The sequence below is a fragment of the Miniopterus natalensis genome, chromosome 1 (assembly GCF_054644295.1).
Source record: "Miniopterus natalensis isolate mMinNat1 chromosome 1, mMinNat1.hap1, whole genome shotgun sequence".
Taxonomy (NCBI): Eukaryota; Metazoa; Chordata; class Mammalia; order Chiroptera; family Miniopteridae; genus Miniopterus; species Miniopterus natalensis.
In genome coordinates this window covers 166,666,420-166,738,508 of record NC_142081.1, presented here as the reverse complement: position 1 = coordinate 166,738,508, position 72,089 = coordinate 166,666,420, and the positions used below count along the sequence as shown (strand labels likewise).

At 34.1% G+C, this 72,089-nt stretch overlaps 1 non-coding gene across 1 annotated transcript; it reads right to left on the bottom strand.

Annotated features, from left to right (window-relative positions):
• Window positions 1-44,282: 44,282 nt before the first annotated feature.
• On the bottom strand, window positions 44,283-44,413 carry LOC148094492 (small nucleolar RNA SNORA42/SNORA80 family). The gene has a single exon (XR_015716505.1). It is a non-coding gene; the product is annotated as a small nucleolar RNA SNORA42/SNORA80 family (small nucleolar RNA).
• Window positions 44,414-72,089: the final 27,676 nt, after the last annotated feature.

Below are 72,089 nucleotides of genomic sequence, written 5' to 3'. Positions count from 1 at the left end.
TATCATTTCTAAAACAGATGAGCAAAGCCTTTGGGTCTGGTAATGAACTTAATAATCTAGGAAAGTCTTTTTAACCTGCATCAATAAGTAGTATTCAAAACAGTTTGCATTTACATGAGGAAAACAGAAGTACACATATCATCTGGTACCAGACTAAGTAATTTCATGACTGCCCATCAAAGTTTGGTCTGAAAGCACCTTGATAAGGTTGATATAACATATAATGCCTAATATACTGATGACATCAATTTTGGTCTCTCTTCATATACATATATGTAATTTTTTTTTCTGAATGGCAAACTACTATGAAATTGCCAACAAATATTTCATGTAAATTATTCCATGTACTAACTAGGCCCATATTCCATAGTTTTGTTTTGATATCTTTGCTGCAAACATTTTTTCTGCAAATGTTTTTCCCACACAACTAATTGGCCATAAAATCAACTTTGCCATAAAAGGTAAAAGCTGGTTGGCAGTTTGATTTAATTTTTTCATTGACAAATCAACCATCTACAGCACGCTGAGTGTATTTAAGTTGGTTATAAGCTTTCTTTGATTCCTTCATTGACAAAGTTCTCACAGTACTCCCGTTTTTGTGTTATGTAAATCTTACCAGATCGTGTACAAGAGAAAATGGTAGCTTATCCATTTTTCCAAATTCATCAGTGAGCACAATCATCCCTCCCACCCATAAACACTATAAATTCACCAACCTATGACAAATATAGAATAGATTCACAACAGTCTTCAAGAACATTTAATTATCAGTTCTTTTGTTGGAAATCCATACCTCTCTTTACAAAGAAAGAAATTTAGACAAAAGAGAAAAAAGTGTGAATAAAAGACTTTGAAAACAATGTATTTTCATTTTTCACAGTAAAGTCTTTTAAATTTTATTGTTCACTTTATATTTCATTTTGTTCTTTCTAATGTCTCTTTTTATTCTTTTATCTTTTATTGCCAATTAGTTGTGTCATAGAAATGTTGGGGCAAACCTTGCCAAAGAGGCCTATATGTATATATATTTTTGCCTATTTTACCATCTCAGTTATTTTTTAAACTTATTTAGTGTATTTACATTGGTTAATATGCCTTTCTGTTACTTTTAATTTACTATTCATCTAAAACTGAAAAGCATAAGGGCAAATAAAAAGAAAATGTGACAATCTTATTTTACACTCAGCTCTGTTTGAAGAAAAACACTAAGAATAAGTACAGTGTTTGTGAACCTACAACGGTTCCATATACTTCATTGTCACTTTGTAAAAATTAGTTTTCTCTAATTTGGGTCTTTAAAAATGTTATGTGATCCCACTTTCCAGGTATATTAGAAGAAGCTAAATTCAATGAAGTCAAAGGTAAACATATATTGCAAAATTTCTTTAATGTATTATAATATTGAATGCATAAACTTTCAGGTTTTAGATTTATTGAGTTGTAATGTTTTAAGATACATGATTATGACTTAAAAGATGAAGTTTTAACTAATTACATGAAAAACATTAAAAATGTTCATTCCATAACATATTGAAATATAGGCTATTGATGTTCTTTCTGAAGCATTAACTTTGATCTAGCAACTAATGTTTAATTTTTTGTCCACTACACTTAAATAAAGCTCTAAATCTTACAAAAGCAAAAGCAATTAGTACATAATTCTTCTGTATGCTGAAAAAAAGAAAGAAAACTGCATTTTGTGGTGGTTATCAAGTTACATAATTGCAGTCAACTTGCATAAAGAGAGAAATGAATACATATAAATGGGATATAAATATGATAATTAGGCATTAACTTATGCCTTTTTATATCTGTAAAGTGTAAAGATACATCATCTGATTCACTTTAGCCTACCACTATTTAGGAATAAACTGCAATTTGAAGGTATTTAATGTTGTCCACAGTTAATTAACATAAGGGAATGAAACTGCTTCAGGTAATTCAATCATGGATATTTCAATTAAAAAATTACTTACAGTAAACTAGTGCTGCACCAAATGTCAGCATAGCCCAAGAGAACCATAAGGTTTACATTAAAAAAAGGAAAGACTACCTCCTTAAAACATCCATGCAAACATAATAATAAAAATTTTCCTATAAGGTTGGAGTACTAAACCTGGTAACAACAGAGAAAATTCTGGGAGACCATCCATTTAGATAAAGAACATTATATATTTTTCCCCACTAGCCTCCAACTGAAATTTACATTTTCTTCAATTATATATGTCAGGCAATAAAGTATAACATTAGCAATGCCTGTAACTTTTTACTGGGAGAAGTCACAGATCTCTTTACATGTTCCATTTCAGTAATTGCAAATATTTCCTAATATTGTTTATTCTCAATTATTTTAAAATTATAACAATTATTAGATCTCTCAATAAAATTTTTATTTAATATTTTAACCTGGATGCATAGAGCATCTCCATGTGTTCATGTGCTCAGATGCTCTCAAAACCATGTCCTTTGGGTTTTTATGGAAGCTTCATTACAAAGTCTTGATTAATTAAATCATTGGCCATTGGTAATTGGATCAATCTCAGTGCCCTCTTTCTTCCCCAGAGGATGAGGGACAGGGGTTGAGACTGAGTGCCAACCCTCTAATTGAGTGATTGGTTCTTCTGGCAACCAGCCCCCATCCTTAGGTGGTCCAAAAGTCACCTCATTAACATAACAAGAGACACCTTTGTTGCTCTCATTACTTAAAAAATTCCAAAGATTTTAAAAGTTCTATGCCAGAAACAGGGATGAAAACCAAATATACTTATTATAAATTACAATATCACAGTATGTTTCTAATTTCTAAATACATTTCATTATAATTTATTTCCTTCATTATAATATATATATATGTTATTTAAAACATTTGTTTATTTTAAAACATTTGTTTCTTTAAATATTTTTTTCTGATAAATATTTAAAAACAATATTCTAAGAAAGAGACTTTAGGCTAAACAAGACTGTCAAAGAGATCCAAAGCAAAATATAAATAAATAAATAAAAACTTCACAAACAAACAACACAGAACAAAACCAGAACAGACTATTAGATAACAGCTCCCAGGTAAATTGGAAGCAGAGGAGGTCTTCACTAAGCTGATGAGACAGAAGACCTGTAAAATAATTTGAAAATTTAGAAAACGTCCTGCTTGTTTGCTATACATGGTAGAGCCACATCTGTGCATATGAACTGAGAGAAGCTGGTTCCCTTCTAAGAGAACAGTAGGGATGATACAAAATAATATGTAATCTTTGAAATAGGAAGGCAGTCGATGATGTAATAATTGACATAAAAAAAGAATTTCTGAGTTTGAATAAATTCGAGTAAGTCTGAAACATAAACATGTATGTATATGAACATATGAACATACATGTTTATGTTCCTCTAACGTGTAAATTTATTAATATATAAACTTGTGACATATTAGAATTTAAATATATTTACATACATACATTCCTCATGACCTTTCAGAACTCTTAATTCTTTATTGAGCACTGTGATAATGGAGCATTAAGTTTTGCTTAAGCATGGAAACTTCAAGTAAAATGTAGAAATAGAGCCCTATACATTAGAAAATCCTATCTTAGAATAATAAAAGGAGAAGTAAAAATTCTTCAATGGCTACTACCTACCCTAATAAACAATAAGAAAATTTCAAAACAAAATAAGAGGGAGATCAATGAATAAAAGAGGGAACAGGATTTCCAGAGTTCAATTACTAAGGTCTCCAGAAAACATAGTGGAGCATTTTCAATGTCAGTGCTGGAGGGACTGAAGGCTAGAGTAGGATTTGGGGGCAGCGACGGAAAAAATAGCTTTAATATTTTATTTTGGAGAATTTTCAGGATCAATGACCGCTAAGGATTACCAAGAGAGTAGGTATCCATGCAAGAACATGCATCAGGAAGATTCAAGAGCAAGAATGATAGTCATATCAACTGTCAAATACCTGGGCTGAGCTTGTATTACTTCCCAAATCCACTGTGGTGTGAACACTTGTTACCCATTGATCATGTTTAATTAATATTATGTATTTCCTTAGGGTTAACAAGGCATATTATTATTAATAAAGCACACTTCATTTTACATGAACATATATGTAATATGAGCAAAATTCCTGGGTCTTGAGAGAGAGAGAGAGAGAGAGAGAGAGAGAGAGAGAGAGAAGGTGGAAATAAAATTTTGAGAGAAAAAAAATTGGCTACTGAAGTTTAATTGATAGGAAACTCTCTTATCTGCCAACAATAAGCTAAAAGTGAAATCTTAACCTGTGTTTATTGCAGCTACGCTGAGCATAATGTCAAGATTGGTAACAGCAATAGAAACAATAAACTTGCCATTTATTGAATACTTACTAGGAGTCAGGCAGTGTGATGGTAACTTTACATGTACTTTTCACCTATTCCTTAGGGCAATTTGTGAAATAGTATCATTATTGTCCTCAACTTACAAATAAAACACCCGTGATTATTAAAGAAGTTGAGTGATTTGTTTTAGGTCACTAAGCCACTAAGTGGCAGAGAGAGGATTTCATTCTAATTCTTAAAATTCCAAACCTAGTCTTTTTAAAATGACTTAGCAGTCTGCCTTCAAATTCAAAGCAAAAAAAAAAAAAAAAATTGAAAAAATGGTGTTATATATTTAGGGTGTAATTGGTCAGTTTGGGATATTAAATTCTTTCCCCTGTTTTCTCAAAGTCTTAATGGCAGAGCTCACAGTTCTAATACACATAGTTAAGCTAATCAATGAAATTTTGCACCACTATAAATCAACCACAGATTTAGGTTTGTAAATTATAAAAAATATTTTATTTAGACATAAAGAACGTGTGAGTTTGCAATATGTTGTCATGCAAAAAGGAAGTTTTGGGACCCAAAGGCAAAATGGTGTATCATACATAGTTCTGTCTCCATTGACTTCATTATCTTGAGCATATCATTTGACAGTTCTGAGACGCAATTCCTTTGTCCTTAGGGGAGAAATACACATCTGCCTTACAGTTTATTGTAAGAATATAAAGAGGTAATGAATGGAAATACATCCCAATGATTCCTCTCTTTCAAAAATAAGAGTTTTAAAGTCCAGTTTAACAAGACTAGAATTTCTCAGACTATTTACCTGAGAAGACAATTTAAGTAATTGAGCATAGATGCTTAACCTGTGCTAGGTAACCTGGCCTTTCAATTAAGAATTATGGAACACTTCAATTATATCACATAGACTATCAATTATAACTGCACTTCCTTTATGTTCAAATAAACCTTCAGGAGAGAGTGCCCCTGCAGAATCACCAATACTCTATGCCTAACCTTTGATGGGTCGGGATTGGTCTTTATTATACTGCTATTGATAAGGCCTTGACAAGAAGCGAAGATCCTTTAACCTTCCTTGTCATTAAGTAAAGGAAAATGCTTAAGCTGGAATTCATTATCGACCAGGAACCTATAAAATAGAAAACTAATATTCATGACTTTATATTTATTGAAAAACCTTAACCTTTAGGAATCATTAGTTTTCAGGATGGTTCATAAAGTTAAACTGAGCAGCACAAGGGCAGATGTGGAAGACTAGGGAGGAGAGTCGCTCATAAACATTATTACCATTTAACATTTGTTGAGCAGCATTCTTCATTCTCCATGCTCTCCTCAAGTAGCAAAATGCTTTCAGAGCTCAGATTCCTCAAGCAACCTACCAGGGGAAGTAAGTTGCTTTTAAAAAAAAATTAAAGTATAATTGACTTACAATATTATATTATTTTCAGGTGTACAGCATGGTCATATACTATTTACATAGATTACAAAGTCATCACCATGACAAATTTAGTTACCTTTTGTCACCATATAAAGTAATATAAAGTAATTCCAGTATCATTGACTCTATTCTCTATGCTGTTCATTGCATTCTCATGACTTGTTTTATACCTTAACGTTTATAGTCCCCAATCCCCTTCACCTATTTCACCTACCCCCTCAACCTTTGTTCCTCTGGCAACCACCAATTTATCCTCTGTATCTATGAATCCATTCTGTTACGTTTTGTTTGTTCATTTGTTTTGTCTTTATGGATTCCACAAGTAAGTGAAATCATATAGTATTTGTCTTTGATTTATTTCATCTAGCATAATAACCTCCAATTTCACTCATGTTGGAAATGGCAAGATTTCATTCTTTTTAATGACTGAGTAATCTCTATTATATATATTATATATCTCTATCTATATATCTGTATATATCACATCATCTTTATCCTATATTGATGGACACCTGGCTTGCTTCCTTAGATTGGCTGTTGTAAATGGTGCCACAATAAGCATAAGGATATATATAAATTATTATTTTCTCTGGATATATACCAAGACATGGAATTGCTGGGTTGTAGAGTAATTGTTTTTGTTTGTTTGTTTGGCTGATTGATTGTTTTGAGGAACCTGCATACATTTTTCCACAGTGGCTACCCCAGTTTATCCCCCAACAGTGTATAAAAGGTTCCTTTTTCTCCACAGCCTCACTAACATTTATTTGTTGTCTTTTTTATAATAGCCATTCTAATGGGTGTGAGGTGGTATCACACTGTGGTTTTGATTTTATTTCCCTGATGATTCATGATATTGAGCATCTTTTTATGTAACTGTTTTTCATCTGTAAGTCTTCTCTGAAAAATTGTCTACCTAGGTCCTCTGTTCTTTTTAAGATCAGATTGTTTATTTTTTGATATTTAGATGTATGAGTTCTTTATATGTTTTCAATACTAACTGCCTATCCGGTTTACGATTTGTAAAATAACTTCTCCAGTTCAGCAGGTTACATTTTCATTTTGTTGATGACCTGATTTGCCGTGCAAAAGCATTTTAGTTTGATGTGGTCCCAATTGTTTATTTGTGCTTTTGTTATCCTTGCCTCTGGAGACAAAATATATTGCAAAGACTGATGTCCAAAAGTGTAATCTATGTTTTCTTCAAGGAGTTTTATGATTTCAGGTCTTATGTTCAAGTTTTTCATCTGTTTTCAGTTTATTCTTGCATTTGGTGTAAGATATTGGTTCAGCTGCATTATTGCACATGTGTATTCTTTCCCTTATTGTGTATGCTTGTCTTCTATGTTTTAGATTAATTGTCTGTATATGTGTGGACTTATTTCTGAGCAATTCTGTTCCATTGATCTATGTGTCTATTTTTTCTGTTTGTTTGTTTTTGCCAGTACCATATTGTTATGTTTTTTTTCTACTAATGTATTTATTTTAGGTTATTGCATAGACTAACCCACGCATTACACCTCTTTGGAATATGTTTCAATCTTTGAAGTAATACACAGGTGAATTACTGTGTAGAATGCTCATATCTTCTGTGAAGTATTTTAATATAATGGAATTTACTGGGGGAACATGTTCGAACATTCATTATATAGTTAGTTTCTCATCCATTCTTTTTTTTTTGAGTTTTTGAAAAATTTATCTTTACTATTGAAAGTATTACAGATGTCCCCCTTTTTCCCCATTGACTCCTTCCACCCCGCACCCACTCCCCAACCCAGGACTTCACCACATTGTTTTGATTATATGACATTTTTATATAGATTGAAATCAGGAAGAATGATTCCTCCAACTTTGTACATCTTTCCCAAGACTGCTTTGGTTCTCTGGGGTCTTTTGTGGTTCTATACAAATTTTAGGATTGTTTGTTCTAGTTATGCGAAAAAGAAGTCATTGTTATTTGGATAGAGATTGTATTGAATCTGTAGATTGCTTTAGGTTGTATAATTATTTTGACAATATTAGTTCTTTCAATCCATGAACACAAAATATCCTTCCATTTATTTGTGTTTTCTTCATTTCTTTTAAATGAATGCCTTATAGTTTTCAGAGTACAGGTCTTTTACTTTCTTGGTTAAGTTAATTTTAGGTATTTTATTTATTTAGTTAGTTTTGGATGCAATTGGAAATGACATTTTTTTCTCAATTTCTCATTCTGATATTTTGTTATTAGTGTATAGAAATGCAACATATTTATCTATATTAATTTGTATTATGCCATTTTTTTGAATTTATTAGTTCTAGTAATTTTTTGGAGAAATCTGTAGGGTTTTTATATGAAGTATCATGTCATCACAAATAATGAAAGTTCCACTTTGTCCTTTGCAATTTAAATGGATTTTTTTTTTTAACCTAACTGATGTGGCTTGGACTTTTAATACTGTATTGAATAAAAGTGGTGAAAATGGGTATTCTTGTCTTGTCCCTGATCTTAGAGAAAAGGCTTTCAGCTTTTCGCCTTGGACTACAATGTTAGCTATGTGTTTGTCATATATGGACATTATTATGTTGAGATATATTCCCTTCATACCCACTTTGTTTAGGCTTTTTATTACAAATGAATGTTAAATTTTGTCAAATGATTTTTCTTCATTTATTGACATGACCATATGATTATTTTCTTTCATTTTGTTAATGTGGCGTATCACTTGGATTGATTTGCAGATGCTAAACCACTTTTCATCTTTGGAATAAATTCTACTTAAATCTTAGCTGGTGTATGATCCTTTTAATGTATTGTTGAATTTGATTTGCTAATATTTTATTGAGGATTTTTGTATCTGTACTTATCAGGGATATTGGCCTATACTGTTTGTTTGTTTGTTTGTTTGTTTTTGTATTTTTTTTTTCTGGTTTGGTATCACAGTAAAGCTGTTCTCACAAAGTGAGTTTAGAAGTATCTCTTCCCTTTCAATTTTTTGGGAATAATTTAAGATGAATAGGTAATAACTCTCCCAATATGGTTTTTACTTTTGTATGTTTTCTTATTATTAAGTAATAATAACTTTTATTTTTCGCTTTAAAAACTCTCTTTTCATCCTGGCCAGTGTGGCTCAGTTAGTTGGAGTGTCATTTGGTACAAAAAAAATGTGGCAGGTGACCCTTAGTCTGGGTGTGTATGGGATGCAATCCATTGATGTTTCTCTCTCACATCAATGTTTCTCTCTCTCCCTCTCTCTTCCTCTCTCTAAAATCAATTTTTTTAAAAGTCCCTTTACAAGCCTATGCATCGTGTTGGCACTGACACCCCATTCACCAAAGCAAGTCACATGGCTAATCACCAAGCCACAGTGAGAGAGGGCTACAAAGCCACAGCACCAAGTGTGTGGGTATTGAGAAGACCTTCATTCAGGCCATTAATTATGACTATTCTGAATATAAGGAGAGAGTTGAACATACGAATTAAGAACATCATCCTCACTCCTGTGTTTATAAAGGGATATGGAAGAGCAGATGCTTACCTAGTCTACTCACACATAATAAACTAGATGCAGTCTTGCTGATATTAATAAATGCTTTCCTTCCAAAGAACTCGTTGGAAGGGAGAAAAAGGATTTGTTACATGTTTTCAAGTCAAAGTAGCCTTGTCTTCTAATTAACACGATTCCAGAAAAGAAAGACATAAACTCTCAGTGAGATACAGTCTTGACGTGGGATTTATGTCTGATATATTCTCCATCTGAAACTATTCCAAGAATAGCTGATAGTACTTTTCCCTCTCATCTCCAATATCCAACAGCTTCTTGAGCACACATTATTAGTTGATAATGAAGGTTTGTTGCTCCAGTTCACCCCTTAAATGCTCTTTGGTGGGAGACTGAGTTGCATTATACACCCAAATTATGCCTTCAGCTAATTCGTTCTTCTATTCTTATTGGATACATTGGTTGGTGATACATTTATTTCTAATTTCTAGTGAGTTATAGCACATAATCCCAAACTTATTATAGAACACTTTATCAATATAGCTATGATGTGTCAAGGTAAAAACTTCAGTGCTCATCTCAATCTAAAATGTCTTTTTAGTCTATCTCATAATTTCTTATTTTGGTCTCAGTATAACCCACTAGGCTTTAGAAAGTGTAGTGAACACACATGAGCTTAATTTAACCTGCTAATTTATTCTTTGCTTTTATTTGACATCATAGGCTCTTTTATATTTATGTCTATTATTGATTGCTTGCTGATCTCCCATCTCCCTTGAGAAAAGAGTTATTACCCTATGTTATTGCAAATCAGTACACCTTTATTGTTGAGGACATCAAGACTCAGCAGGGTGAAGTGGCTGGTGCCATGTGTCTAAGTATGGAGTAAAAGGGAAAGGATTCAAAACCTTATCTCAAAACATCAAATATTTTCTGGCTATTCAGATACATATTCAAGCCAAATTTAAGAGACAACATTTGAGAAGACTGTCTTCTTAAAAAAATGAACATTTTGTTAAATTTTTGTAATGATCCCAGGCCTGGGCTCTACGCTAAAAGGGAGCTAAATTATGCATATAAATAGCTATATGACATAATAGAAAGTGAAATATGTCATATAAAAGTACTAATGCATTTTCCAAACTAACTTTTACCTCTGAAGATAATATTGGGACTTGAGAGTAAAGTACAAAACCACAAGGGCATAACAACTTTGCTCTTTCACCTCCAGTGAGCTTGGCTTTCTATGTTCTTAACAAAATTCAATTTTCAACATGTAATTTATTACTTTCTATGTTCTCAGTTGCAGGATACTGTAAGATATTGTAAGTACATGCTGTATCATATTTATTCAAAACAGACATTAAAATATGCTCATTTGTTTTGTAAATTCTAGACTGACAGATGTTTTTGTGTGTGATCCTTAGAACAGATAACAGTTTCTCAAGAACATATATGAGGTTATAAATATTTCCTTGCTAATGTGATTGCATTTTTCTTTTTCTTTCCCTTCTGTGAAGAGCAGCTCAGCATCCTGATCATGTTTTACTACAGAAAAACACATCTAATGATACATGAAGAAGGTACCAAGGACAAAAGGTAAGACAGATTGAATGAAAAGTTGTTTATGAGCATAAAAGGATATTCAAGAAAATGCTCGGAAGGAAAGAAAGTGGACATTTAAAATATTTTTCTCCTAAATTTGTTGTAAATTACTAAGCAAAACAAAAGAAGCTAAAGAATTCCTTTTCAAAGAATGAATCATAAATATGCTCTATTTGCTTTTCCCCCCACTTCAAAATTTACTTTCTCAATAATCAACTAGCGATCTATAGGCCTAGAGTGTTAGAACCACATCCAGCTGAGGGTGGGAAAGATTTTAATAGTGTCTTTAACTTATCATTGATCTAGTGAGGGAGAGAAATACCAGAAATAACTAAAGTAGTTTCAGAATGTAGTGTTCTGGATAGGGCAGGTATTGCTCTGTCGTCCTAGTCAAGGATCTGCTATATTCTTTACATGAAGAGAGTCATTGTTTTGGTAGATACTGGTGTCTGACGGTATTAGAGGAGATGCAGTTCTTTATTTATATCTATGAAGTCCCAAGGAGCCAGCATTTTATTGGACTAACTCTGAACTAGGCAACCTTAGCTAACTGAAAATTGTCAGGAAGCATTTTAACACCACTGCCTGCCCAGTGTTCTGTGGTCTTGTGATTTTTTTCACATAGGGCAAGTGATAATAAACAACAAAAACAGAAATAAGAATGACATTTTAAGACAAACCATTTTAAAGATACTTTTATAATGATGATATTGTATGATAGTAATCTTAATTCTTGATAATTAAGGAGTTTTATTGTGACCTATTTTGAATAATATATTTGATTCTAAATGTACCTATTTAAAAATGTTAATCGATATAAGAATATATCACATTTATAAATGTTGTTCACAGGGTATCAGATAATGATGACTGTGGATAATGTCAATGTTAAATGCAATAATTAAATGATAAATCATATATTACACTTCACTAAAGAAGAATCTCAATTTTAAAAAAAAGCAGCACACTTTGGACTGCTTAGCAGGGGAGAATATTTTTTATTTGTCATCATAATATAGGATCACACAACCTGAATATGTTATTGGGTGAAGTCAGATATTGTGGTGGTTATGAACAGCTCTCCTAATGTTGGTATGTGGAGTGAAAAACAGGGAAAGGACAACATACAACTAGAACCTAGTCAAAAACAGAAGATGAAAATATTATGTGTGCGGACAGAAATGTGTAGAGTGTACAAATTAATTTAACAGGGGAGACTGGGATTGCTGGTAAAGAAAAAGACAAAAACAGACAAACAAGAACTAGACGAATATGTAAACACTGGTTCATTACATGACAATATTTGAGTGTGATAGGCCTCTTTTTAGTGTTCGATTAGAATTTTTGTTTTGTTGACTTACAGTCAGAACCAGAATCGACAGTGTTTCAATAGAGTAAGGCTCTGATGAATTAACTCTCCTCCAGAAGGAATGTGTCTTTATTATGGCTTGTGTCTGCCAGATAGAGTTTGACTCCCCTGTTCGTATTAAGCCCTGAAATCTTATATATAATATTGCACACCAGCCTTCTATGATTTAGCACTGCATTTCTTCAATTGATCAATTTAAAAACAATTTAGTGAAATTCTAGGTTTAGTCTGTACTCTGTTGATCATGTTTCCATCACTGATTCTTTGCATTGATTCGGTATGTCCCTGAAAAATGCATTGTGCACTTGTAAAATTTCTCAGGTTTTATAAGCTGGAATCATCCTGTGTATATTCATAAATGATTCTTTACTCAATATTATATTATTAGGTATTAGTCCATATCAGTGAATGTATATTCACTGTTTTATTATATTCATTTTTTCTTTTTATTCAGACTCTTTTTCTTTTTATTCAGACCCTTGAATTGAATTAGTTATCTTCTTTATTATTCATTGGTACTTTTTGTCTTTTAACTGCAAAAATTGAGTTGATTTATATTTATTATAACTGACATATAAAGATTTGCTTTTATGTATTATTTGTGCATTTCTGTTCCTATGCCAAGATACTTAAGCCTTCCAAATTATCAGATAGTAAATGTGTTATTCTAAACCACTAAGTTTTAGGGTTATTTGTTGTATAGAAATAAGTAAGTAATAAATTCACTAAAATAGTAAGAGTAAACAATCCCTTAACTAATATTCTATTTGAAGGACATCTTTGACCAGGTATTTATCTTCCTTCATTAGTTAACTGTGTAGTGTTAAAAATCAAATAACACAGAAACATGGCAACGGTTGAACAGATCTTCTCATTAAAAGATAGACCTATGGCCGGGCCGGGTGTGGCTCAGTGGTTGAGCATCAACCTGTGATCCAGGAGATCCAGGTTCGATTCCTGGGCTTGGGGTTGTCGGTTAGATCCCCAGTGGGGGGGCATGCAGGAGCCAGCCAATCAATGACTCTTTTATCATTGATGTTTCTATCTTTCTTTCTCTCTGCCTCTCCCTGAAATCAATAACGATGTATTTTTAAAAACAAAAAACAAAAAAACCATAGACCTATGTAGCAGACATGTTCTTTGCCCTTCTCCTTTTGGCAGTCCTGCAAACATCAGGCCATCACGAAAGCTGCTGATAAGCAATTTTTCATTATAAAAATTACAGAAAATACCCACATGTTTGTTAGCAAAAGTGGTGTGAAAAGTCATAATTAGAAGTAGTGTAAAACAGTAATTAAGAATTTACATAGCAAAGATAGACTTGTCAGGTTCAAATACTGGATCTACCATCTATTGTGTGACCTTGGGCTATTTGATTAGTTTCTTGGAGCCTCAATATTTTTACCTCTAAAATGGGGTTGAAAATAAGGTACCTATCACAGAGTTGTGAAGGTTAAAGGAGCCACTTTGTGTAAAGTGGTTAGAGCAGCGCCTGGCTTATAATGAACAAATGGTTATCTTAAAGAAATACTTTCCTGGGATACCTAACCATTGGGATGGCATATTTTTTCTTCTTACCCCATACCTTCCCAAATCTCCAGAAGCCAGGTTATAGTGGCATCCAGTAGAAAACCAGGAGGCCAAAGGACGAACAGCACAGGGAAAACTGAGCCACAAAAGGAGACTTGATACTAAAGAAGAGGAAGGAGTTGGGGTGGCGGGGGGGTTGCTGTGGAGACCTTGAGGATGAAGACCTTTGATAACCTGTTGTCAATACTGAGCACAGTTATCAGTGAAGAAAACTAGGAGAGGAGTAAGCAGTGGAACAGGTGGAAGGACTGGTTTGTTATCTCTACCAGATGAGAAAGTGGCGAAGGACTGGAATTTGCAATTTGAATTTAAGGGGGAAAAAGTCTTAGAGATGCTACGCATGAGCTCACCAGCTAGAAGTAAGAACATTAGGAATATAAATTGTATTTGCCTTTTCCTTTCCTGGTGAGGTGGTGGTAGTACTGTGGGTATACATAAATGAGGAGAAAAAACAGGATGCTATTAAATGTTATTTTTAAAAATGTAAAAATAATGTTGAAATTATGTGTAATTTTATATTTCTCCAAGTATGCTGCATGCATGAAGAACTAATGTGTGCAGAGTATCTCCTCTAAGTGAGACCATTCTTCAGTTTATAAATATCGTTTGCACAATCAGCTATTAATTTTTCATCTGTAGTTTTCTTCTTCCACAACCGTTTTTTATTCTAGTTGCAGATTGTTGTATTGTCATTGTGGTTCCCAAAATCTTAGAATTTGTGCCAAAATATTAAAAGTGTTCTCCATTGACTTACTTGTCTAATCAAATTATTGTGCTTTAGTCTTCCTTGCAAAAGCCATGCACTTATAATTTTGTAACTGTAGCTTCACTTTTGGTGGTCATCTTAAGAATTTTCAGAAGTTGGCTATGTGTACTGTGCTATGCACTTATTAATTTACCTTCAAAGAAGAGTCTTTTGAGATGGTTCCTTTCATAAACAATTTAGTGACCTTAAGTTAGATTAAACAAACTCTAATTTTAGTGTTCTAATAAGTTTCCTTTTGAGAGAAAGATTTTTGGGGGTTTTCTTAATTTGCTTCTTTTAAAAAATAAGATCAAAAGGTTTTGAAAAAGAAATCATGCAATCTAGCCAAATATGCAAAATAATTAGAGAAGCTGAGTTAAGGAAAAAGGTTAATTAACATTTTAGGAAGCAGACATGTTTATCTCTTTTCTATTTGTAATAAATAAAAACAATCCAACTATCTTGCATTTCTATGACCTTTTTTAAAAACTAGTGTATTCTAGCTTAGTAAAGTGAACAATTGTATTTAATTGTAGATATAAAACTTATGAAATCATTTTATCTTTGGTAGTAATTAAGGAAGAAATAGATATGTAGTGTATGTAGCAATTTTTTTCTATGAAGCTTTCTTAAAGCTCTTAATAATATAAATGTATTATACTACTTACAATATAATTGCATAAAGCTGGTGATTAGTGATTGCTAGGCTTTCTCTCTCATGTTGATGATTGGTCCTTCTGTAAAGGCCATATTTTAATAGGGACAGTTATTGTGGTACACATAATTATCATTGTTGAAATATTGAAGGCACTTGATTACTTTCTCAATCATTTTCAGTTGTCTATCTAAAAGATATGGGAATTACAAAAGAAAACTGTTTCCAAATTCATTTTTTAAATGAATTCAAAGTAGTTTTCAAGTATTTAAAATGTTCATCATTATTTTTTTACTCATTTAGTGTATGTCATTTTATTCATATAGCTTTCATTCCCCTGTGTAAGGAAATATTCTGAAAGCATTACATGGCATTCTATTCAGTGCTGATGCAAGTTAAATTATCACTAAGTAAAATGTATGTATTTCACAGGTGAACAAATGTTACATGACCTATTTAATGACAACTATTAATAGGGAGAAATTTGGAACAAGTTTAAATAACTAAGCAATTGTTCATGTTATTTCTCATTTAACATATTTATTCACGAATATTCATAATTGCAAGAGCTGTCCTGATGAACTACTTTCAGCAATTTAGCCTTTAGCTTTTAAAAAATTACTCTCAACACATTGCGTTAATTCCCTAGAGTTATATACTAAGTAAATCTCAGATCCTATAAAAAAGTTTACTCTTTGTGTAATGGGCTGAGAAAAAAATACACTGAAATATAACAATCATTTTAAAAGTTGAAATTTTAAAAGTAGTTTAGCTACTTCTTTTGTGCTTTAATATTATATTTTATCATAACATTTTCAATATTCTATTTTTAATACTTTGGAAATTTTTGAATTACCCTCAATAAAATCTTAAAACTTTACTGCAGGGAATGTTTAAGGCATCTTTTAAGTTTAATGTTTAATATGTACTGGGGAAAATAATTGAAACCACAAAAAACTTGAAAACTAATTCAGAATTCAATGAGAATTGATTTTAAAAAGTTGACATTAAAGAATTCTAAAAAAGATATATGTATTTTAAAAGTACAAACACATCTGAGGTGTTGTAAACTTATGCTACACAATTAAGACTTCTAACCTTTTAAACCTATAGATTCTCACTTTTTTCATTTTTTAAATTGTGGTAAAAAAACCCCACAACATAAATTTAATATCTTAGCTATTTCTACCTGTGCAATTCAGCAGTGTTAAATATGTTCATATTGTTCTGGAATCAATCTGTAAATATTTTTCATTTGGCAAAACTGAAACTCTGTATCCATTAAACAGCAACTCCCCATTTTGCCTTCTCCCTAGTACCTGGTAACCACCATTCTGCTATCTGTTTCTATGAATTTGACTACTCCAGATACATTATGTAAGTGGGATAATACAATATGTGTCTTTTTGTGACTGGCTTGATTCACTTAGCAAAATATTTTCAAGTTTCATCTATGTTCTATCATTTCTCAATTTCCTTCCATTTTAAGGGTGAATGATATTTCATTATATGGATATACCACATTTTGTTTATCCATGCATCCATCAGTGGAAGCCTGGGTTGCTTCTACCCCTTGACCTCTTGATTCTAGCGAGTGCTTCCATTAGAATGGGGCCAGCTGTGTGTGTGCAAATCTCTTCAAGATCCTGCTTCCAATTCTTTGGACATATACCCAGAAGTAGATTTGCTGGGTACACACTTTTCATTTTAAATTGCGAGACTTAGTTACTGTAACTTTTACTATAAATGTGATTATTTTACTTCACCACTATATTTAATTCACATAAAAAGTCCATAGTACCATAGTTAGTTATAATTTTTCATTAATTAAAATTTTGGGGATATAGCTGACAAATATTATTTTTAGTCATATTAAAATTTATTTCATTCATCATTTTTATTGAAGTACTATTATATTCCACTGTGCTTCCCACAATCATGGGTGTAAAATGATGAAATCGTAGCACAATGGAACTATGGTGGGTTGATGGGAAGTTTAATGGTAAAAAACAAAAAGAAAACTTTGCTACCCACTATAAAGACTGTTTTCCTCTGAGATACCAATAAAAAGGTAATTTAAAATAAGATAATATTAATCTATATAATTACTAAAATGCCATGAAGAAGTATAACATAGCAGCAAACATATATCAGATAAAAAAAGTTCATATTACAGTAAAAAATCAATGCCAGTTTAGCAAATCACGTTGTTAGCCAGGAATCTGGGAGAAATTTTTCTGGAAAATTAAAGTAATAAAAATTCTACTTAAAGAAATTTGAACATTTTCTGACTCAAGGATAAATCTTTCTGCATTTAATAATTAGGAACTTACTGCCATACAATAAAAACATAAACAAACAAACAAAAAACCCAGCTATGAAAAAAAATGTATCTGAAACCTAGAAGAAAATAAATACAGAGTGAAGCAAAGTGGCATTGCTGTATATCTAGATCCTAGAAAAATATTCTTTCAATTCCCGTTTATGAGCCTGGCTCCTTCTTTATACTCACAGCATAATGCCTGCATTATTTCCTTTTCTTATGGGAATAAATAGTATAAGCAGAGTGCTTTGACTATTATAAACCACAGTAAGATTTGTTGTATACCTTTCTCCAGATAACAACCTATAGCTATCACAAACACTGAGCATGTAATGTTTGTGTAATTGGTGGGGAAATATTGCTCTGTACAGAAATTACTCTTACTTGCTGGTTAATATATCTATTAGAGGTAGCCTGTCCAGTGAAGCTGTCTCAAATAAAGCAACATAGTTATGAGTATACATTAACAAAGATGTCATTTTGGCCTCAAAAGGAGCAATAGATAAGAGAGACCACCTCTTTAGAGCAATCACTTGTACCTTGGAGCTTAGCTGTAGGTTCAGTTTAAAGCACTTTGTTTCAATCCATCGATCAACAGAGCTTGTTTCCTGAACTACTCTTTAAAAAGAAAAATCGCACTAGAATGGCATGAAAACTATGTGTACAATATCTGAATATTGACCAAGGCTGCCCTCTATAAAATATAATGGAGGGGAGCAGAGGAAAAACAACAAACTTTGATCTATATTTCTTGATGTATTGAAACTTCTGAGTCATTACTTATATTAAGGAATCAAAGCTGATGTAGGAAAAAAAAAGAGGGTCCTGTCTGATTTGGGGCATATCCTAAAATATTATCATTTAGGATAAGCAAAGTTACAGTTGTTCAAATTTTTATTCATTCACTTGTTTGTTTATTAAACTATATATATTATGCTTCTCATTAAAAATTGTGATATTTTCAGTAAATCAATTTTGGGTAATCACTTAAATATTATGCCTTAAAAAGTCCCTTCAGATAGAGTTTCCTGGGGTTCACTGAACAAGTGAATTCTGCTGGACAATTAATATTAAGCATCTGATATGCATTGATGGCAAACTTGATAAAGAGAACACCCTGGGTAGAATGTCTTCTTACTGTTATTTCTACTTAGGAACATCACACACATTATATAAGTAGCATGTTAATACTTAAGATACAATAATAAACAATTCTCAGCCATGCCCTCAAAGACTTTATAATTTATTGGAAGAAAAAGCATATATCTATATATCCATGTATGATTTTGAAAGTATGAATACATTTCTTTAAGAATATTGCAGAGTATTGCTATGTAATTTTTGAGAAATACAGTCTATCATCTCTGCATGTCCTATTTGTAAGGTTTTGTTAAAGACATGTAGGATGCCATACCATACACATATATGATGGAATTAATATTGTGGTCTGGGGAAGAGCATTTTATGATGAAAATATTTTTTAGAAATATCTCAGACATACTTTTCCTAGAAAATGATTTAGTAACTAGACTATTGCCAAAATTAAATATTCAGTGTTGGGAAATGCAGTCTTATGCATTCAGTCTTTAGACCCACTTAGCCACATAAGAATAAATTGGGACTAGAACACTTACCAAGAAATAACCCACAGAGCCTATGGGCTTATCACCTTGTATGGGCCTATCATTGCCTGTTGTGTTCAATGAGTGCAATTTTGTGTCATAAAACCTCACAACTCTATCTGTACTCTGCAGGGAGGGGACACAGTCCCTCAGGCATCACACAAGAGGGGTGGGTTTGCTTAGGCCAATTGCCCTGTGTCAGGTCTGGAATTGCCCGTCTGCCATGGGGGCAAATGATCACCATTGGAGCCTATGTTGTTCTTTCTCGCTTTATGTAAGTAAAGCATTGTCCCATTCCCATCAGGAGACTCAGTTATCAAAGGGCAAGTAAAAGGCTCATCAGTTAAATGATCTTTTGGTGAATGAGTTGCCCTGAAGCTTTGCATATATCGGAAATCATTATTACACTTTCCTTGCATTTCAGTTTTGAGAGCCTTTATGATCCATGGCAGAAAAATGTCATCTATTCCCTGCACCTTGCAAATGGGCCTGCAGTATATTATGTACTAAAGATGTCACTTCTGTTCTTTCTTCTGGTATTCTAATGTTCTCTCGATCATCTACTGCTCTTCAAAACACCAAGTACTATTTTGTTCTTGAGAATCAGCAGCTACAATGATATACTCCTGCCAAAACCACCTTGGGTGTACACAGTACATTCCAAAACAAAGTTAATGAACATGCTTATTAAGTGATATCATTATATGGATGTGAAGCAGATAAATATACGCATTTATACAAGGCTTTCACAGTTATATAAAAACTACAGGCGTTAATCTTAACATTTAAAAAGTGCGTATGGTTGTGGACTTTAGAAGGGAGTAGGGACTTGAGTATAAAACAGATAAACACAGTTTTCAGTGAATGGTCCTATTGAAGGCTTCCCTGTGCATTAACATTTCATTTACCCCAAATTTCAGAGTATAAATACCCAGTACCTTGGGTAATTGAAACTGGAGTTGGATAACTGAATTCTTTTGTACAAAGTATAATATTAACATGCAATTCTAAATTCTATATTCATCATAGTATAGGAAGACTTTATTTTTTTTATTTTTTCAATTTTTTGTTCAAAATATTACAGATGTCCCTTTTTCTCCCCATTGACCTGTTCCACCCTGCCCCATCCCTCTCCCCAGTCCCTCTCCCCACCATTGTCCCTGTCCTTGGGTTGTGCATATATGCATATAAATTCTTTGGTTATTTTCTCCCCCTCCACCCCCACAGCCCCGTCTATCCCTCTGAGATTCGTCAGTCTCATCCACGCTTCCATGTCACAGGAAGACTTTTTGATCTTTGCTGCAAATCTCAATACTTTCTATTTTATAATAATCCTCATTCATGGGGAATTATTAGGTTATATACATATGATAAAACTGTTCTTCAGCCATGAGTTATTTTTTGTTTTGCTTTATTATTTTTTTCTTAGTATACATCTATGTAGGACCAACACAAAGTAAAGAAACAAAAGGCAATCAATTAAAATCTCATTTTGAATTATTCATGTACTCCTGAAGTTCTCTGAGTTAAAGCATTTCACTCAAGAGAAGTATACTTTGATTTTTTTTTTTTAAAGGTTGCTGTGAATGTTATCAACTGAAATCAGAGGAAAGAAAAATCTTCAAGCTGGTGTGATTATAATACACCATCAGCGAAAGTCAAGTTTCCCATCCTTGACTGCCAAAGGTGTAAATGAGCATCTGAGACTAGAGCTAATTACAGCAATCTGAAGACAGAAACTGCTGTTCTTGAATCTAGGAAGCAAAGTGAGATCCAGCATTGATTTCCAAAGTGTGTAATTTTAGAACTCCTTCCTGTGATAGTATGTGTTTGATCTTTCCAACGATGGTTCACTTTTAAATATCACATCTAAAGCACTGCACTTAAAACTGTTTTTAAGGCAGTTATAAATACCATTTTGTAATTAATTTCAACATAAGGTATTTTTAAATTATTAATGGCCTTTGATATGATATGTCTGATATTCCAAATTATCTGGATATTCAAAATAATTTCAATGCAAAAATGGCAATACTAAAAAGAGCCTATAATAATTTTGGCAATGATGTATATGTTGCAGATATAAATGATAGATTTGGATTTTGAGGGTAAGGAATTGACATTGTTGAAGTATGTCAGCATAAGTACCTTTTTTTCAGTCTGACTTCTACAGGGAGAGGAAGCAGCATGTTATGATAGAGTAGAGAAGAACATGGCATTATGAAGTAAAGTGAGTGAGTTACTCATTCCTTATGAACCTCATGTTTCTAACAGATAAAGATAAGCTCTTCTTTAATAGGATTATTATGAAGATAAATTATTATATGTACAATATTGTGAAAAACTGCTTCACATATAATAACTCCTTTTATTATGGTCATTGGAACTTTGATCACTCCCTCTGCACTGATTCATTCTCCTTTCCTTACAATCTTTAGGATAAATGTATTTATCCTAAAGCCATCCTGAAGCTATGACCTTCAGAATGTCTCATTCTCTCTATTTTTTCTTTTACAGAAAAACTTCTTAAAAAATAATTTACAGTTTTTATCACCAATCATTGTTGATTCCATATATTTTCATATATACACATAAATATACGTATTTATAAATATGAGCTTATATATCTTTAATGTTTCTGCCTTGATTCTCTTCACTGGATTATTTGTGTGCACATCTTTACAGATCAGCAACTGAGAGCTGTATCATTTTTCATCACTGCTTAACTATGGCACTGTAATTCCTTAGTGAATATGCTATACTTTTCCTGCTTTTGATTTCCCCCCCTATTGGAAAAGCAGCATAGTATAGTGCTTTGGACAGAAGCTCTGCTTTCTAGACTGCTCAAGTACAAATCTTGGACATGCTACTTAATAGATCAGCAACCTTAGATAAATAACTTATTTGTGATGAACTAAGAGTTGTTATTGGATGCCATAATTTAAAAAAACACCAACATATTACCACATGAGGTTTTTTAGTCTAAGCCAATTCTCACTTCTGGGGGCTGTGATGTAAAGACTAGGGCAACCCCCAAGGGAAAATACTCTGAGAAACCAGTGCAAGTATGTACAACAGGTAACCTATTCTTTCTACTAGAGGGCACTGGGAAAAGACGAATATCCAGATTTATGAGTGGGCTATACTGTCTGGTTTAACACTGATATCAGGAAACAGAAAAAGCTATTATAGTCCCCTGTGAGTACTGAAGTGGTTGGAGACCAGGTGATAAATTGATTCTTAAAACAATTTTGTCTCTAGGGGTTATATCCCCTCTGTAGGAGATTATATTTGGCACGGATATTCTTAGCAGCTGGCAGAACCCTCCCATAAATCCTTGAGCTGAACAGTAAAGGGTAGGGGAGGCTTAGTAGAAGTGCTGAATCTGTACTCCTCACATGGCTGAGATAGTAAGTCAGAACCAAAAATATATCCCCAATGCATGCCAGGTATTTGTTACAACCTCAGAGTTTTAATAAATACGGGCTGAGGGGATCCCATGATCCTTTTAAACTCTCTGTTCCTACTACTGCAAAGGGTAGGTAATCAAAGTGGATGCTGCCAAACAACTATAACATACCAAGGAGTAGTTCCAATCACAGTCTTGTAGAGAAGGTAGTAACTTTATTTTAACAGATCGCAGGTCTTCTAGGTCTAATCTGTGGCCCTTTCTCTGATGAATGCGGTTCTTCTTCAGTGAAGAAGGTCAGAAGCAGTTAACATTCATTGGGGTGAAGAGTGGTGCACGTGTGTGTATTTACACTGTGCCAAGGGCAAGCTGTGGCCTGTTTTCTGTCATGATAGAGCGCAAAGGAACCTTAGTTGTTTTGACATTTCCCAAGAGCATTACGCTGGTCTAGTATACTGATGGCAGAAAATGGTAAGCACTATGGATGTTCTAAAATATACGCAAGGAAGCCCTAGCTGGTTTGGCTCAGTGGTTAGAGGGTCGGCCCTTGGATGGAAGGGTCCTGGGTTCAATTCCTGCCAAGGGCACTTACGTAGGTTGCAGGCTTGATCCCCGGCCCTGGTTGGGGCCTGTGAGGGAGGCAACCAATCCATGTGTCACTCTCACATCCATGTCTCTCTCTCTCTCTCTCTCTCTCTCTCTCTCTCTCTCTGAAGAGCAATGGAAAAAGAAATCCTCAGGTGAGGATTCAAAAAAAATAGAAAAAGAATAAAATGTATACCAGGAAGTTTAGAGATATTTCATTTTAAATATAATTTTAGGTGCTCAAAGATCTGGACATTCTGAGATATTCTCTCCAAGGTAAAGAATGGATGCCTTTCCTAACACTAGAAGGGAAAGACCGCTTCTGTTAGGTCTCTTAGGGTTTTGCTAATTTCTGCTATACTTAGAAATACAGCTCCAGACCATGAGGAGGGCATATTACTTTCCTATTGCTGCTGTTGCAAATTACCACCAAATTAGTGGCTTAACGACACAAATTTATTATCATACAGTTAGCTGTTCAAAACCATTCTCACTGGGCTCAAGTCAGGGTGTTGGTAGGACTGGTTCCTTCTGTAACTTCTGAGCAGATGATGCTCATCTGCTTCCTTGCCTTTTTCAGCTTTTCAAAACCACCTGCGTTCCAAGGCTCCAGACCCATTCCTGACATCACTTCAGCATTTTGATTCTATTGTCACAACTACTTATTTTGATCTTCCTGTCTCCTGACTCTGTGACCTTAGATAGCCCAGAATAATCCTTTCATCTCAAGATTCTAAGCAGGAAGGGTCTGGAAATGTCCCTTAGGCCTGTAATATAACACAATCACAGGTTCCAAGGATGAGGGCAGGACATCCTTGGGAAGCCATTATGCAGCCTACCACAGTGGGCAACGCAAAGGGCTGTCATTTTTTATGGAGATCAGATGAAAGAGAGGGCAGCAAAAATGTACACACTTCGGTACAAGTTGTTCTGCCTTTGTGCTGTGTGATCCAGCGGACCCTTGCCACACTGGTAAAGTTTTAGGACTCTAAAAACCTGTGGCATGACAGGATGTCCCCTATGAAATAAAAGGCAAGTTAATATATCTAGTACCCATTACCAATGAGAAAGATTCACAGTGATTATGGGGCCTCCGAAATTTGGAAGCAACATTTACTAAGCTGCACTATTTCTAAGACTTATTAACTCAGAAACTGCCAGACTGAAGTGTAGCCCTGAGTAGGAGAGGGCTCTGAACCAATCCTTAGTGTTAGAAATTAAGGCCATGCTCTCTGCATCAAGTCATTTTAAAAAAATCATTCCTGGTATACTACTGAAATCTAGGTGACATTGAGCATCTCTGAAATCTAGGTGACAATGAGCATGACTGGAGCTGCCCATCCTTAACTGGGTGTTATCAACTCCACAAAACACAAGTTTGGGTGAGCAGGGAACCAATCCACCATGTTATAGGAGTGAATGCACATTTTCAATCGAAGCTCAGATGGCATAAATAAATTTCTTGTACAGATGGCACTAATAACCATGTCACCTATATAAATGGAATTTTATTAACTTCCTTTTCATAATTTTTTAGTGTATAAAAATGCAAACAATTTTGTGTATTGACTTTCTATCCTGCTACTTTTCTGAATTCACATAGTCTAACAATTTTTTTTTTGGTATTGTATCTTTAGGGTTTTCTACATATAAGAGCATATCATTTGTGAACAGTAATAATTTCACTTTCTTCTTTCTAATTTCAGTGACTTTATTTTTCTTTTTCTTGTCTAATTGAACTTCCAGTACTATGTGGAATAGAAATGTGAAAGCAGGAATCCTTGCTTTGTTCTTGATCTTAGGGAAAATTACTCAGACTTTCATCACTGAGTATGATGTTTGCTGTGGGTTTTTCATATACAGGGTTGGGCAAAAGTAGGTTTATGGTTGTTCATGTGGAAAATAATACAATATTTAATAAATAATAATACAAGAATAAACTCTCTGTTTCACATAGTCACAACTGTAAACTACTTTTGCCCCACCCTATGTGGCTTTTATTTTGTTATGGTAGTTTATTTCTAGTTTGTTGAATGTGGATTTACTTCTATTATTTTATTGATTTTCATGTCATAGCTTTTTTTGTCCTGCATTTTCTGCATTATTATCTTATTTTGTGTTAGGTTGATTTTTTTTTGCAGTGAAATTTTTAAATTAATTTCTCATTTTCTTTTGTGTATATTCTATAGCTGCATTGTTGTGGTTACCATGGGGACTAATTTAAGATCCTAAAGTTATAAAACTCTAACTTGAATTTACACCAGCTGAACTTCAATAATATATGAAAACTCTATTCTTTTACAAGTACATCCCTTTTCAGTATTTGATATCATAAAATTACATCTTTATACATTATGTACCCAGAATCATAAACTAATAATTTAAAAAATACATTAGTATCTTAAATTATATAAAAAGTAAAAAGTGGAATCACAAACCCAATTTACAATAGTACTAGCTTTTTGTTGTCGTTGTTAATGTATTAGTCTCTTAAAACATGTAGAAAACAAAAAATGGAATTAAAAACTGTTGTTACAATAATACTAGTTTTTATAACTCCCTATATATTTACCTTGAGTTATTTATTTATTTAATTAATTAATTTATTTATATAGCTTTTAGTTACTGTCTAGTGTCCTTTGATTTTAACTTGCCTGACTCCCTTTAGCATTCATTGCAGGTCAGGTCTAATAAAAACAGGTGCCTTCAGCTTTTGTTTGACTGAGAATGTCTTTACTTTCTTTTCACTTTTGAAGGACAGTTTTGTTGGATATGGAATTCTTGGTTAACCTGTTTTTAACTTTTTGCACTTTGAATATATCTGCTCACATCCTTTTGGCTCCAAAGTTTCTGATAAGATATCTGTATCTAATCTTATTCAAGATTCCTTTCATATGACAAGTCATTTTTCTGTTGCTACTCTCAAGATTCTCTTTTTGCCTTTGACTTTCAAAAGTTTAATTATAATGACTCTCGATATGGGTTTCACTGAATTCATCCTACTCTGGATCCATTCAGCTACTTAGTTGTTTATATTCATTTCTCTCAGCCAATTTGGAAAGTTTAAGCCATTATTTTTTCAAATATTCTTCTTGAACCTCTCTCTGTTCTTCTGTGGCTCTCACAATACACGTAATGGTGTCTCACAAGTCCCTTAGGCTCTGTTAATTTTCCTTCAATCTTCTTTCATTTTTATTCCTCAGACCGAATCATTTCTACTCCTTTAAGTTTGCCAGTTCTTTCTCCATCCTGCTTAAATCTGCCTTTAGTGATTTTTTAAAATTTTAGTTATTGTATTTCTCAGCTCCAAAATCTTTTTGTTTTTCTTTTTGGATTTTCTGTGTCTTTATTAATATTTCCATTGTGTTCGTACACATTTTTTTTTTTTACTTATTCCACTTACTCTAGTTTTCTGAGCATCTTTAAGACAAGTGTTTAAAAATCTTTATCTATTACACTTGCCATCACATCACTTTTCAAGGACAGTGTTTGTGATTAATTGTTTTCCCTTTGAATTATCATACTGTTCTCTTTATTTGTATATCTCATGAGTTTTTGCTGTTGTTGTTTTTGAAAACTGGACATTTGAATTGCATAACATAGTAATTATTAAAATCAGATTCTCCCCATTTCCCCAGGTTTGCCGGGTTTTGCATTTGTTGTTTTTGTTTATTTTATTATTGTTTTGTAGGCTGTCTCTGTGCCAAGAAGTTGTTGGCTTGAAGTATAAACTAACAGTTCTTTCAGCTCTTTGCCTGGCCTGTATCTTTCCCTGGGCATGCCTGGTGATTTTCTAATTTCCTCATATATGAAGTTGCTTTGAATGCTCTAGTCTTTAATGTCTGGCTCCCCAAAGGAGAAAAATAGAAAAATGAAGGAGGAGAAAGACATTGTTTCTACTTTAAAGCCCTTGGGAGCCACTTCAGTGGGAAGAGGGGCTTGCAGCAGTGGGGGAGGTGCAATAACAATGGGCACCAGACCCTCAGTCTACTTCTGAGGTCAGAATCAGCAACCGTGAACAGAGCACACGTTCCTATATACTTTCAGGACAGGTCCGTTTTGCTTCCTTTGGCTCCCACAATCTGTAAGCAAGCTTCTGTAGGAACAAGTGCACAGCTATCCGCTACCTAAAATTGATTAAAATTAGCCTCAGTTTTCTTTCCAAACCTTCCTCTGAAAGTTGCAAGCTTTTAGTAGACTCCAGAGTTTCAAAATAGTAAAACAGACAGATTCTGTGAGTGCAATTATTGTCTAGAGTCCGTGTCATTCCTGCTCCATCATCTTCCCAGAATTTAAAGTCTGTCTTTCTCAAATCAACATCAAAATTTGCCTAGAAACCTACATTTATGATCATAGCTCTATCCCAGGAGAGAATTTAAAACAGATCAGGACAATAAAAATTACCTTCTTTAAGTTAAAGTTGAACCTGATTACTAATATCACCACCGAAGATTCTTTAACCTAACAGACTTTGTTAAATTTTTTAGAGGCCAATAGTTGCCTACCTCACCTTTGTTCTTCCCAGAATTCAAATCTGTTCTTTCCTGTTTTATTTGCTGGTTGACTTGCTTAAAATTTTCCACTCGTTGTTCTGACTGATATTGTCTGAAACTTTTCAATTTACTTGAAAATCTGTTCTAAATTATCCCAGCTGCTCTTGATGGGATTTACATGCTATTACTTACACACTGGAGTAATGTATTAAGTGTGTAGAATTTGATTGAATCTTGACTTAGCGATAATAGTTGATAAAGTATTATTTCTCAGTGATTTAAATATTTTTAAATCAGAATTATATCTATATGTTGGCACTGCTTCATATCTTTTAATTTTTGTTTAAGAAACAATCATTACTTAAAAAGTGTCTTACCATTTATTCAGCCATTCATTCACTTAAAAAAATTAAGAAATAACTATCATGTGTGGGATACATTTTGGAGGAAACAGAAATAAGTAATGCCTAATCCTTGCTCTTAAGGGTAATCGTTCAGGTTTCTACTTGCTAGATTATGCCTAGAGACCTGATGCCTTATGTCAACTAAGAGATGTGACTAGCAGTGTAATGTGTGTATGTGTGTATTGGTTATTTAGCAGTTGTTTTCATTAGACCTGAGAATGGAAAATAACATGCTTTTGGATCAAAATTAAGGTTCTTCTCATTGAATTTTGGGAAGTCATGAAAGTGGAAATAATCTGTCCACTGATATAACATTCTAATTCAGTAAATTAGAAGTTATTTTCTTTAAAAAATTTACTAGCAAATAAGATTCAGTGCTACCAGGTTGTGACTTCATAATAACCTGTGCTTTGAATATATATTTATAATATAACATGCTAATTATAGGGTACTAGGTTGATTTTTCAGTTATAATATTTTTCTTATAAAGTATGTCAGCATAAGAACAAAAGAAAAAGCTATAAAGAAACTGTCTTAAAGTACCCACAATTATAGATTATAGTTCTATTTTTTTCCTTCACTCATCCAAGAAATTTATCAAAAGCTTAGTATTCATCAACCTTTCTCAATGCTGAGAAAAAATAAGAAAGGAAAAGATAGAGGCTATATCTTAGCTATTTAAAATTATAATGCACTAGAATTGATAAAAGATGTACACACAAAAAAATGCAAAAGAATAAAGTTAAAAATAAATGCCATAAATATGGTCCAGACAGTAATTGTTAAAATAATTCAAAAGAGAATAAGGCTCTTAACTGTCATCAATTCTTCTAAATCTTTTGCTTTGTTCCCAGTTCCTAATTATAATGCTCTTTTATAACGCATCCTATTTTTCTTTACAAAGTAAAAAATAACTTCTTCCTAGGACCTATTTGGGGTAGCCTAGTGTCAGAAATCCATGTAAGTGAATTTTCTCATCTGTCAACGGCTTCTTTCCTTTAGAGAGTGTTCTTTCCCCCTTTTTGAATGTTACCAATTTAATCAAAAGAAAGCTTAGAGTTGCCATCTATGGTTAAGTTTCTTGTCTTTATTTTTCTCTTTACTTACAGAAACACCTCATATTTTAATTATACAGTTTATTTATACAAACAGAACAAGCACTTTGAGTATATTTTTTTAGATGAGAAATGAAGGTCGCAGATATACTCTTGCCTTCATTAACTTTAAATATTTCCTTTGGCTTTTCCTATTACAAGAATAAAATATTCAATTTACCACCCCTTAGCATGCTAGATGCTCAGTATGCTTTCCATTTTATTAATATTCTATTGATTTTAATATAATGTAATCAAATATTTAAACTTTAGTTTGAACTAACAAATAAGAACCTTTAAAAACATAAAATTATATATTTATATGTATATATATTTTTGGGAGTCAATATTTTAATTATAATACTGTTTACAGAGCTGAACAAAACTAGAAAAAGAGAGTAGTTGGCTCTTTTTTCCCTTTTTAATTGAATTTGTTGGGGTGACACTTGTTAACAAAATTATGCAACTTTCAGGTGCACAATTCCACAACACATCATTTGTACACTGTACTGTGTGCTCGTCACCCCAGGTCAAGCCTCCTTCTACCACCATCTATCGCCCCATACCCTCCTCCACCTCCCCCAACCCGCACGGCATTTTATTAATATTCTATTGATTTTAATATAATATAATAAAACATTTAATTTTGAGTTTGAACTAACAAATAGCAACTTTCCAAAAACAAAATTATATTTTTAAGTGCAAAATAAAATGGCTTCTCATTTCATTTCTACACTCTGAGATATACAGCAAAATTATGATAATTTTATTTCTAAGTGAAGATGAATTTAGCACAGAATTAGCACTGTTTATAAATTTTCCCTATGGATTCAACAGGTTAAGCAGTTGATCAATCAATTGTTTTTTCTATTCAATATTTATGTTAGTGTAAAACAGAATAATTTCAGATATACATGGTGTAACACTTCTAGGGATAAGTGGATGAAAGTAGGAAAATATCATTTATTGAACAGTTATCACTACCACATATTGTGGTAATCACTGTACAGTATAGTGGTTAGAATGGTTTTGTTTGTAAATAATGGAAAATTTTAATTCTACTTAAACTAAAAAAAACTTTTTTATGTCTATAACAAAAATTGAGAGTTATTGGGGTTCCAGCAACAGTTAATTAGATAATCAGTGATAACAGAAATAAGCATAGTATCTTTCTACCATTTTCAGTTTTATTTTATCTGTAGACTTCTAGCAAAATGACTGCAGTATCTCTGGGCATTATATCCAGACATTAAAACATATCTGGAAAGAGAATATAATTTACAGAGCTTCACCTCAAGTGGTTAAGAAACTCCTTTGACTCCTCTGCTCCTCTGCAAATGGCCCCTCCTATTTGCTTCCCAGAATTGGGTCAGATGCTTAGGCCTGCACCGATTGCTGGCTAGCAAAATGGGAGCGCCGTGACTGGGTTAGACCAGTCAGGAATAACCTTGATGCTGGACTAAGGCTTCACATTGCTTTGTGGAGTGCGGATATCTGCGCGATACTGGGCTTTGTTGCAAAGAGGAACAGCATGGAAACGGCGGAGGTGCTGTCACGGGAACCTGCTGCAGTAATTAACAGTCCCATCAATTCCTTCTTCCAATCTTCCTACCAGCTCCGAAATGTAGGCTATTTACACAATAGAAACTGAGACCTGGAGAGAGAGAATTTTCCTCGGATTACAAAGCTGTAATATTACTGGACCAGGATTAGAAACTGCCCAAACCCAAAGCCTGCATTCTTTCCACCAAACAGTGTGGTGTAAACCTAGAAATGCTGAACAATCAAAAACGGTGTTGAAAGGGCTCTGGTTTCCTCACGTGATGACAGGATATATGCTAACCCTACATAAAATTCAAAAATTTGTGAAAAAGTTTTTTGAAGTTTTTCTTCTGCCTTTTCCAGCTTTTTTCTAAAATTGTTTACCAATTAAATCCCTTTGGGAGATAAGTTTTCTTGCATGCCAAAGCAAAGCAAGCCAATAAATAACCCTGTATTTTCTGGATTCTGGTTGTATTCAGAATGTTTACAGCAAAAACAAAAAACTAGCACCTTTTAAATTGTCAGCGAAAGAATCAAAGATTGATGAAGATAAAATTTTGTGTGTACTCACTGACAATTTAAGAGTGCTTTAGGGATGAGAGGGTTAATATCATGCCTTAGTCAAAATAATTAAGGCTGGAAAATAATTAGGGATCAGGCTTGCTGAGTCTTTCAAACCAAAAAAGACCTGCCATGACTGATCTTTTCTGTTTAGGAGTTTTAAAATATCAGATCTAATTGTAAGCAAAAGCAGGAAACAAAGACTGAGAATGAAAGCAGTGTAGAAAGTTACTTTCTTCTGTAAACTCCAAAAGCCGAGAAACTGTAACAAACATCATGTGAGGAGAGGTCTTTGCTAAGGCTTTAAATCAAACATGACTGAGGATGGATTGCATGGCAGATGGAGCAGACTGAGGTGGTAAGCTTTTATGTTTATTATTTTAAAAATAAACAGGAGATTGGTGTGATTGTGTGTGTGTGTATGTACGTTAAACGGAGAAAATAATTTTATAATCTTCAAAACACTTACCATCCAAACTACAGCTTCAAACTTTAAATAAAGGTTTATAGCTCCCTTATCTCTACTCCTTTCCTCAAATTCTCTTTGTAGAGGGCATAGGAGAGAAAGTAGAGAAAGAAGAGAAATCTCTGACCACAATCCATCTTTTTCAATGCAGGCTTCTAAACCTAGTTAAGCAGGAAGAGTAAATATCTAAACCTAATAAGCTATTGGAACTTGTTTTATATTATCCTGGATTCTTTCATGCTTAAAACAAATCTGTTAATTGCATAAAGTAAAAATAAATGTTATTTGGTTTAGTAGAGATGACATTAAGGAGCAGAAAAATGAAATAACCACTAACACAGGAAAAATAAAACTATGCCATGATTTCATCTTGCTGTATCCAGACCATTCAATAAAATGCTTACAGATACACTGTCTGGCTTTAATGAAATAAGTTGGTTAAATTATGGAAAGAGATTCTTCAGGTCAAAGCAAGGCTTTGAGATATGTAGGCCCCACTCAAGGCTGTTTGTCCTGTAATCTACAGGCCAACTGGTCAGGTAACGTTAAGACCTACTACATCTGATGGGAGAGATCATTTATATTACAATAGGTAAGGTGGCGCATTTTTACTGTTGATGCAAAATTTTTGTAAGGATTTAATCGGCTTTAGCTTGCTATTTCCCTCTCCTCCCCTTTCCGTTCCTCCGCCTCCTCCTCCTTCTCCTTTGTTTTTTTTGGGGGGAAAAAAAGGCATAAGATATGATCCATAGTTTGAAGGCAATTTAATTACTTTAGACATATTCAAAGACCTAGTCAATGGTGCCACTTATTAATTATAGCTGATATGACAGGCCTCAAAGACTTAAAGAGCCTAAGAAGGCCAATCCAGTCTTTATTTTCATGTCACAATTTAGATCACCTAATTTTTCATCATGTTTTGAGGGAAACATTTTATAGTAAAATTAAAAAAAAATTATTGTGTCTGCCAAACTCCCAGGCTTTTCCTATTGATCCTCAAAAACACCATAAAGAACATATTTGCCAATGATACATCTGATAAAGGGTTAATATCCAAAATATGGAAAGAACTCATACAACTTAACAGAAGGAAGACAAACAATCCAATTTAAAAATGGGCAAAGGACCTAAATAGACACTTCTCCAAAGAGGACATACAAATGGCTGAGACATGAAAAAATGTTCAATGTTGCTAATCATCAGAGATGCAAGTTCAAACCACAATGAGGTATCATTTCATACCTGTCAGAATGGCTCCATCAGCAAATCAACAAACGACTCCCCGCTGGAGAGGGTGTGGAGAAAGGGGACCCTAGTGCACTGCCGGTGGGAATGCAGACTGGGGCAGCCACTGTGGAAAGCACTGTGGAGTTTCCTCAAAAGATTAAAAATGGAGCTGCCTTTTGACCCAGTGATTCCACTCCTAGGAATGTATCCTAAGAATCCTGAAACACTAATCAGAAAGAACTTATGCACCCCTATGTTCATAGCAGCACAGTTTACAATAGCTAAGACCTGGAAACAGCCCAAGTGCCCATCAGCAGATGAGTGGACAAAAACGCTGTGGCACATTCACACCATGGAATACTATGGGGCTGTGAAGAGGAAGGAACTCTTGTCCTTTGGCACAGCATGGGTGGAACTGGAGAGCATTATGCCAAGCAAAATTAATCAGTCAGAGAGACAAGTACCACATGATCTCACTCATATGTGGAATCTAATGAACAAAATAAACAGATGAACAAAATAGATTCAGAGAAAGAAGCATGGAACAGACTGAGGGGTCTCAGAGGGAAGGTGGGGGTGGGGGAGTGGGTAGAGAGAGATTAATCGAAGGATTTACATGCATATATGCGTAACCCTTGGACACAGACAATAGTGTGGAGAAGGCCTGGGGATGGATGCAGGGTTCAGTGTATAAATGTGGGGGACACATCTGTAATACTTTCAACAAGAAAGATAAATTTTAAAAAATAAAGAGCAGTCAGAGGTACCTTATGCGTGAATAAACCTGATAGTATCATTACTTTTAGAATAATAGTTACTAGTCTGTTTACTAGTATGTACATAAACCAAACTTGTTTGATCACACAGAGGAAAAAATGAATTCCTATCTATGAATATGTAGATATGCCAGAATGATAATATACGGTATATATATTACCTATGAAGCATAAACAAAAGTGGACTTTAAAGAGGATAATGAAAAATATATGCTGATCGAAGTTCTGATGTTTCCCTCTCTCACCCAATAAACTGTGCATCCTCTGGGCAAGCTGGTCCCAGTTGAGGGTCTGTACTCATCATAAGCACGATCGTTTCTGCGCGTTCACTTTTGCCTTCTCCGTGTCTCTGTCTTACTGAAAGTTGCAGCTCAGTAAGTGACAGGTGAATGTGTGTGTGAATGAATAAGTCAATGACTCTTACACCAAAGCATAACAATAAGAAAGAAAAACAGCTTTTACAGGTAAGGTGTTTGTGTTTATTAGATTTAATATTTTTTTTCATCAACTCATATGGACCTGGTTTGGTTAGGTCTTAACCGCAGGTGTCAGTGTAGAATTCTGTACTTGTGAGGACGTTAAGGCGCCTAAATGTCTTACTCCACAAAAGCCCTTGGTGTTAGGAGGCAAGGTTTATTTTTGTTTTATAAATTGGTTTCCCCATCAAACAAATCACTGAAGGACAATAGGAAAGAAACAGAGGCCTGGTTAATTCAGCCTAAATCCTTAATAATTTTTTCAATTAATAAGCTTTATTTTTAGAACAGTATTAGGCTCACAGAAAACTGAGTGGAAAGGACAGAGTTCCCACGACCCTCTGTTCTCGCACATGCACAACCACCCCACTATTGATGTCCCTCACCACAGTGGTCCAGTTGTGACAGTCAGTGAACCTACATGACACATCATCATTACCCAAAGTCCATAGGTGACATTAAGGTTCACTCTTGGCATTGCCCATGCTAAGGGAAGGATAAATGTATAGCAATGTGATACTACCATGATAGTACCAGAAGAGTTTCATTACCCCAAAAATCCTCTCTATTCCAGCTATCCACCCCTTCCTCCCTGCTAACCCTTGGCAACTGCTAATCTATTTGTCTCCATGGCTTTGCCTTTTCTAGAATGTCAGGCCATTGAAGTTACACTGTAGGCTTTTTAGACTGCCTTCTTTCACTTAATAATATGCATTTAAGGTTCCTTTGTGTCTTTTTACAGCTTGATAGCTCATTTCCTTTTAGTGTTGAATAATATTCCATTGTCTGATGTACCACAGTTGACTCACCCATTCATCTATGAAGGGCATCTTGGTTACTTCCAAGTTTGGTCAATTATGGATAAAATTACTATAAGCATTCATGTGCAAGCTTTTGCATGGATATAAATGTTAAACTTTTTGGGTAAATATCAAGGAATGTGATTGCTGGGTTGTATAGTGAAAATATATTTAGGTGTGTAAGAAACTGACACACTTTCTTCCAAAGTGGCTATACCATTTTGCAATTCGATTAGCAATGAATGAAAGTTCTTTTGCTCCACATCTTCACCAGCATTTGGTGGTGTCAGTGTTTTGGATTTTGGCCATTTTAATAGGAATGTAGTAATATCTCATTGTTGCTTTAATTTATAATTCACTAATGACATGTGATGTTGACCCTGTTTTCATAAGCTTACTTGTCATCTATATATCTTCTACAGTGAGGTGTCTATTATGATCTTTTGCCTGTTTTTAAAAATTGAATTGCTTATTTTGTTATTGTTGAGTTTTAAGAGTTCTTTGTATGTTTTGAATAATAGTTCTTTATCAGATGTATCTTTTGCAAACATTTTCTCCCAGTCTGTGGCTTTTTTTCTCATTTTCTTGATAGTGTCTTTTGCAGATCAGGAGTTTTTAATTTTAATTAAGTCCAACTTATTGATTGTTTTTTGTCATGGGTTTTGCCTTTATTGTGGTATCTGAAATGTCACCACTATGCCCAATATTTTATAGATTCTCTCCTCTGTTATTTTCTAGAAGTTTTATAGTTTTGGATTTTTTTTTACATTTAGTCTATGGTTTATTCTGAGCCAATTTTTGTAAAAGGTAAAAGGTCTGTGTCTGAATTAATTTTTTGCAGTTGTCCCAGCACTGTTTGTTGAAAAGACTATCTATATTGCCTTTGCTTTAGGGCTAAGATACTATTTTTTTATTTGGTAAAAACTAGTGGGATTCTGAATATATTTTATCAATTAAGTCAAGAGTAATTGCTATAGGATTCAATAGTGAGTGTAAAAGAAAATACAGGAGTCAAAATACCCCCATCCAGTGTTTTTGACCTGAGCATTTTCGAGAGAGTTGCCACTTATTGAAATAGGAAAGACTAAAAGAGAAAACATGTGAAAGGGGTGGGCTGGGGTGAAGAGATGATCAAGAATTCATTTGTGTGATGTTCAGTTAAAGATGCCTACTGTGCATTCAAACAGAGAAATTAGAGTCAGAGAGATACACAGTTCTACATTTCAGAAGAATTATTAGGTCTGTATCACTCACAATTCTTTTTGCAATATTTTTGCTATTGAATTATAGTTATTCCACCTCTAAGGTCTAGGTTTGTGTTTCTTCTTCCATAAACTTTCACATTTAATTTATATTGTTTGGAGCAGTGGGAAGTTTTTGGTTATACTCCTGTTTAGTAATTGTATAGCCCCTTGTCTGTATGGCTTATGTGTATTCTCTGTTTATAATTAATCTGAATTATCCCAACCATGCAAAGTAGAGAAGCAGGAAAGCCCTTATGAATTGTGAACCAAAACTTAAAAAAGATTACTAAACTTTTAGCTTCCAAAATAGATAAAGTTATTATAACATCTAAAACATAGTAACAAATCTAGTCAAGTAAAAATAAGCATAAGTAGCACTATTTTTATCATCAGATTAGTATTATAGTCTATTCTAAAACTTTACTAATGTACCTCAATTACTCAAACATCTTATCAAAATAAATATAAGTACTTTTCCCTTTTTTGGCATTTTAGAAATTATAAAACATTGAAGTGGATGCTGAGAGATAAATGTGAGAGGGTAGGATAAAACTATGTTCACAAACCATGATACACACAAATCAAAGATTTCATCAATGTGATGACAGGTTAGGGCTCTGGTATTAAAATCACAGGAGAGCCATCTACCACGGAAGTACATATCTACACATTATGTTTTGCTTTAATCTCTGAGTCTAAATATTTGTTTACTCCAAATATTTGAAAGATAAACTGACCAAATAAAAGATTATCTTTGACTTACTCTAGGAAGCATGACCAATTTTTTCACTTAAACCTCACCTGACCTCTCTTTTAATACCTGGTGAAAAGATAATGGAGAAGACTTTAGATCTCGTTAAATACTGCTTAACTTTGATGACTTATATCCTTCTAACCAACGTCTGCTGCTAACTGCAGTCTAGGCTGTTAGACTAGTTATGGAAATAAAAAATGAACAGAGCTAATGTAAAAAAAAACACCTTTGATTATTTTAGTTATTAAACTTTTTGGAGTTTTGTATGAAAAGGTAGAGATGTGAATGTCTGCCAAATTTGTGTTCAGATAATTGCAAGGGATGAATTGCAATTATCACAGACACACACACACACACACACAAACCATTTAATTAACAGCAAGACAGGTTTCAAAAGTAATTTTAAATTTTGGGCTTTCAACTATGCATTTTAACATTTCTAAGTATTTTGCTGGCTTGGGGTTTGCTATAGATATTTTGGTACTATAATCTACCTTTTACATTTCATTTCAAGATGTATGTTTCAGGAAAAGCTATATATATCCTCAAAACATAAGTTAAAATAAAAGCAACATTGTTATGTTTTATTATTTTCAAAAGCCTTTGTATCAGTTAGGGTTCAACCATAGAAGCAGAACTAATAGGAGATATGTATCTGTTATCTGTATCTATTGTCCCTACCTATCTCTATCTGTATCTCTATCTATCTCTATCATCTATCTCTATCTATCTCTATCTCTATCTCTATCTCTATCTCTATCTCTATCTCTATCTCTATCTATCTCTATCATCTCTATCTCTCATCTATCTCTATCTCTATCTCTATCTCTATCCCTAGATCTATATCTCTATCTCTATTATCTCTATATCTCTATCTCTATCATCTATCATATCTATCATCTCATCTATATATCTTTATCTATCTATGTCACCTATATATCCATATTATCTATATCTATATATGATCTATATCTACATCATCTATCTACCTATATATCTATATCATCTAAATCTAATCATCTATATTGATATCGTCTATCATCTATCTATCTATCTATCTATCTATCTATCTATCTATCTATCTATCTATCTATCTATCATCTATCTATCTATCTATCTATCATCTATCTATCATCTATCTATCATCTATCTATCATCTATCTATCTATCTATCTATCTATCTATCTATCTATCTATCTATCTATCTATCTATCATCATCTATCTATCATCTATCTATCATCTATTTATCTATCATCAATCTATCTATAATTCTTCTATAAAAAGACATGCTACAGAGAATTGTCTTATCCAACTATGGGAGCTAGTGAACCTGTCTCTGTGAGACTGTTGTCTCCTTGCCTGATGCTGGAGCTCAGAACTCTCCAGAAAGACAGTTAGGAAGGGAAGATCCTGCATGGGGTGAAACCTATAGAATATGCCCCAACAGAATTGACTTGAAGCCTGTGTCCATTCTTGTTGGTCTGATCTTGGTGATAAGGAAAACTTGGGGCAACTGGAACCATGGATCTAAACCTACATACTGGTGTAGGAATCAGAGAAGCTGAAAAGGAATCAGGTTAGACAGAGAAGTGCAGGCCCAGCTGCCGCTTCACATCCAACATCAGCAACCACACTGACACGCTAGAGAATGGCTGCTGCTTTCCTTCCACTTCCCTAATCGCACACAATCTTCCTCGTGGCTCACCCCAAACAGATACATATGACAAAAGGAGAATCCTGGAATGTTTAGTACAAATTAACACATCCTGTCAAATTAACACACCACAAAGCCATCAATAATTATTTAATACTTTTTGGAAATGATCAACCCTCAGTACCACTTTCTGTATGTTTTGTGTGCATACGAAAGAATGGCACAGACTTTTATCAAATATACACACCAGCAAAAGAAGACCATAAATATACAGAAACATCACATACTTTTTGGGGGAAATCTATTCCTCAACATTTTATTTTGAAAATTTTTGAGCCCACAGAATAGTACAAAGAATCATATGATGAACATAGGTATTCTCTTTACCTAGATTCATACTTGGCAGGCTTATTTATGATGTCCTATAAGTTGTACACCTCTTACTACACACACACACACACACACACACACACACACACACGTGCTTGATTTGAACATGAATCTGTAAACATCATGACAGTTCACTTCCTAATACTTCAACATCCTGTAGAAGGAAGGGACATTCTATTATCACTGAATTACCCATATATTAATATATACATCATAATCTATATTATAAATATATTGTTATAATTATCATCCACTTGAAATTTAACATTATCTAATACTATTACTAAATATATAACACTTCTTAAATATCCCCCAGTTGTTCTCAGATGTTCTTTCTAACTTGCTTTCACCTGTGTTCGTTTTCCTGCTCTACCCTCCAATCAAGGCTCATGCATAGCATTTAATCGTTACGGACTTTGGTCTGCTTGAATGTAGGTCTTTTCTCCTCCATTTAAAAAAAAAAAAATCTGTCATACCAAATGTTTTAAGAGTCAAGGCCAGTTTTTTAAAAAGATTCCTCAATTTGGGCTTGTCTGATGTTTGCATTATTTGGGAAGTATCTTATAATGAGGCATTTGTATGCTACCGGACTTTAGACAAATGTGAGCATTTGTTGGTGACTGAGTGCATGGAAGTTCTATATAATACATTTGTTGGAAAGTATCTGTCATTGTCCTCTGCTTCTATTCTATTTTCCCTCCACTACCAGGTTTTTTCATGACAACAATAGACTATTTGCCACTTCTAGGTCTATTAAAAGGTAATTGTAGTTATGTTTCTATGGTGACCACAGGTTTTATTAGTGACACCTTTTGGGGGGATGATCCTTCCTCAGGCGTGTCATATTCCTTAGCATTTACCTTGCATTCAGAAGGGCGTGCCTAAGAACGGAAGTGTATCTATGCCTGGATTTAGATTTCTTGCCCATTACAAGTAAAAAGTGAGTAATCCAGTTTATCAATTCTACCTTACAGATAGGTTAGCTAGATTGTAAGCACATTAAATCCCACGACAAAAGAAACATATTGTTAAAAAAGAAATAAAATGCTGAGCATCACATCTCATAATAGGGATTTTTATTATATGCTTTAAGATTATTTAATTTTTGTCTCAAAGTGAAATGTATATATTAAAGTTTATGGAATAAAAAATTACTGTGACCCTATATAAATGAAAATAAGTTAAAGTTAAGCAGTGATATTTGTTTTACCATTCCTCTAGCATCTATTACAAGGGCCTAGGAGTGGAAAGGAAGGAGTAGTGTTTTTATTTTTTATTTTAAAAATATGTCTTTATTGATTTCAGAGAGAGGAAAGGAGAGGGAGAAAGAGAGAGATAAAAACATCAGTGATGAGAGAGTCATTGATCGGCTGCCTCCTGCATGCCCCCCACTGGGGATCAAGCCAGCAACCAAGGCATGCACCCTGACCGGGAATCAAACTATGATCTCGTGGTTCATGGGTTGACACTCAACCACTGCACCACACCAGCCAGACAGGAGTAGTGTTTTTGAATGACTACATTAATAATACATCACATAATCATATAAATAATATATGTTAATTTTAATACACTTAAAATATTCTAAATCTGCAATAATTTTTTTATCAATGAAGACAGAATAAAGAAATCTATCAATTTGGGGATGGACTATATATTTTGACTTTAAGAAGGTATCTATTTGCAAAGCCTGGGGGCCCCTGCTCTACGTTAATTTGTAAAGGGTCGAGTATTTCACTTTATTTTATTTTAAAGTTATTTAATTTTGAATAGGTAATATAAAATATCCTTAAAATTTTCCAGATTGTAAAAGTAATATTCTTTTCAAGCCCTCTTTCCCAGCCATCTCCTTTTCCCAGAAGCAACCATTTACCTGTTTCTTATAGGTCCTTCCATAGATAGTTAAGCTTTTACAATCACATATATTCAGCTGGTAAGCCCTGGAAAGGCTATATAATGGGTGAAAATATTGGAACCCTTCCCACTACTTCAGCTTAAGTATAGTGCATGCCTTCAGTTTCTCCAGGAGCTGGCCTGCCCTCACCACTCTGTCCTTCCAAGCCCTGGTACACCCCCACCGCCCTTAGTACAACAAATGAAGCATTTATATCTGGCACTGATAGAACACCCAAGATCCTGTTCTAGTGACCTGGAGGTGCCTTTCTTGATTGGCCACCTGTGTCCTGTCACATTCAGTAAGCTTTACCTATAATTTCAGCAGAATTTGGTATGGACATTTTTGTGAAATCTTCAATTTACTTCAACTAATAACTTGCCTCAAGGCTACTGTATCTTGACCTTCTGGTTTCCCTGCCTTTTAGGGAAGTGTGTTATGACAACTTTCTCAAAATCCATAGCTGTAAGACTTAATTTTTTCGTTGTTCCTGTTGACAGAACTCCATTACTACACCTTCAGCTGTGTATTAATATTATTGTGACCATGTTTGTACCCTAGACAGATAAGGTCTAGAGAAATCTGGTTCACATATTTATTATTCTTGGAATCAAAAATTTTCAAAGAACACATTTTGGTCTCATATATTATTGAAATATAGTAGCAATCTCACAAAAACTCTATTACTCTAAAATTCCTAGTTCATAGAGAGCAAGTAATTTACATCAATAACAGTTTAATACCAGCACTATTTAACCATATTTTAGTAACAAATATTCTAACTGTAAAATTATGACACAAAAAGGCAGTTCATATCTGATAAGGTAGCAGTGCTTCATGAATATTTTATCTCTAGCTTTTATAAAGTCATAATTTTTCTCCTTAATTTATATGAAGTAATTGAAACATCTAATCCTGATCCAGTACAACTGCAATTTAGAATTTAGGAAATGACCACATAATATAACACCAAAAATTCAAATCTATGTAAAAATAATATTATTAATTTGTTTTTAACTCATTGCTTATTACTTCAATTAAAATAAGATTACTTTATGGCCCCAGATGGGTGGCTCAGTTGGTTGTACCATTGCCCTGCACACCAAAAATCTCACAGGTTCTATTCCTGCAGCACTGATACTTGAATATGGACTACGTGCACAGGGAAAGGAAATAATGCACTTTATAACACAGTATTGTAAAGTGGAAAATGCAGTGTCTTAAATAAAACTATCTAAAATTGGCACAGCCTGGCCAGATGTGGCTCAGTGGTTGAGCATCGACCTAGGATCCAGGAGATCGAGGTTCGGTTCCCGGTCAGGGCACGTGCTTGGGTTGTGGGCTCCATCCCCATTCGGGGGCGTGCAGGAGGCAGCCGATCAATGACTCTCATCACTGACATTTCTATTTCTCTCTCCCTCTCTTTTCCTCTCCCTGAAATCAATAAAGATATATATATTTTTAAAAAAGGTTGGCACCAAAAAAAGGTCAGGGCAGGTTTGATGCCCCCCTGGGGCACATTGGGGAGGCAACCGATCTGTGTTTCTCTCTCACATTGATGTTTCTCTCTCTTTCCCTTCCTCTCTCTCTAAGAAAAAAAAAAACAACAAAAAAAAACACATATCTTCAGGTGAGGATTAAAAAAATATATTGCTTTATGTAGTAAAAATATATTAAGACTTTCTTTTTCTCATACATGCACACATATACATACACGTGTGCACACAGACAGATTTTACTTGTTCCTTTCACATGCATTTTTATAAAATACCATAATTCAATTTTAAATAGGCATCTATGTAAAATGCCTATACATCTTTTTTAGGTCAGAAAGAATATAAAAGATGCTACCCCAAATAGTTTTGATCACAGACATTATGGAAATGGTATAGGCTTTGAACATATACTAGCTGTGTAGTCAGGACACATCCATGGAATTAAATGAAGAATTGTAGGGTTTAAATTGATAGCTACTTAAAAAAAGCAAATCCACTCTGGAAAGCTATAGCCTCAAAGTAGGTCTGTGAGGATTTTTAAAACTGAACTCTAGTTAACATGAGTCTGCGATCCAAAAATCACAAGTCACAAACGAAAATGAAGACAGTGAGTATAGACCTATGGTTCATGAAGTTTCGTTACACAAAGGAAGAGAGGACCAGGACACCAGAGAGAGGGAGAGGGAGGGACTGAGATAGAGGAGAGAAAGAGAGGGGTGGAAGATTATTTCAGATTGGATCTGGAGAAGCATCTCTGTTCAATTACTATCATATCAAGAAATGTCATAAGAATACCTACTAGTATCATTTTAGCTCATTTTAATTGTTATCTTAAAGATTCACTGATTCTATGAAAAAGAGTTTCACATTGAAGCAAACACATGAAAATAAAGATTTAATTATGTTAAAATCTAACTATTCTAGCATAAACATAAAAGAGCATGCAAGATTATCAGCAAGACAAAAATCATCTATCAAATTTATTTAAGTTGTAGTAGAGAAATGAATGTTTGGGTCCCAGTGACTATCAGGATTCCAGGAACCTGAAATTTTATAAAACAGTCGGCATAGTTTTAGTACCCTGAAACAAATATGTGTCTACTACTATGTATGTCAATTTCAAAAGAAAATAGTTACTTTCAAATCCAGGAAAAATACTCAAAATATTCAATTTTGAAAATTATGCCTTTAAAATTGCAAGGTTTTAATGGTTTTGATGGCATTTTAAAGGCAATAATTATCTTTATTGACTTCAATGCAATGTCAAATACAATTATCTTCCAATTATAAGTTTGATGACCTCTGTCTGAATTTTCCTGTTCCAAAGTTCTATAATTATGATCAGACTGCTCTATAATTAAGCCGTCTAGTAGAATTTTAAAGAAAGACTGTAAAAGCTGCTCCACAGGAACTATATCATTCCATAAAGTAAGTGGCATCAGCAAAGCTGTTTCTGGGCTATCTATTGACATTCACCAAGTGTCTGCTCTAACTGACATAACGCTGTGCTTACTGCTTTTAAATGCCACCTCTCCTGTTATGTCTATCTCCTCTTAGACAGTGAGAAGATACAGATCAATACTTTCATTTCCGTTTTTCAGTTCAGATGCATTTTATATCGTAGATAATGTTTTCCACCCTTTTTTCAAGGGCACATGCCAGAGAGTGATCAAAGTTACCCAACATTTGCTTGTTAATTTTCTTAAATTTTAATATAGGGTAAAATTCTCAAATTTAGATGAAATTTAAATTGTGTGACAAAATTATTTCTAAAATGCAAAATTATCTGAGCTATTATATTTTTTCTTAAATTCTTTCCAAACTTATAACCAGAATAAGTTCCATGCTGCCATATAATTTCACTTTTTCCCCAACACTGTGTAACCCACCAGTGCCTGCAGCCTACAGGCATAGACCAGGCAGTGGTTCAAGACCACAGTCGCCCTGGCATGAGGCACTATGGGGGACCCAGGGCGATGAGCCTGCCATAAATTCAGACCCATGCACTTCAACTTTTTAAAGAGCAGAAACATTTTTTAAATATTTCCTGTACTGAAATACATGTGAAGAAATTAAGTTTCCTGTACAATTCTGGTAGAAATGCAAATTGCCTCAGTAAATTTGAAAATTTTTGATAGCATTTATTAAAAATGTATATACTTTTTCCCTGGCCAGTGTGGCTCAGTGATTGGAATATTATCCTGTACACCAAAAGGTGGTGGGTTCAATTTCTGGTCAGGGCACATATCCAGGTTATGGGTTCAATTACCAGTTGAGGGACGTACCAAAGGCAACCAACTGATGTCTCTCTCCCCCTCTCTCTCCTTTTCTCTCTCTAAGATCAATACTTTAAAAAAAAAGTCTATACTTTTGACCAAGTAATTGCTGCCTGGTTAATCTAACCTACAGAAATAAATAAAAGTATGAATATATATATGTGTATATATATATATATATATATATATATATATACACACACATATATATATATGTGTGTGTGTGTGTGTATATGTGTGTGTATGTATACACACACACAAATACATACATATATGCTTATTTTATAGCATTGTTATAAATATGATAGTATATTAATAGAAAATGTATTAATAATTTATGGACTTTTTTTTTTTTCTTTGATTAATCTCTCCCCACCCACTGCCCCACTCCCACCTTCCTTCTCAGATCCCTCAGTCTGTTCCATGCTTCTGTGTCTCTGGATCCATTTTGTTCATCAGTTTATTTTGTTTATTACATTCCACATATATTTTTGGTACTTGTCTTTGACCGGCTTATTTCACTTAGTATAATACTTTCTAGTTCCCTGCATACTGTCCCAAAGGGTAAGAGATCCTTCCTCTTTACAGCTGCGTAGTATTCCATGGTGTGAATGTGCCACAGCTTTTTCATCCACTCATCTACTGATGGGCACTTGGGCTGTTTCCAGATATGGACTATTTTACACTCTTAAAATAAATAAATTAGATAGATTATCTATAAAATTTTTTATGATACTATATATAGTTTGATCCCATTTAAAAAATTATAAATAAAAGAAGCCCAATATATGTGTTATATATATGTCTTACTTTTATATATAAATAGAAAAAGTAGGAAAGTATACCTCAAATTGTTAACATTGATTACCTTCATGGTAGAAAATTAGAGGAGAGAAAAGAAAGACTATTTACATTTTTATATACATTGGCTTAATATGTATAAGGGTTGCAAAATCTTCTTTTACATTCTAAATTTTTTAAAACAACAATAGAATACAGTGAACAGTGTTCTAGTTGGGGAAATTAAGAAGTTTAAATGCTCAGAAGCATATAAAAGCACTGTTAGTAAATAAAAAAAGATAACTGATAAAATTTTCTCTAAATAACTTCCTACTTTAGTTTTTTATTTCTTAAATAGTAGAAAGTTAGAAAATTTAAACCTGTTACTTCATTCTAGGTAACGTTTGTCATGGAAAAGCCCACTTTATGGGGGTTAATGTGGAGAAAAATACTTTTAATTTATAAAATTCTCTAGATGGATGCTTTCTGGGATTTAGTTTAAGAAGAAACATTTAATCCATCTATAAATCCATCTATAAGTCAGTGTGCTTAAAAACATGATGAACATAAAAACACTCAGTTAATCCTAAATGACAGATACTAATGGACTATTTAGTAGATTAACAGCTAGCGTGGTGTCTTGCTAGGTCCACGCTGTTTATTTAGATCCTGGGTTTAAAGGGATACACAAACACCATTCAGGTCTCTAAGCACATTTAATTCAAGTGGACAGAAACCCATGATTATATATCCAAGCTGACCACTGAACTTGCAAGCTTTATCTTTTATCTACTCTACTGTTTCAAGATGTGGAGATATAAAACACTAGCCTTGGGGCAAGTATTTGAAGCATTACCAAACTTTGATGAACAAAGACTTACCCAGTGCTTTCTTTTTCCCAATAACAAAGAAAATTTTTCATTTTTATAACACTGTCTCCCTGGTTGTTAATTAATATCATGCACAGGTGGTGTAAAGGATAACCGCAGTAAATCACAAAAAAGGGTTATGAGCCTCCAAAGAACTATTATTAAATATAGGCACATCATAAAACAATGCTTTAGACTAATGGGACTGTTAGGTGCCACATTTTCAATCTATACTTTTGAAGCCGGTCCTTCCACTTCTGCAAAAGGAATTTTAGATTAAGCTATGGTGCTTACTTTATTCTAATTAAGAGAAATGTTTGCTTGATGTCTAATGAAATACAATTTGATTATTTCAGTGATTTGCTTTCCCCATATATTTTTACATTTTTTTTCAAATAAGTTGGGATGCAAAATTGGATGGGCAATTTCAAGTTAATAACAGAGATTCCTCAAAATACAGGGAAAGATTAAAATTTCTCTTTCATTTTTTTTTAAAATGAAGTGAATCTCAGTGAAAACAAAAAAGTCTTCCTAATTCTGTTCTCACATTAAAAAACATGGTCATCAGCCATACATATATCAGAAAGCATTTTCATATACTCACAAGAATGTTAGTATCATTTTCATAGATGATATTTCTAGATATTTTTACAGGGGTATTAATTTTTCCCTTTATTAGTAATCTTCTAATCATGACCTGTCTCTGGCCAGTGTCTTGGGACTGACTCAGTTATTGGACTGTACTCTTAGAAGGCATGATGTTTCTGCATTAATAACATCCTAAGACTCACATATGGATCTAATAACCTGCAGATCTCCACCTGATTTCCTTGGTTTCTCCCCTGGTCTTTCCCTGAAAGAATCATGATTTTTCCCCCCTTTTTTCCAAAACATGAATTTTAATTTCTAAAATGGCACTGTTTCTTTGATGTTTTGCGACAGTTTTAGTGCTTTAGTATGCCCTCACTATTATGTCAAAGCTGTTTGCCTGAAAACAAATATAAATGTCAGAATAGAGGTTGCTAAAGACACACAGCCCAGAAATGCTTTGCAGATGCTCATTTTCACTGAAGGCTTGGGCAGCAACACCGTTCTACTCAGTTACCAAGTGTACACAGAAACTGCTCAGCTTGCTCTGATGGAAAGCTCGCTATAATGCTTGAACACACAAAGACTCGCACTTTCTTAGGCAAATATTTCAGAGCTAACTGACATTATAATAAATCTGAGCTGAGTGAAGCATCTGAAATGGAGTATGAATGTCATTGATTAGAATATTTCACCCCAATCAAAATGTAATGTAAGGAGGTGTGTTTAGGTCTCATATTATGATGCCATTCTTACCTTCTGCTAACATCACAGAATGATAAAGGTTTTAATGCTTTCCAGGTATCATCTAGACAATCTTAACTAAAACACTGTTTTGCTATGTTTTATCATTGTGGTGATTCGCCCTTAAGTTCTTCACACTCACACCCAAACGTGATGCATAGTGGAGGCTGACATTACTAAAAAAAATAAAAAATAAATTGTGTCACAAGAAATATATATTTTGTCCCTAAAGTGATTTAATATAGTTTTATTGATACTATACTTGAAATGCATTAAAATGAAGAAGAAAAATCAAATGTATAACCCACCTCTAATTCTCCCTATCTTAATACATAGTTTATAAATCTATTTACCTCTCCTTTTCCCCCTCTTTTCTCCCTGTCTCCCTTTCTCCCTGCCTCCCTGCCTCCCTTCCTTCCTTTTTCCTTCTTTCCACTCATTGATCTATACATCAATCTGACATGTGATAAATAGTTGGAAAGTGTAACTAATGCGTTGTGAAAATTGTGATCATACTATTGATATAGTTAACATTTTTTAAATTTAACAGTAAACTGTGTATTAGTTTGCTCAGGCTGCCATAACAAAATATCGCAGACTGAGTGGCTCAGAAAGCAGAAGTTATTTTCTCACAGTTTTCAAAGCTAGGAAATATCCTCTTGCCCACCAGATCTCATCCTCCTGGCAATGCCTCCCCCAAATTCTACCCTCTTTACATGTATCTATCACCCTTCCCCCTTTACACATCCACCCCCATCAGCATACAAACATGCACTTAAATCAGCCATCTGCAAAGAGATAAACAAAACAAGACAAAAACATATCTGGACCCCACCACTCCCAACTGCCTCCACCATGTTTGTTTTCCCTCCTTTAAAGCAGAAATCGTTATTATGAATCCTAGGATGCAAAATGTATATACAGATATATATTAGACAAATGACTTCATTTTTACATAATAAAATTGTGAAAATATAAACTGCAGAGCTTTGTAAAGAGAGACAGTATGCAATTGTCACATTGATATTTATTTATTTATTGCCAAAGCAAAATATTCAAAAGTATCTTGTGAAAAATTGATTTTTCCTGATGTTACCCATGAATTTTGGTGCCAAGCTGGACTCTCATTAAATAACAATTCAAGGTCTTTTCTTTAAGGTCCACAATAATACTTCTTGTTTCTCATCTCAAAGACATTTGATTTCCATCAAAAATATAGAAGAGCAAAAGTTCAGATTTTTTCAGAGATGTAATAAAACTTTCCTTCAATTAACTTTTAGAACAAACTTGTGAGAAGAAGGGAAACTCAACTAATATAGGTTAATGAAAAATACTCTGATCTACAGAATCCAGTGCAGGTTTAGAAGACCAAGCTTTACTATAGAATCTGAAGTCTAGAGAAAACTAATCAAATATTATGGGGATCTCAATACTTCTCTCACTTTCTCTTTTCATGGTAAAACATTTTTTTAAAATAATATAACTTAGCGCTCTCCACATGGCTGGTAAAGACTGCCAAAAGTTTTTAAATGTGCAGCCTAAAGATTTAGATGTCTGGCCCGGCCCGGTGTGGCTCAGTGGTTGAGCATCAACCTAAGATCCAGGCGATCAGGGTTCGATTCCCAGTCAGGGCACAGGCCCGGTTTGCGGGCTCAGTCCCCAGCCGGGGGCGTGCAGGAGGCAGCTGATCAATGACTCTCTCATCATTGATGTTTCTCTCTCTGTCTCCTACTCATTTCCTCTCTCTGAAATCAATAAAGATATATTTTTTAAAAAAAAGAAAAAAGATTTAGATGTCTGTGAAAAAGAGGATTAGGTATCTCATATCCCCAAAGTTTTAGGCAGGGATCTCTTATCCCAACTGGGGTCGACTTTTAACCTTGTACCAACCATATGTGGCCTTATGGTAGAGTCATTGGAACAATTTGCCCACAAGTAGCCTAACAAAAAAGGTTTATTTTTTGTTAAGATTTTCAATTGATTTTTAGAAAGAGAGGAAAGGAGAGGGAGAGAGAGAACATCCACGTGAGAGCGGAACATCTATCGGCGGCCTCTGCCGGGGATCAGGCCCCCAACCTGGCATGTGCATGTGCATGTCCCTGAGTGGGAGTAAAAACCAGCAACCTTTAGGTACATGGGATGTCACACAGCCTACTGAGCCACACCAGCCAGGCTGAAGAGGTCTGTTTTAAACTTATATTGCTCACTTTTATCTGTCAGGCCTTCATAGATAGCATTCTAAAAGATTCCAGAGAGAGGCTTCTAAAGAAATGGATAATTGTAAAATGTTTTTGTTGTAGTTCTTTTGTTTTGTTTGCTTTGCGAGTTACTCCCTGCAGAATCCAATGTCAGAGGTTAGAGCGGTCTGGCTGAGTGATGCAGGGGACTGACGCCAAAGCTGGTCTTGAACATAAAATCAGCACAGCAAGTACAAGTACATGGAATCAGAAAGGTATTTAGTATGGGTAGAGTTTTAAAACCTTTATTTCCACAATATACCACTTTGAAATACTGAATTCAGTGTCATGAAATACTGAGTAACAAATAAGAAATAAAATGTTTACGGGACAAAATGCCTTATGGTATAAAAGCTATGCACCCTATGGTCTCCCTTCTGGCTCAGGTGGTCACTGTCTTAGAAGGGTTTTCTAGGTGGCTCTTTTCAGCGTATGCCTTTGTATCTATCTCAATATATGTAAGCATTTCTTACGTTCCCTTTTATCAAGTTTCCTTCACATTTTTTAAAAGATATACTTCTATTTTGTGGAATTTATTTATTAAGAATCTGATATACATGTTTAAAAAAAAACTTGAAAATTATTTTGCTGAGATTGTTAATGCTTCTGTAATTAGTTGTAGAGTTTTAAGAAGTGTCTTTTAGCACTACTCTTCTTCTATCATTTTTAGTACAAAATTCCACAGAATGAGAGGTTTTCTGATATGCATATATTGTGTTATAGCAGAAACATCCATTTATATTTGTTGACTTAAATTTACTTTCATATACATGGCTTGACATCACCATGGTTAATGACTACATCTGTCATATGCGTAGCATTTTAAATTGTAGTGACTATGATAGATATTTAAATAATTGTTAGTTGACTTTAAGGAAGCAAAAAAGAATTTTCCTAAGTAAAGCTGGGTTGAAAACCATGTACTTTAACTTGATTTTAGATATTTTATTATTGAGTATTTGATGCCCTCTTTAGTGATTCTTCTACGCAAAAAAGCCCAATTATACTTTCTTTACAAACACCAGTTAAGAATGAAACCAGGCCACCTTTGGGAAAGAGCAACCAGGAGTCCAGCTCTGTCTCCATTACAGATTTAGCTACTTGATACTGTCTTGGGTTAAAGCTCAGGACAGTGACTGATTTTTATAATACCCTGAGTTATATGGAGACTTTTTATTATTTTTAGTTTATATTCAGGATTTAAGACACAATGTTATTGAGAATAGGTAAGAGCACAAACAGCAAAGCCATAATGCTTGGACTATAACCCCAGTTCTGCCATTTATTAGCTGGAATCCTAGTTACTATCATATGTGACCTTTGTCACTTTTTCTAAAACTTCAGGAAATATATCATTGAAAAAAATGAGAGTCAAATATATAGTATTTAACAATATGGAATTTAAAAATATATAAATCTATACTCAATAACCTAACACATATATTTTTGAAATTTTATATGGTATTATAATGTAACAATAAATCACTCATATACAACATGGCCAACTCTTTTTTGAATAAACTTGTCTTTCCACTAAAGTGATAACTTGAGGAAGGAAAGGTGAATTTTCCTAAGGGCGATATTAATGACATTCAATAGGGCATCCATTAATTTCTGAGCAATTTATCTGAAAGGTACATGAAGTTGAGAATAATGTTAAAACAAAACAAGAAAGTTATTCAAGCTTTTGTTTACCAGATCCAGTTATTAGATGCTTTGCAGTTATCTAATCCTTGCAACAAACTTACAGTTATTAAGATGAACTGAGGGGGCATTTGCCTTAAGTTTTTGTAAGGCTGTTTACCTGGGCCTTAACATGTAGCCCTCCAGTTGAGAGCTTGAGGGTGTTTACTGTGCTCCTCCTTTGACAGTCTGACATCAGACCAAGATGCCATTGAAGACTTCATTCTAATTTTCATTGACTTTCTGCTCCTTTCTTTGCTTTTTTACCTGCACAGTTTAAGGATTTAAGAAAGCATTGAGCTCACTTCCCTGTGTCTCCCTTCTCCCTGGGATTTTGGCCATGCAGGCTCTGGCTACCTTAGCTGCCTCAAACGAATTTTCTTTTCTTTTTTTTAAGCTCCATGTTTCCAAATGTTCCACTGGCTTCTGTGAGTATTAGATAAAACTCTCTGCCTAGTTTTTTGGTCACTCTCTCTGTATTAAGATTCATCCAAAATGCTGAGAATCCTGTTTTATACAAATGACCTAGTATAAGCTTTCTAAAGACACTATAAGTTAAAAATATTACTTTCATGTTATAGCTGTGAACCCTGAGGCCCAGAGAGGTCACATAAGTTGTTGAAAATGGCACAAGTAGAATTAGTGACAGCTATCTCTGTAATCTGCACATATACTTCAATGCTTCTCAGATTAAGTTAAAATAAATGGAAAACAATTTGGTATCAAAGACGTAAATAAAAATTAAATTTATGAAGGTGCTAATTAATATTTACTTCTTCAAGCCTTAATATATTTTGTTCTGTAACTATAAAGTGTTTTTGAATTTTGAATATTTAACTTATTATTAAAATTATGGACATAAACTCTAGCAGTAAACAATTTTTGCAGAACACATTTTAATATAGATGACACAAATAGAAATTAATAGAATCACATAATTAGAAAAGAACATAACCAACAGCTCCCATGGAAATTTTATTTTATTTTTTTAAAATATATCTTTATTGATTTCAGAGAGAGGAAAGGAGAAGGAGAGACAGACAGAAACATCAATGATGAGAGAGTCACTGGGGATCCAGCCCACAACCCAGGCATGTGCCCTGACTGGGACTCGAAACCCGGATCTCCCAGATCCTAGGTCGATGCTCAGACGCTGAGCCCCGCCCGGTCAGGCCGCAAGTAAATTTTAAGATGGTGCCCACCATAACTGGTGATCATGCACCTTTGTACCATCCCTTGACATTCCATTTTGGGACAGATTTATTTGAGACAGTAAATAAATCTCCGTGTTTGTTCCTATTGTTTTTATGGGGGGGGGAGGTTATAGGGAACATATTGTAACAATTGAACATATGTGAAAATGCATACACACCTGAGGACTATAAAAGTAAGCAAAGTGTGTAAAAAGATTAACATAAGCTCCAGGACAGTAAGGTGATATTTTAAGCAGAATAAATAAGAGAGAATCAGTGGGAGAGGTGATAATGCTGTGCTGCCATGGTTAAGAGTGTAATGCAGTGAGCAAACAAACAGTTCCAGGCTGGAATTTCAAAGTGAAACAGTGTAAAAGAGTAGTTTGTTGTTAAGTTTCGAATCAATCGATTTTCAAACTTTTTTTCTATAAAGTATATTAAAATGCTGACAAGAATACTAATATAAATACATTAAATAATTAATATGTCTTTAGTAAAGTATCAGATATTGGCATTGTTTTAGACACAATGATACTATTAACTAGAATTTTAAAGTATATGGGAATAGGAATTTTAACTTAATAAGGTTTTGTATAACCAATACTTGCTATAACCATATTTTTTCCATATTTCTTATGTTTGCAAAAAACAAATAACCAAAAAAACCCAAACCTCTGGTACTTTACCTTACTTGGCTCGTGTTATTTGCCTTGACTAGTGTCTCTTCTCAAAAATCTCTCTTCCCGGTCTCCCGGGCCTCACGCCCTCTTGGTATTTCTCCCACACCTCAGACCACTTACTCTGTTCCAATTCTCTTTCTACCCGGTTGTCAAATTTTTGTACACCTTTAGGATTCTATTCTAGGTCCTCTTCTTCACTCAGTTAACAATGTCTCTATGGTGAGTATTATCTACTCTCAGATGTTTAAATATTTGTTTTATGAGCCATTTTTCTCTTGTAAGGTGTTAGAGAACCAGGGTCTGGAATCAGCCAGATTTGAGTACAGTTACTAAATCACTAAGTATGTGAGTTGATTTGCTTAACCTCCTAAGTAAAAAAAAACAGAAACAAAAATTTTTCTTGTAAGAGAAAAATCTCTTTCTCTTTCCTTACAGAAAAATCCAATAATCTGCATCTGATCAGATTCTAAGACAATACCTAGACCATGCCTATGTATGAGTTGGAGCACTAAGCTCACAGACGACTTTCCTTTCCACATACTCCTTTCCAAGGGAAGACAAAGTCCAGCAAGTTGGATTTTTGTTCACCTTGTTTTTATATATATGCAAAAGCAGGAGTGGTCCTGCCTTACATTTTTTGGCTTTCACTTGGCCTATCAGCCATGCTGTAATCTATGACAGAGTCTCTAACTTAATTCTGCATTACCAGTATAATCCCAGGTTTAACAAAAAATGTATCTTGTTTAAAGCTGGTATTGCTTTTTGCAGGTATATCTTATCAGAGAATATAAAAAATGGGTATAATTGGACTAAGGTAAAGTTTAGGCATTCTAATGTTCTGAACCAAGTACCAAATTATAATGGGAGATCTTAAAGACAAATAATAATAGCATTTGTTTTACATGTTTATGTTGACAATTAAATTCTGTATCTTGCATAGAACACAGTATATGTTGGGCTATTCTAATTTACCACCGAGTTTGTTTGCTCATTTATGCATGCATTCATCTTTTCATGTTTTATTCATGAAATCATAAAAAACATACAGAACATCTATTTTGTGACAAATGTCTAGGGTAGTCCAATGTTCAGAAGTTCTAAAGAATATAAAGATCTAACCAAGGAAACCTCTGAGGAGGGTAGTCAGCGCCACTGCTGACGAGAACAAAACAGCACAACTTCAGATTTTGTGAAGAGAGATCGATAAGATACAGATTCAAATGTATTCAAGAGAGAAGCTGCTGAAATAAATTGTTAACAAAAAGGGTGGGCAAATATTTGTAAATTTTGATTTCAAAGTTTAGCACAGATTGGGATGGTAGCTGAGGGGCAATATCGGATCAAAGGAGATTTGTTTGAGGCTGACTTTGTTTTTTCAGTAGGTGTAGACAGAAAGTGGACAAGGGTACATAGCTTCTTCCCATAGCCCCACTGACACACTAGGGTTGACTTACACTCAAAAACACACCAACACTCAAATACAGGCTCTTATTTTGGTGCAGTGGACAAATGTGGATGCATGAACCACCTACTATTCCCTCAACCCCGGTGATTTATATTTTCATTTTTATATTCTCAGAGCCATGTATTCTCCTCACACAGGTATTATTATTGCTATTATCATTAATATATCAGTGGGGCTATTTCTTGTGGTTGGTAATGCCGAGCCATGGCCTGGCTTCTCCTGTGTCTGCATCCTTAAGCGCATTCCAGTGGAAGATGTGAAGAAACCCAGCTGGTCTCGGGTCACCCTAACGCGCTAGCTTACTCCAGAACTGCCGCCGCTGAATCTCCTGCCTCCTTTTGCAATCGGGGTTTTTCCTCATTGCTTGGCCCTTCTGTAGACTGTTACATCGCAAGCAGAGTCGTATTTCCTAGAGGTTTGGTGACTTTAAAGACCCTTTCCCGGGAAATGAAGCCTTATTTCTCTTTGCCGCAATTGTTTTACATTTGACAGGCCGATAAATTCTGCGCAGCGGTGGCCGATGCAGCCTTGCGGTCTTGCCAGTCGTTTCGTTGATGTTGTTGTTTCTTGTCATAGTCCTCACCGTTCTTAAGCCACTTCTCATTCATTCCTTATTTCAAAACTGAGAAACTGCTCCCACACTTGCTCTGAAACTTCACTTATAATTGATCCTATAAATACTGCCTCTTATCTCTCTTGAGAATGTCCAATTCTCTATACTGTCACTGTTTCCAATGCACAATTAAGTCTGGCCTCGTCTATAAAAATGCATGCTCTTCTTCTGTGATTCAACTTTTGCTCCAAGTTGAGAATAACTTTATAGAATGTAACTATCTTCATGTCAGATTCCCTCAAAATTTTCATATTTTTCTTAATGCAAATTCAAATTCCTTAAAAAGTTGTTAAAACCCTGCCTACTTTCCCAGCTACATCTTTAACATCCCTACCACCTCTTCACTTCTATTTTATAAATCCTGGGACCCTTTAGATCTCTAAAGTACCAATGAATGCCAGTTCTTAGCCCATGGGTCCTTCCCCACTATGCCAGAGAAACTCTTTCCCATTCTCTTTTTATGTAGTCAACTTTCATGCATATTCCAAGTCACACCTTGAATGTATTTTATTTTTTTAAGGAGAATTTAGATACAAAGTCTCTTATTAATATTCCCATAACATTCTGTAATATTCATGATTATAACTGTTAATTTATTTTAATGTCTGTTTTGAACCCCAAATTTGAGTTACATTGAAAAAGGAATTCTTCTACCTTTCTCTCTACTAATTGTGGAATCTAGCTCTGCTCTTGGCACAAAGTGGCTAACATGAAATTATTGACTAAGTGAATATACAAATGTGTTAATAAGTAAAACATCCTGAAATTATTTTTCATAGGGTGAAAATAAGTTATTTTCCCCTCTAGATACATGAGTCTGGGAAGAAGTGGTGGTTATCAAGGAAAAAAAATTACAGGATGAAATAACTTATATTTTTTTGGAAACATTATGAATAAAAATAGTTTACCAATAGGATGGACCTAAAAGTAATTTCTTTATCAAATCTAAGAAAGACAATGTGAGATTGTGAATTCACATTTTCTCAAAATCCAGAGGGAAAAAAATACTTCAATGATATAGACAGATGAAGATAAGTTTCTGAATTCATAGGCAACATATATTGAATGCATTAATAACGTTCTCATGTTAAAAACTTCCTGCAAATTACCTCATATTTCACAACACAATACTGAAAGAGCGTTACTGTCCTTAATTTGTAGTTGATCAAAATCATGCTTAAATAAACAACTAATAATTCTAAGTGAAAATATCCATTCTTAGGTGGGTCTGTCTGATTTCAAAACCCATGACTGAAATATAGAAATCAAACTTTCCCCTCAAGATTAGTTTTTAGGAGCTTAGACTCTTGATACTCAACTGCAGTACAATTTAAGTAGTTTTTTTGGTTTTGTTTTAATTAGGAAAAGTGATGCAGTAACCTTTTCCATTACCTGAGTGGAACTTACTAGTCTCATTTCTAATCATTGTTGCAATGCAGGTGACTATCTTCTGTCTATCTTTAGGGTAAGAAATACGGGGTCCTCATAATGCTTTGGCGAACGTGCAGAATAAGACTTGGTATTCATACAGACGGAACGTCCATCAGACGAAGCCGAGCGCTCGCTCTCTGAATGGTGACAGGTGGTTCTCTCCCCCAGTGGGGAGGCCCTGCAGCACACAATCCCAGACTGCAACAGGGCTCTTCATGCAGCCCATTCAAATATGTCACCCCCCGGCTCTTTGCATCCGTTTGTGCTTTAAGCAATTAGAACTGTGAAACACAGGGTTTGTCCTTTGGGACAACCCCCGTAGTGAGTCCAGTGTGTCCCGGCGTGTGAGTGCCTGTCTGTGGGAGGGTAAGGCCTCGCTGACACATGCCTCGTGCCCCCTCGGCCCTGCTTCACGCAGAGCCTGCTCCACGCCCGCGCCTGGTGGACTGAGGTGGCGTTTGCCCCCCTCTGATGAACACAGCGTGGAGAGAGACCCAGACACGGCAGATGCGAGCCTGCCGTGATAGCACGCCTTACTCCCTTACCTTGTCTTATTTGCGGCCTTTTCTACCTGCCGTGTGCGGAAATGAACACATACTTACACATCAAGTCCCAGAAGTGCTTTATGCCCGCTTGGGCTGAATATGAGAAACACACTTATTTCCCAGTTGCTTGGGATAGAGATGAGCACTTTCCAGACGGGGTTACTTCTCATGGTTGCTGGTCATTCTGGTATGAAAATACAGAAATCATTTTTATTAATTTTCTAGAATAAAGAATTCGAAATGTTAAAATTTGAAGGCTTAGGGTACTAGTGTTTGTTTAGATCAACTTTCGGGCAGATGAAGAAAACAATGGCTTTGAGTTGCTAAGCATACTGGCTTCAAATTATTTATTTACCTAACTAGTTAAGCTCTCTAAGATACAGAGAGCACGACTGAAACTGTAGTTCACACTGCACTCAGGTGTGTAAAATAAATATAACTTCTCTGCGCCTGTAGCTGTGCTAATTTTCTTATGAAGCAATGTGTGGCTATTCAGAACATGGAAAGAGTAAATACAATTCTTTAACTTTGCAACAACAGGATCTTAGCACCTCCTAGAATAAGTCATTTTTTATTGATGGATTCATCTTTTAGGTAAGAGCTCTGTCACTTAAGATTTAATCATTTTCCTCCACTTTTTTTTTTTTTTTTGATGGACTGGTCAGGCATCTGGCAGTGGAAGGAGACAAAGACCATGCATCCCTGTGGTATCTTCTGACCAGTTCAGTCTTTGTTACAAAATGGCCACTATGATCACCTTTGGGACTGGTGATCTCTGACTTGTGACTCATCTCATCTAATCTTTGGAGTGTTACATTAACCTCTGTCACTGGAAACCCTGGCTTTGAAAATTGTCTTCATCTTGGTTTCCCTACATATGACGTATTCATTATGCATTACGGGTTTTACTGGCCCCTGACTCTGCCAGCATCTCTTTATACCCTCCCTCACCAGGGCTGCAGAGGTTTCTGAATTCTTTTGTTTCACACAGCCCTTTGGCAAGCTGGGTTCGCTGCCTCTGTCTTTTCTGTGCATCCGTCTCCCCCCAGCGCGAGACACAATTCTCACTCCCTCAGGCTGATTGTTTCCTAAAGGGGTCTCCAGAAAGCTTGGCAAATCCACATGACACAAGCGAGGAGCTACACACTTAGAGTTCCTTATTCTATGTGCATAAATCCCAATGTTGCAGAGCTTTCCGTGTCTCTTTTTTAAAATTCCAAGTGAGGAAACTAGGACAGGCTGATATGATCTATCTCCCCTAACTCTGTTTTCTTCTTTCTATTAAGCAACCTGGTCTGAAAAAGTTTTTTCCTGGTCTTTTATGTTATATCTGCTTCCTTCTCTAAATATAATTTATCTTTTCATCGAGTTTTGTCCTCATACCAGACAGAATTAGTGTAATGATGCAGAGCACAGCATTGTGAACGAGTTTGCCTACGGCTGAATTTGAGCGCCATCAATGATTAGATAGATGATTTTGGTCAAGCCACTTATCTGTGCCTCAGTTTTCTTGTCTATAAAACATAGATAATTTAGTGCCGCCTTTATAGGGATATTGAAAGATGAAATAAGTTAATATAAACAAATGGCTTGTCCTGGCCAGGTGGCTCAGTCGGTTGGAGCATTGTCCCATACACCAAAATGTTGGGGTTGATTTCTCCATCAAGGCACATCCCTAGGTTGTGTTCCATCTTCAGACAGGGCATGTATGGGAAGCAACCGATCAATGCTTCCTCTTCTTTCTCCTACTCTCTCTCTCTAAAACCAATAAAAACATATCTCTGGTTAGAATTTTTAAAAAGAAAGAAATTAATTCACATAATTCCTTGCCCATAAGCACTAAGTGTATTTTAGCATTTATTATTAGTATAAATTATATAAATTGGTATTAAAGGAGCATTTAAATATTTGCATCTCCTTTGAAGGGTTCCCCATTGCGCTTTGCTTTCTCCCACACTTTTGAGCCTAACTACTTTAAACAAAAATCAAATTTAATAAATAAATAAATATATTCTTAAAAAACAAACAGAAATTCCACCCTTAGCCACCCCAAACTCACTCGTGTAGTGTTAAAACTTCTTCAACCCAGGAAAAGCATTGATACATCTTATTTAGCTGTATGACTTTCAATCAATTTTATATGACTATAGTTCCTTTAAATTTGAAACCTGTATAACTATGGAACTATATCACTATATTGTATGACTATATAATTAAGTTTAGAAGCTATATAACTGTATTTCTTTTAAATTTGGAAACTGTAAGTCAGGTATATTTTGCAGAAGGAAGAATGCTTTCTCCAAGGTCGCACAATGATATTTCTTTGTCATTTTGCCATTTGTAGTACCTAAGATGAACAAGAAATAGGTTGTCACTGTTCTTTTCAGTGATGAAAATACCATTTTGCAAACAAAACTCAATTCAGTGAATCATCAGTGCCTCCAGAACTGAATAACTCAGTGACAATGAATTCATTATGTGAAGAAAAATGACTGACACCATCCCAAACCTCTGAATTTGTATGCATTGAAATTACTGTTCTAGATATGGTGGGGAAAGAATGAGAGAAATTAATCATTTTTATTAATACGATATTCAAAGAAAGTGAACTTTTCCCTCGTTCTCAGGACTAACATATCATATCTGACACATTTATTTCTGTCCTTCACAGTGAGTTACATTTCATCTTTTGGGTTATTGGCACAAGGAAAAAGAGATCGTCTTGCTGAGGGCCATTAATAGTTTCGTATATCACTTTTTACTGTGACTCAGCACCTCTACTGCATAAGTTTAATCTCTGGCTGCTCGGTATTATTCATACACTGTGGCACAGTTCAGAGAGGTCCACATTTATCCTTCCATCACGGATGACCTGAAAATATCACTTTCTCATGACATGGAATATTCCCTAAAATATTTCAAATGTGAGGAATGCATTTCACATCACAAATATGCTTATAAAATATAGTGGTATATTTGTGATCTGAGTCAAGCCACAATCTCCCTTGACTCATTTCATTTACATAAAGGACAACACATAGCATTTGCTATACATTCACACTGACTAGACTATGGATGTCTTACAAAAACTTTCTTTTACAAAATGTTATATTTCTGGGTACCCTGAAATTTGTATAAAAGCAGAATTTGACTTTTACCCACTAATATAGAGAAAGAACAACTGCTATTTTCTGTATTATTCTATCTATCCCCAGGAAACAACATATTTTCTTCCACATTGCTCTTGTCATTGATCTGGCAGAACCTGAACTGGTTTTTAAAACCAACGTAAAAGAAGAGATATCATTGTTTGGACTGGTTTTCCACAGAAATTATCATGGAGAAGCACTCTATACTTTTTGTATGTTTCTGAGCATGCAAACACTGCATTGTATCCGTTCCAATTATTTCCCCATTATAGTTTCAAATTTGTGGCTTTGAATCTATTATATAATAGATCAAAAATTGCCCTGGCCAGTTTGGCTCAGTGTTTAGAGTGTCAGCCCTTGGGACTGAAGGGTCCTGGGTTCGATTGTGGTCAAGGGCATGTACCTCAGTTGCAGGATCCATCCCCCTCCCTGGTTGGGGTGGAACCAATCAATGTGTGTCTCTCGAATTAATGATTCTCCTACTCTCTGAATAGCAACAGAAAAAATATCAAAAATTAGTTTCCAAAAGGACAGAATCTATAAGAAAACAAGAGATAGAAACTTATACTTATGATGATTTTAAAGTCTGCCATCCAACAACTTATATTCCAGCACTGGTTTTGAAGACTTCTGAACACTCAGCTTTTATGAGTCTTTCTGTTTGATTCATAAACAAGAATGTTTTATAGAACTTTAAAAATTGTAGCAGTAAAAATAAGCTATGCAGTTTTAAATTTTTTTTCTGATTTTAGAGTGACTTTTCCACTTGCCTTTTTTTCATGACTGTGGTTGCTAACATGAAAACATCAAGGGTTCTTGATAATGCATACGTTTGTTAGATAAGGTCGTTTAAGTACTAAAGGCTTTCCTGCAGACTCTTTAAATATATTACAAATAGTTACAGAGAAACTCTTTCAACCATGCTTTTATTAAATACCATTCACTTGTTGGAAATACCATGTTTTTTGTCGTACAGATTTACTAAAATTTGGCTTGTCAAATTGTGTTTTTATGCTGTCATTTACTTGATTTCTCTATTTACCATATTTCCCGTAAAAATGGAAATTATAACTAGAGGTCTGATTAGCTATATAGTCAATTTTGGGGACAAGAATAATAATGACTCTGTGTGCTTCCTGTTGTATTAAATTACAAAACTCAGACTGTCCATTGTTCCACTTTTACTAATGCAAACCTTGATCCCTGGATGGAGTGCAGTCAACCTACTCACTCCGCTATAAAATTCTTTACCAAATTTTCACCTAATCATGGACTATCATTTTTATCATCTCTTAGATTCATTGTTCCATTGTAAGTTGCAAAATATTAATACTCTATTTTTCCTTCTGAATGTGTTAAATAAACTGTTGCATAAAGAATTTTTTTTTGCTTAATTAGCTGGTTATAACTGGAAATAAAATAAGTAAAGGTAAAAGGATAATGCTTGAGGAAAACTAGTTTTTAAATTTGAAAATTGATAAAGTAGATTTTGATTTAATGCACCAGTAATTGTTAACAGTTATCATTATGCTCAACATCTCCTAGAGGCTTTTCAAAACGTGTATTTAGAGGCTAGATTTCCAGCAGTCACTCCCCTAGCTGCTGGAAAGGCTGACTGCTGCTGGACCCCAGCTGAGTCCCTCTCCAAGAAATGCCCTGGGCTAATGATCCACACCGGTGACTGCTCGGTGTGGGGATATAGGCGTCCGGCCTCCTCCATACAGTGCAGGACAATTCGGTTGGGTCATGCGAGCTCCAGAGCTTCCTCAGCTACCTACCTTCCTTCCCCCATGGGTGTCAACTCTAAAAAAACTGCCCCAATAAACATGCAAGTCTCTAACTCCAAGTTTGACACCCAGCAAACCTGATCTAAAACAAATTCCATTCTGCAAGAAAAGCTCCAAATCTCAATTCTTTTGCCTCAGTACTCACAGATCTGTTACACTTTTAAACTGTGAGTTAGAGGAAAATTTATACTCTCCTCCTCAATGGGTAAGCTTTTTTGCTGTTAGACATAACAGCTCAATTCTTACCATTTGTTCCCAGTCCCTCATGTGACTACTTAATATAACAGTTCAGTGTTTCTAGGCACACAGCCAGATTACAAGTCCAGCTATAGATTTTTAGCATTATCCTTCCCCAAGCCAAATACACTTAAATGAGTATTTAATTGAATTAATTAGAAAACCATCACTTAGTTTAATTAACCTAATTGTTCTCAGCATTGGCAAGAATCCCAACATTTACAAACAATTAGATTTGTATTACCAAGAGTGGGGCAACATAAATCTAACTCAGAATGATGAAGCTTAAATGAAGTGCTGTTAAAAGAATTACAAAGTTACATGTATAGTTAGATAGTAGATGAAGACTCATTGCATATGAACTTTAGGTGACCCTCAGAGCAAGGATTTATAACTAGAGGTATGATGTTTATCTTTTGTATCTGCCACTTTTCAGAAAGTATAATTTATTTCTTTAAAATTAATATTATAATTAAAAGTAGGGTTCTTTATATTTTCTTTTTTTCCTTCCGTTTTTTAAATCCTCACAGAAGGACTTTTTTCCATTGATTTTTAGAGAGAGTGGAAAAGAGAGAGAGAGAGAGAGAGAGAGAGAAACATCCACCAGTTGCCTCGGGCACACACCCTGACTGGGACCAGGGTTTATTTTCTTTAACAGCCGTGCGTATTACCTGTCATTCAAAGTGTGTTACATTATAGCCCTGGCCAATGTGGCTCAGTGGTTAGAATGTCCTTGAAGGTTGGACTCCCAGTTAAGCGCGAGTACCTTGGCTGCAGGTTCCCTCTCTGCCTTGTCCTGGCCCTTGCAGGAGGCAACCAGTCCATGTGCCTCTTTCACATCAATGTTTCTCTCTCTCTATCTATCTCTCTCTCTCTCTTTCTCTCTCTCCTCCGTTCCCTCCCTCCCTTCTACTCTCTGAAAAACAAGGGAAAAAATATCCTCTAGTGAGGATTAATGAAAAAAATAAATGTTATATTTGAAAATATAAAATGCTTTTTGTGGGGATATGTTTTTAAGTTACAAAAATGTTATTGTTCTGTAGATATAATTCTATTTGTTACTTTTACACTCAAAACTATATGAAAGTCTGCTTATTTTATTAAATTATACAACCAATTTACAACTTTTAAAAGCTTAATACTCCTTCAATTTACTTAACCATTGCTAATTTTATATATCCAGTATTAAGCACCAATGCTATCTCCAATTCCTTCATAACAATTTTGAAAACACTTTTATGCAGCTTTCTTTCTGTGCCTGAGAGTTACATTGACATATAATCACAAGTGGGGTTATGGTACCAATATATGGAATTTTAACATATTTAATTTTATTATTGACTGTCTCGAACTTTTAAAATGGCTGCATCAGTTTATACTTTCATCAACAGTGCACATTTCCACTTTTTTCTATATCATTTCTGCATCACTGGGAATTTCTTAGGTTTTTAAAATTTTCTTTTTCCCTTAGAGATGAGTTTATATCTAATGTTTTCTGATAACAGAAGATACTGAATATATCTTCACAGTAGATGTAACAGCCTAATTCCCTATATTTATAAAAGCAAAAGAGGACAATTCTTTTAATTTGTATACAATCCCATTTTAAGTGTCACAATTACTTATTTAGCATTCCCTGATTTTTGCAGGGTTTTTAATTTAATTTCTGTTATGAATAGTACTATAATGAGTATCTTTATCTGAGTTCCTTTTCTATTTCTAATTATTTCTTTTAGGGAGGAAAATGTAAAAATTTGTTTACTATTCTCATTGAGAAGATTTTATACACATTATGTATACCCAGAGTTCTTGAATTAATTTATAGTTATATCTTCAGTATGGGAGTGTTTGTGTCTCGTGGTATTTGTCAGTTTTGATAAGTTATATTTGGAGAACACAAGAATTACAAATATGTTTTGAGAGGATCATAGTTTTAATAACACTTCTTGGCCAATTTTTCTCATTTGTGATTAGCAAAAAAGAATATCTTCTCCAAAATGTCCAAAACATCACATCAAAGACAAATACCACATGATCTCACTGATATGTGGAATATAATAAACAAAATAAACTGATGAACAAAATGAATACAGAGACATAGAAGCATAGAGCAGACTGAGGGATCTCAGAGGGAAGGCGGGGAGGGGGTAGGGGGTAGGGAGAGATTAACCAAAGAACTTATATGTTTATAAGCATAACCCATGGGCACAGACATTGGTATGGGGAAAGCCTGGAGGTGGGGTGGGAAAAAAAGATATAATAAAATAATTTTACTTTGCATATGACTAGGTCAAGAATAATACCAGGAAATTATGTTTTGAAGACATAGGATTACTTCTTTCTCAATGTAGTAACTTTTAAATTTATCACTTTAAAGTGTCACAGGTAGATTTGTAAATTTGAAACCAGTGTAATAATCATTTTCAGCATATCTTCTCTAAATAAATTGTATTTTTTTATGCCCAACCTAAGTTAATTCTTCAACTGTATGGAACTTTTATAAACTTGATGTGAATCAATGCCTACAATATGTCTACAATAGTAGAAAACAAATTCAAAGAAACTTTTTCTTCAACTCCCATGGATTAATGGATTAAGTGAGATTTCTTTAAAATCTGGTTTCAACTTTTTTTTTTTTTTTTTACTTTTCTATGGTCTATTTTAAGGAGTCAGAGCATTCAAGCTAAATGCAGTTTATATGCCTGATGTGACTTTTCAAACAAGTTTGTTTGGTAAATTATTCTTTAATGAATTTTTTCACATTTCTAGATTTATTTCTATTATTTAAATTTTAATTTCTAATAATAAAATAACTAGATAGCATTGTATTCTCTGTATGCATGATGGTTTTTAAAAATAATTTCATTTTCCAATAGGTGGGAAAATATTTTCCTGAGGTTACTAGAAGTTTTTATTTTATTTTATTATAATAATATTTCTCATAAATGCATTGTTTCATGTCAAGCTCACCTAGCTAAATAAGAAACAGTTTACTGTTTTAAAACACTGAAAAGTTTAAAAAATATATTTGACCTATGCACTGCTTTGATTTCTATCAAATGTGGCTATGAAAAATAGACTATTTGAAGTGTGAAACAAGAACATTCTTTAAAAAGAGAACTTATGTATCTTGATTATATAGTTTTCTTACTTTCATAATGTAGAGAAAGAAGCTAATTCTGTTATTTACCATTCAAAACTGTGGATGTATAGGAAGGAGCTTTAGTAAAAAATACTCCCCAGTTTGACTCACAGTAATTTATGTAGTTAATGAATGAATAAATAATTCAATGAATCAAACTCTATGCTAAACCCGTAGACATATGTTGACAGTTATAATGTTCATACTAACCCATTGAGCTAGGCATTATTATCAGTGGCACATCTAGGGCTTAGGAAGCTTAAATGTCATGCCCAAATGGTATAGCTGGAATGTGACAATAAAGCTATAAAAGACATAAACCTGAGTCATTTAACTCTCAGTACTATGACATCTCTAATACACCATGCTAGGCCTCAGATAATCAAATTCAAGATATGTAGTAATTAATTTATGGTTACGTTTGCCCCTGCAATGTATTGATTGGCATAACCAAAAAGCAAATGACCTTCAAGATACTTAGTGATGATAAAAAAAGTAGCTGAAATTAAAGGAACAGATGACCTTAAGCTTATATTTAAGAAATAAATGGATAAAGAAAAAAATATAAATTTTAGACTGCACTCAGAAGATAAATGAAAATATGAGAGAAACTGAATCTGAAGTGGTATAATATAATGTATATAAAAAAGTTATTTAGAAAACAGGAATACAAGGAAAAACATAGGGATATATGTGTATGTGTGTGTGTGTGTGTGTGTGTGTGTATATATATATATCCATATAATTACTTATTTTCTATTGTTTGGGATTATCTGATCATGACCTTGAAGAATATAGTCCATTGATCATCAGAAATACATAGAAGTAATCAAGCAGGATTATTCATCCCTGAAAAGAACAGTCTCAATTTGGCTTCTTGCACAGAAACTATTAATCTGTTATACTTATTGTACCAGTCTATTAATTTATTGCATCAGTAGCAGGGATTAAAATATTTTTGAAATATTTATATTGCTTAAATAGGATTTTTTTGAACAGCACAGAAATATGCTGCTTCTATTATTTTGTGAGGCAATAACAACATACACTTTTGTTTCAAAATACTTTCACTAAAATGTTATCAATGTTCACATTTATTTAATTGCTAGCATTTGTTAAGTCATGAATGATATGTATTTAACCTGGACAAGTAGATTACTTTCCTAAATTTGAAAATAGGTTTTTGAGCATGTATTTTCTGATTACTAGTTTATAATCTCTTAACTGTATTTGTTTTATCTTCTTAAGAAAAAAGCATTTCTGTATAAATACAGTCATTTTATTTTATTTTTTAATTTTTAAAAAATGTTTTTATTGATTTTAGAGAGGGAGGAAAGGAGAGGGTGAGAGAGAGAGAAACAGGGAAGAGAAACATCAATCAGCTGTCTCCTGCATGCCCCCTGCTGGAGATCGAACCCGAAACCTGAGCGTATGCCCTGACCAGGAATCCAAATGGTGGTCCTTTGGTGCATGGAATGATGCTAAACCAACTGAGATGCACCTGCCAGGGCTCATTTTGTTTTAAAATTTAATGATTTAGAGAAACTGACTGAGTATTGGTATAATATGTGATATTCTTAGTTAACAATTGTTGATGCTGTTTCTATCATTTTTAATTGACATGCATGTCCAGCACTATCATCTGAAGATTTTAAAAATGTATATATATAAAATAATGCCATGCAAAGTTATAATCACTCTGCAGACATATTCAAGGGTAAGCAGATGATATTCTCCATCTGGACTGATAGTGTAGAAGAAATGTATTCTCTCATGAAGCACCTTCTGGGTGATGTCTGTGTAGGAGCCACCTCGCTTTTTGTGGCAAAATGAAAAATTATTGTGATGGAAGTTTCTCCATAGTCCCATAGTTAAGAAGTGTATTGTATGGGCAGTTATCAACATTTTTTATTTCTGTTTCAGAATTCTGAATTTATTTTTTTCCAAGTGGACTTTCTATCACATTGCTTACACATTTTTAAAAGTAAATATAAAGGAACAAAAAATAAAGAAAAAATGATGCGTATTGATTCACTAATCACTAATTTTGGCTAAGTACAGATTTATAATAATCAGAAACTAAATATCTTATTTTCATTTAAGAATATTAATTCATATAGATGTAGAGGCAGGCTTATCAGCAGTAGTTGTCAAGCAAACTGACTTCTATCTAAAGTAGCTGTGATGTCCACATTAATAGTGGAGCATAAATGAATTTAGTATAAAAATATAGCACAGTTTGATCTTGGATTTACATATTTATTCTAATTTATTATGGATATCTGAAATAGGCAAAATGTATATGTTAGTTGGCTTTGTCTTTTTTTACTAAGAAAATAATAGCTTTTCCAGGAATTTTATCCAACAAAGTTTCCAGAAGCCCATTCAGAAATAGTTCCTATATGTAATCCATGTAAGGGCATCTAGGAAGCTAAGTATTTAAAATGTCCATTGCTGCCTTCTGCTCTAAGAAAACACTGGCCCTTCATAATGAACAAGGAAGAGAGTGTGTATATTGAACAATGTTGTCTGCAATATTCCCACCCTCCGCCCCACAATCATATTTTCAATTCTTGATTGTCATTTAAGTTCAAAATAAATTTGACCTTTGAAGTGACCCTTACCTTGATTCCACAATCTAGAATTATCTCTCCATGTCTTGAAATCTCATAGCAACTTCTTTACATTTCTTCCATGATACCTATTCTCTTTTACCTTGAAATAATATGTGCATTTTATGTACTTATAGATGTTTATGAAATAAAAAATATGAACACAAGCACAAGCTCAGCTCCTCTGCTGTCCTGTGAAGCACTCTACACTCCATTAGTGTAGTGAATTTGCAATTTTTGTCAGATTCCATGTAGTATTTGTATCTTGGTTACAAAGTCAAATTTTCCCTACACAGGATCTCCCTATATGTTTTCCAGGAGTTCCTTAACAAGATAAATCAAAATGACCAATCATTCACTATTTTCTAGGATCCAGGAGTACTGAGCATTCTATATCTTTGGTCGGTCTTTGTTCTCACAGGTTCAGTCCTACCGGGTCCTGTATAACATCTTGACCCATAAAGAGTGAAAGTCCCAAAGGACAATCAATGAGCAATTGTCACAGGATACTCTGCTTTCAGTGGCAGGCCCAACGGTTCTTTCTCAGACCTGCACAGAGAACTTTCCGTTGTGAAGTGGGCTTAGTTGTGCCCATGTGTGCAGGTTGGAGAAGAAAGGGACCTTTATTTTACAAAGAAATTCTTTGGTGAAAGCAGTGTGAGAACATAACATAAAGATTATATGCATGCATGTAAGTCAATTTTATTAAAGTCTCAATATTTTTCTCTCGGGATCACTGAATGATAACTAAATATATCAGTAACTATTATCACCCCAAAAGTCTTAGGGTTGGTAAACAAGCAATAAATCAACCTAATAATCTCTGCAAAAATGACTTGTTTATTAATTTTTAATATGAAAATTCTTGTATAATAAAATAAGTTCCTTAATATTTCACATTTTACATAGAGGGATAGAATTTTCACTTTGTTTTTGTATAAATAAATGTTTTATTAAAATGTACTTTCCCAAACTAAAGAATTGATTTCTCTAAGGATAATACTCATCTCCATCTCAACAAAAAATAAAATTATTTAACTTAAAGTCAAATTCTTAACTAGGAAAAAAACCCTGCTTCTTATTATTTTAAAATATAGAGGTGTTTATGTGTAAAAATATGCATCTCTAAAATATATATAAATTGTCTATTAATAGGGTGAACATATATCTCCTTTGGCCTGGGATGAGCTTAGTTTATATTGGTTGCCCCTGTGTAATTATTAATAGAGCCCCATTTTTACCTTCATAAACGTTCCATTTTGGAAAATAAATTAACTGGTCATGCTGTTTCCAACTTAGAATGAGGTATTCAAATTAAGTATAATTCTCCACTTATGTGAATCTTTTTGTTTCAGTGTTTAGGTCATTATTTGTTTTAAATATATTTAATTAAAATATTTTCAAAAACCAACTGAATAACATCTTTTCTTCTTAAAGAGTACCCTGAAAATAAATTATTCATGTCTTATTTTAATATAGTTCTTGGATAGTATTTGGCATTTATGCCTTTGCCCCGATTAATAAACTTGACTTTTAATACTATGATGGTTGATATTGCTAACATTTTATTCTTAGCAATTAACCTTTATTCCTATCAACAGTATGGAGTTTCCTCATAAAAATAAAAATAGAACTGCCTTATGACCCAGTGATTCCACCTCTGGGAGTATATCTGAAGAAACTCAAAACACTAATTTGAAAGAATATATGTATTTGTTTCAGGTGCACAGCATAGTAGTTAGACAATATCATATACTTTACAAAGTGGTCCCCTGATATTTTCAGTACCCAACAAGCACCATAGATAGTTATTACAATATCATTGATTATATTTCTTATGCTGTACTTATTCCCATGACTGCTTTGTAACTACCAATTTGTACTTCTGAATCCCTTCACCCTTTCATCTAGTCCCCCAACCCCTCTCCCCTCTGGCAATCATCAGTCTGTTCTCTGTATCTATGAGTCTGTTTCTGTTTTGTTTCTTTGTTTACATTGTTTTTTAGATTCCACATATAAGTGAAATTGTATGGTATTTGTCTTTCTCTGACTGACTTATTTCACTTAGCATAATATCCTCTAGGTCCATCCATGCTGTCACAAATGGTAAGATTTTCTTCTCTTTTATGACTCTTATAAGAGCACTAATCTCATTTATGAGGGCTCCACCCCCAGGAGCCCATCAATGCTAATCAACTCCCAAAAGGCCCACCTTGTAAGCAATACCATCACATTGGGGATAGGGTTTGAACATATGAATTTTAAAGAAAATGCAAACATTCATTCATAACAATGATAAAGGTCATTATAAATACGAGAGTCATATTCATAAGCTGTGATAATATCAACAATAAAGATAAATTTAAAAAAATAAAACTGTGATAATATGTGAAGCTTGTTTTAGATAAGACAGAATTAGAAAAAATGAATAACATATTTTCCAGCATCTATACATGGTGCTACCGTTAGAACATTCATTATTTCTCAGCCCCCAGTTCTATATGCAGTTTGCCTTTGATGCTGCACTTTCTGTTTGTACATAGAAAAAGCATGTCCCAAACCACCAAGATACACACTTACACAGTAAATCACATAATAAAAATAATTCTCTAATATGATAGTATCCCTTGTTTTCCCTCAACACTATATTCTTTAAAAATAAAAATCTAGATTTATTTAATGAATGCTTACCATAGGCTATATATGCTATATACCTTTTGGCCTTACATTAAATTTCTTAAAAACTCTAATAGTAGTTTTTACATATTTCTGATATCTTAATATTATCTAAGAATCTTCTAACACAATTGATGTATAGATCAATTTTTACATTATGAAGCATTAGAAAATTTTATTAATATAAAATGGTTACTTTTTCTTATATTGGATATCTTGCTGTAACTATGTTATTTACAAATTGGAAAAAATAGACATTTATGTTACATGGGTATTTCAATTCAACAACTATTGGCTAAAGGTATAAAATGTAGATGCTATGCTGTCATATGAGAGAAAATGATCAGCAAAAAATTATTCTTATGAAATTGTCAGTGTAGGAGGATGATAGATATTAATCAAATAATCATAAAAATATAAATATAAATTATAAATGCTAGGAGGGAGTCTACAGGGTGCTGTTAATATATTAATAGGCAACCAGACTTAAATTGCAGCATTATGGAAAGAATCCCTAAGAACAGAAATGTTGCTTTTAAATATGAAGGCTAAATTGGAATCAGTTAGATAAAGAGGGATCTGAGGATGGTGGACACAGTGGGGCTCAGGTACTGGCAAGAACACTGGGAAAACTCAAGATGCTATAATTAGCACTGGCATTAAAGAATCTCAGATATTATTATTGGAATGTAGAGAGAGGCATGTAGTGACCTGAGACGGGGCTGGAGAGATCAATCTAGTTTTTACTAATGTAATGGAGAGACTAAGTTCTAACAATGTAATAAGAATATTGGATGTATAAATCAGTTTTCTATTACAAATTATGACTCACATACATAGTCATAAAAATGTCAGAAAAACAAACATAAATAAATGGTTTGCAATTTATGAGTAAGGAGGACACAGAAAAAGTGATCTATTATTTTACTATTTTTAAAAGTCACAGTAATTTTTTAATAAACATTTTTGTTGAG